This window comes from Arachis duranensis, chromosome 5 (genome assembly GCF_000817695.3).
Source record: "Arachis duranensis cultivar V14167 chromosome 5, aradu.V14167.gnm2.J7QH, whole genome shotgun sequence".
Taxonomy (NCBI): domain Eukaryota; kingdom Viridiplantae; phylum Streptophyta; class Magnoliopsida; order Fabales; family Fabaceae; genus Arachis; species Arachis duranensis.
The window spans coordinates 9,406,680-9,478,768 of record NC_029776.3 but is presented as its reverse complement, the minus strand read 5'-3'; the positions used below and the strand labels follow the sequence as shown (position 1 = coordinate 9,478,768).

The 72,089-nt window shown below is 33.2% G+C and overlaps 5 protein-coding genes and 1 long non-coding RNA gene across 7 annotated transcripts; 1 reads left to right on the top strand and 5 right to left on the bottom strand.

Moving 5' to 3' along the window:
* Nucleotides 1-1,269: 1,269 nt before the first annotated feature.
* Nucleotides 1,270-3,883, bottom strand: LOC107487832 (probable polyol transporter 3). The gene is made up of 2 exons (XM_016108527.3): nucleotides 3,630-3,883; nucleotides 1,270-2,742 (listed from the first exon to the last, which is right to left on the bottom strand). Exons 1-2 carry the CDS (start codon nucleotides 3,724-3,726, stop codon nucleotides 1,352-1,354), a joined length of 1,488 nt encoding a protein of 495 aa, XP_015964013.1. The 5' UTR covers nucleotides 3,727-3,883; the 3' UTR covers nucleotides 1,270-1,351.
* A 9,169-nt stretch (nucleotides 3,884-13,052) lies between these two features.
* Nucleotides 13,053-15,687, bottom strand: LOC107487833 (probable polyol transporter 6). The gene is made up of 3 exons (XM_016108528.3): nucleotides 15,537-15,687; nucleotides 14,249-14,750; nucleotides 13,053-13,956 (listed from the first exon to the last, which is right to left on the bottom strand). The coding sequence occupies exons 1-3, from the start codon at nucleotides 15,646-15,648 to the stop codon at nucleotides 13,053-13,055; spliced, it is 1,518 nt and encodes a 505-aa protein (XP_015964014.2). The 5' UTR covers nucleotides 15,649-15,687.
* Nucleotides 15,688-17,275: 1,588 nt separating this feature from the next.
* Nucleotides 17,276-21,517, bottom strand: LOC107487867 (pentatricopeptide repeat-containing protein At4g38150). Of its 2 annotated transcripts, XM_016108556.3 has the most exons (3): nucleotides 21,160-21,517; nucleotides 19,550-19,678; nucleotides 17,276-18,649 (listed from the first exon to the last, which is right to left on the bottom strand). In XM_016108556.3, exon 3 carries the CDS (start codon nucleotides 18,641-18,643, stop codon nucleotides 17,522-17,524), a length of 1,122 nt encoding a protein of 373 aa, XP_015964042.1. In that variant the 5' UTR covers nucleotides 18,644-18,649; nucleotides 19,550-19,678; nucleotides 21,160-21,517; the 3' UTR covers nucleotides 17,276-17,521. The 2 variants fall into 2 exon arrangements, with proteins under 2 accessions (XP_015964042.1, XP_015964041.1); XM_016108555.3 differs by lacking the exon at nucleotides 19,550-19,678.
* Nucleotides 21,518-33,359: 11,842 nt separating this feature from the next.
* On the bottom strand, nucleotides 33,360-40,511 carry LOC107487868 (uncharacterized). Its single transcript, XM_016108557.3, has 13 exons — nucleotides 40,035-40,511; nucleotides 39,875-39,943; nucleotides 39,675-39,782; nucleotides 39,349-39,417; nucleotides 38,620-38,784; nucleotides 37,886-37,933; nucleotides 37,357-37,463; nucleotides 37,212-37,265; nucleotides 36,976-37,027; nucleotides 35,872-36,509; nucleotides 34,527-34,721; nucleotides 34,218-34,335; nucleotides 33,360-33,629 (listed from the first exon to the last, which is right to left on the bottom strand). The coding sequence occupies exons 1-13, from the start codon at nucleotides 40,428-40,430 to the stop codon at nucleotides 33,558-33,560; spliced, it is 2,091 nt and encodes a 696-aa protein (XP_015964043.1). The 5' UTR covers nucleotides 40,431-40,511; the 3' UTR covers nucleotides 33,360-33,557.
* Nucleotides 40,512-51,594: 11,083 nt separating this feature from the next.
* On the top strand, nucleotides 51,595-68,847 carry LOC107487834 (uncharacterized). The gene is made up of 4 exons (XR_001591822.3): nucleotides 51,595-51,623; nucleotides 51,802-51,918; nucleotides 52,511-52,622; nucleotides 68,639-68,847. It is a non-coding gene; the product is annotated as an uncharacterized LOC107487834 (long non-coding RNA).
* Nucleotides 52,910-57,757, bottom strand: LOC107487870 (uncharacterized). The gene is given in 4 exon segments (XM_016108558.3): nucleotides 52,910-55,068; nucleotides 55,611-56,828; nucleotides 57,174-57,409; nucleotides 57,492-57,757. Coding segments are annotated over 4 exon segments (3,393 nt in total). The 3' UTR covers nucleotides 52,910-53,395.
* Nucleotides 68,848-72,089: the final 3,242 nt, after the last annotated feature.

Here is a 72,089-nt window from a genome sequence, read left to right as displayed (position 1 = left end):
GTATCTTCATATCTGATTTTATTTGAATTAAAGAATCTTGTAGAATAGTTATTTTTTTACAATTTTATATTTAGTTTCTGGCACAACAAGTGATTATAGATCATTTAAATAGTTGTTAGTATTTTTTTATCTAAACTCTTAAAAATTTGGTAATTAGTTTGTTGGGATAAAATGGTTTAATTTGAGAGACCACAAAAACAATTTTTGTTGAAATTTGCATATAAGTATTAGATCTCAAAATCACCAAGAACAAAGTACATGAGACTAACATGTAAAAATAAACTTTTAATTATAATTTATTATTCAAAATATATTTGTTTTAGTTTTTTTTTTTACATATTTGTTGTAAACTTTGTAACTATCTTAATTAATTATTTTGGCCGCTTCATCAATTGTAACAGAAAATTTGATTAAGAAGTATGTGACGGATTATAATTGCTTAATTTATTAACTTTTTACGGATTTTTTAATGGGAGTTTTTGAATCAGACGAATTATAATTACTTAATTTATAATTTATTTATTTTTTTAAGTTATTTTTTAAAGTTTTTTAGTATCTTAATTAAATACTATTTTTTATGATTTATTTTTCAAATAGAATTTTATTATAAACATAAACATTGATGACAATAAATTTTTAAAAGAGCCTATCGAATGTTATCGAATGTGATGAATTGTGTTTTGAGTATGATAGTAATTTTAATAAGGAGGAGTAAGATATTATCAAATATAAGAATAAAATTAGTGTATTAATGGAGGTGTTAAATTATAGCTACAACATTCAAGAAATTAAGAAGAAGTTGAACGAATTAAGCTATAATGACATGCGGGTTTTGAGTTTGATACCGTAGATTAATATTGTGACATCAATACAACTAGTTTATACTAAAATATTAAGTCTTAATATTTTCATTGACTATGATATTCAAACCAGTTAGTAGCGCTTTTTATGTATATTCTTAACTGGTTCTTGAAGGAAAAAAGTTAACACAATAAATATGAAAGAAGGCTGTCCAAGAAAAAAGGTAAGGCATGTAGGATATTTTATTTCATCCCACTTTTCATTCCTTTCTATCTATCCATAACTCCACTCCATCCTTATATTAGTAAAAGCTTCAAATCTAGATTAAGCATCTTAAATCCATTGTAATATACATAGAGATTCAATCACAACCAGGATTTCAAAGTGAAATCAAGTTTAAATTGTCAACAAGCAGTACATGTATAACCTGATAAAATTTGTAATTTGAACATCAAAATTGATGTCCCATTTTTATATATATTTGTTTTGTAGAAGTAGTAGTAATAATAATACCGTATATCTACAAACACAAACATATATATCATACGTACTATCTCGTATTATTATGAGTTTCAGCAGCAGCAACATCTCTATGACTTTTTCTGGTGAAAACCATCTCCATTTCTTCCAAGGCCTTACCCTTGGTCTCAGGCATGAAGAAATAGAAGAACAACCAAGCCACTATAGATATTCCAGAAAACATGAAAAACGCTCCCCCTATAGTAATGGCCTTGTAGATCGAAATAAAGCTCATAGAAACCGTAGCATTCATCACTCTATTCACCGCAACACCAATACTGGCCCCTTGAGCCCTCAGTCTCAAGGGAAATATCTCTGAGCTATAGACCCACGTCACAGGCCCAAGCCCAATGTTAAAGAACGCAACAAAGGTGTAAGTAGCAACTATGCTTAGTGTCAAACCCCACGCGAGCTTCTTCTCGGGGGACCCCTCCACCATTGTTAAGCTGAACCCTAACACCGCAAGCGCACAAACCATGCCGCCAAGGCTTACCAGCAAGAGCTTCCTCCTCCCAACTCTGTCAAGCAAGAACGACGCTATCACCAAGAAAGTAATCTTCGTGAGTCCAACCCCGATCGTCGTTAGTAGAAGATGCTCCTTGCTCGTAACACCGGCTTTCCTGAAGATTCTTGGACTGTATAACATAACCGCCTCGATCCCAGTGGCGTGTTCGAAGAAGTGAATCCCAATCGCCGTCATGAGCATCCACCGAACCGGAGGAGAAGGATGCAACAACAACTCTTTCCAAACGCTTTTGCCATTTTGGTTTTCCTTAGCTGCTAAAGAGTTATTTTCATCACCAATACCTGCTGCGAGCTTTATATCATTGAACCGATTCTCTGCTTCTTGTTTGGTGTTCGAAATTTGCAGCAGAACTTTCTTTGCCTTTGGTAGATGGCCACGAATCACAAGCCACCTTGGGGATTCTGGCATGAAGAGAATCCCTATAGCTAAGGCGAGTGAAGGAATTGCGGCTACACCAAGCATCAATCTCCAACCAAGCTTCAATGGCAAGAATTTTCCGAATACGTAGTTTAGTATGTAGCCAAGTAAGATTCCGATACCGATGCAAAGTTCGGGGAGGGAGGTTAGAAGGCCGCGGGATTTGGCGGAGGAGATTTCTGCAGAGTAAACGGGGGCTATCATGAGTGCGAAACCGACGCCAACGCCGGCGACGCACCTTCCAGTCATTAAAATTGCGTAGTTTGGGCCGTAGCCCATGAGGATTGCACCAAGCATGAAGAGGATGGAGGCCATGGAGATTGTATAGCGTCGACCAACGTAATCGGAGATTCTTCCGGCGGCTAAGGAGCCAAACAGTGCGCATATGTTGAGGATTCCAGCGAGCACTTCTTGTTGTGTGTCGCTGATTCCGAGTTCTTCTTTGATGAAAATCATGGCTCCACTCATAACACCCGTATCTGAATTCAGTTCATGCAATGCATGCGTTTATTAGCAAATTAATATTGAAATGTAATTTCCACACACAAGAATATTAAAAATAAACTACAAACTAGTATATATTTCTACACAAATCATTAATTGTCAAGTTAAATTATTAACATATAAAATATACTTTAAAAATAAATTAAATAATATATTTATATATAAATTCATACTGTATAATTTAGTGACTATTTTCTTTGCATGCACATAACATTTTTATTCTAGTTTATATTCACATATTAATGGATTTATTATTTATTTCTTCTATTGATAATAATAATAATCTTAATATTTGTCTTTAGTTAACTGATATAATGTTTTACTTAAAAAAAATACAAAATAGATAATAAAATTAAAATTTAAGAAAAAGTAAATAAAATAAAAAGTAGAAAATAGTTAAAAGATCATTTTTATTGTGATAAGTATAGATAAAGTTGAAGAGTATGATTTGATATTTATAATTTAAGTCTAAATAAATGGTGAGAATAATCTTAAGTTGTATTTGGTGAAAATAGTATATTGACAAAAAATACAAAAAATTTTGTACTACTGAATTTATTTACTATAATTTATCAAGCTAATCAAAATATAGTTTCAAATATTATTAACAGCACGTTGTTGGCCACTTTTTGTTTTATTTTTTAGATATTAGTATAATTTATTATGTTAAAATATTAAAATTAAATTCAAAGTTAAACTTAGAGACATCAAAATAGAGCAAGATGCATAAATTATTGAAAGTATATAAACGCACTATATATATAGCTTAGTTTGTGTTGGAGAGAGAATAATATAGTGGAATCTAAATATAGTAAGACAACAAAGGGTTGAGAAAGAGTGAGAGAATTGAAGTGATGCTTACCATAACCAAATATGATGGACACCATGGAAGCAACCACAGCACAAGCCAAAGCATATTTGTTGAACTTGTCTTCGTCTCCACCACCACCTCGCTCCATCTTAAATTCTTAATTATCAGAGATCAGATCTCTCTGCCTCGGCTATCTACTTTTCCAACTGAATAAATAAAAATAATTGCAATTATGTATATGATATGATCTTTGAGGATCGGCAAGCCAGCTGCTGCATATATCACCACCCTTAATCCTTACACGTTTATATAGATATAAAGTAGAAGAGAACGAACAAGAAGATCAGAAGAAAAAGATTGCAGTGAGCAGTGAAAAGCTTATGTATGGTGGGTCTCAAATTTATAGAGATACATGGATGATGTTACATTATTCACACAAGATAGGAATGATGGGTTAGAAGAACAGAAAAAACGGAAACTCCAAATTCATTCACATTAAGTGAATTAGGGTAGAGAGAAAGTGGAAAGATTTGATGGAATTCCGTCATTGTAACTGTCATCATATTCGTGGCTCTGCCACACTCCAATCTACCTTTCAAACCGCTTCCCCCTAATATGTGGAAAACTTTTAATATATACCTAATAAATAAGTAGAAATAAATGCCTAATTGTCAAAAAAAAAAATTGCCTAATAAGTAGTTACTAGATGATAATATTTTGGATTATTGCTGTTGGATAAGGATTCTTAATTATCCGTGAACACTATCTGACCTGAATATTGGTATGATCCTTGTTGGCAATTTGGTATGGCTGTCGGATAATAAGCTAATTAAGGATGTTTGAACGTGTTGTGAGTTGTGAGGTGGATCATAAGTGCGATCGAAATGGTGGCCAAATTGTATGATTGAAGTAATAGGGTGATATTTGCAAAGATACTTTAACATTTAAGTTAAAATGAGTCTAAGAGATAAGAGGTGAGTAGAATGAGGCTTAGTTTGGTAAAGCTTTTGCTTTTTAAAAGTAGCTTATGAAAACTGTCTTTTAAAAGACAGCTTTTTAAAAGCTGCAGCACTTACGTTTGGTAAAATCAAATTAAAAATGGCTTTTAATAAGTACAAGCACCATAATTGTGTTTGGTAAAACAGCTTTTAAAAGTTGAAAAAATTATAATAAACATGTTTATAACAAAAAAATAATAGATCTACTGAAAAAATACAAAATTAACGCAAAAAAAAATAATATAAATAGATAGAAGTTCATACCTAATATGTGATAGAGATGTATTTGTGTTGAAATTTGTAAAGATTAGGTTGAAAAATAAAAAATATATGTAGATTGTGTTAGATTTTATGAAGGTTAGGAAGAGAAGTTAGAAATATATGAAGATTTTAATGGCAATATAACAGCGGGAAATATGTGCGGGAAAATGAAAAAAATTTGGTAAGCATAAGCCAGCTTTGAAAAGCTCCCTCCTAGGTGCTTTCAAAAGCACCCCTAACTTTTAAAAGCCGCAAGCACAAGCACTTGAGCTTTTTAATTTACCAAACGCAAAATGACGTGCTTGTGCTTTTTAAAAGCACAAGCACCTCCTGAAAAAGCTTTACCAAACCCAGCCTGAGTGGCATACATGAGAAGACATTTGAATTTAAATATTGACTAGAGACTCTAGTAGACCGATTTTAATCCTTCTAGTAGAGAAAAGTGATCCGATCCTGTATTTCAGGTTCGGAGACTATTCCAGATAGAGATCCAAAGGTCGGATCGGTAACAAATAATAATAATAGAACCATTTCTCAAATTGATAGATATCACTATTTGACTCTAACTATATATATATTGAGGGACGGATTCAGAAATATTATCATGGGGCCAATAACATATATAATATTAAAAAATTATACAAAAAGTTATATAATGTAAAATGTATTACAAAAATATACCGATAGAGAATATATTTTAAAATACAAAAAAACATGTATGTATTTTTTATTAACGAAGTGGTCGATTTTTTGTATCATAAAATTCATCGATAATAGAATCTGTGTCAAATTTTTCAGTAATTTTCTTTTTAATATAATTAAAAGACAATTAACAAGAAATTCATTTTTCATTTTATTTCTGATTTATTCTTCATAACATTCATAACTGAAAAAGAACTCTCAATTGTAATAGTTGAAACATAAAGAATTAATACCAAATGAATCAAGAAATTTTATTTAATTTAAACCTTTTATATATATATATAATTAAGTTAGTAATTAATTTTTTAAATTATTTATTTTGATAATTATTATATTTAATTTGTTTCGTTAAAATAAAAAATCTCGAGTCTTTATGGATTATTTTACTTTTACAATGGTACGTAGAATTTCATTATAACAAAAGAAAATAAATAACTTAACATTATGTGTCCATGATAGAACAATAATATTAGACGGTCAGCAAAATTATTATTTTTTAAATGTATTATTGAATTGTTAAATTAAAAAAACTAAACTGATAACTAAAGTTGCTATCTAAAATAATAAAATATGGTGATACTTCCGCTTTTCTCTTTAGAATATTAAACAAGCCAAGTTGATCGAGAAAATGTGCCAAAACAAGTAAAACATGCTGATTGCATTTTGCGAAGAACCTGCCTCTGCCTCAGAACTTGTCATAGGCAACACATGCATACATTGTGGGTTGATAGCACACCACAATATCGAATTATAGGGACCTTACATATATGTGGAGCCATTATTAATCATTAATGCTTTGAAGAGCGATTTCGCGCACTACTCACGGCCATGGACCAAATATTTGTCCAAATTCAATGGTATAATTCTGCAAGATACACACAATTCATAAAGGCATACACAACACGTGATCACTGTAATGTAATTAAATATATATATGATAACTTAACAAGGTCAAAGGCGTGTCTGTTAGGATTGAAGTCTCAATAGTGGCCTAGCTAATACAGGATATGCTCTTAAATAATGTATTTTTATGTGGAGATATTCAGTGAGCCCTTGTGGTATTGAAACGAGATGTATTATTTCTGTCGTTTTGGATACTAATTAAGTTGATATGTGTTTGAAAAGGATTTGCATTATTGTGGAAATAAGGTTACTTTGCTTATAGACCAATTTATATGGTAAAGGCTATGTAGTAATACAAAAAAATTGTTGAGTACTATCAAATTTATTACTGCATAATAGTGGCTGATTTATCGTTAGATTTATTGACGATAACTACGTTTCAAATTCTTTGTAAGATTAAATAATTATTGATAGATTATGTTTTCTGATGGTAAATTTGTCGGTAATATTTGGAGTGAAAATAAATTAGATTTCGTAAAAAAATCGACAGTAACTCAATTTAGTGCGAGACAATTCATTTTGGTGATCTACAATTTGACGATAAAAGGAGTGTAAATTTAAATCACGAACCTCTTCTCCTCATTCGAAATCTCACCACCATCACTACTATGGTACAAAGAGTTTAGGAAAGAAACGAAGAATTATTTAAAAAAGTATTATTTTTGTTATTCATATTTTTCATCTTACCAATATATAGACCAATAGTACGCTAAAGAGTACGCTCGTTATGGAATAATATCCTAATAAATTACATTGATTTTTTTCTAATCCTCTTTGATATTTTCCTGATTTTGTTCCCTAATTATGATATTCTAATACTGGCGTCACCATCATTTGCCGCCACCACAATTTTGGCGACCAAAGCCACAACATCCACCTGTTCTCTTATTTCTTAATCAGTTCTTCATTACAGGTTCTTAAACAACTCTTTTTCAATTTTTTAATTTTAGTTTAATTTAGTCTTTGAGTAAAATTTTAGTTTTAATTTTAAATCAGTTTTAAAGTTAGTTCATTTTAGTTTTTTAGTTTTAGTGGATTTAGGTTGATTAATTTAGGTCAGATTCAATATATTAGGTTTTGAATTGTTGAAATGTTTGAAATTCTCTAATTTTATTACTTCCTGTGTTGATGACTGTTTTGCTGAGAAGTTGTTGCTGAGATTGTTTGCTAATTATTTAATTTAGTTTAGGTTTGATTAGAATTTCAATTTTAATTTTGAATCAGTTTTGAAGTTAGTTCAGTTTATTTTTCTAATCTTAGTGGATTTAGATTGATTAAGTTATGTTAGATTCAATACATTAGGTTTTGAATTATTAAAGTGTTTGAAATTGTCTAATTATGTTAATTGTTGCATTGATGACTGTTTTGTTAAGAAATTGTTGCTGAGATTGTTTGATAATTATTTAATTTTAATTTAATTTAGTTTAGCGTTGATTAGAATTTTAATTTTAATTTTGAATCAATTTCAAAGTTAGTTCTGTTTAGTTTTCTAATCTTAGTGGATTTATGTTGATTAAGTTAGGTTATATTTAATACATTAGATTTTGAATTATTGAAGTGTTTAAAATTGTGTAATTGTGTTAATTACTGCGTTGATAATTGTTTTGTTGAGAAATTGTTACTGAGATTGTTTGATAATTTGATGTTTGCAGACATTTCGACAGGTAGAGGTACTGCGAATCAGGCTGCTATTCATGGTCGTAGCCATGGTCGGGGTAGAGGAAGGGTTTCTTCTGGTACCTCCGGAACTTCTGGATCCTCTCCCTCTACTCCGACCACTCCGATGGCATCACAGGATGCAGATTTAACGGACTAACCGTTCATCAGGGTCTTTAACGCAGTCTCTTATCGCTCAGCAGCCCGCATTTACGTCGACATCGCCTCCAGCAATGGATGCTGCATCCCCAGAGTCTAGCCACGGAAGTAAGGCAGCAGCTGATGCCCCTCCACCACCTCCCATTGTACGGTTGAAGATTTATCCAGATGACTGCACGGGGTAAGTATCACGTTGAGTTTCATGTATTTCCTATTTATGGTTATTGCTGAGAGTGTCTGAAAATTGATTCTAGTTTAGCGGATTTAGGTTTAAGTGCTGGTTAGTATTTTTAAGTTTCAATGATTATGATTAACTTTAATTTGTTGCTAAAAGTTCTTGAAAATTGATTCCTGTCTAATGGATTTAGATTGATTTAGTTATCTGGTTAGTGTTTTCTGTTTCAATGATTATGGTGGTTGTTGAAAGTTCTTGAAAATTGATTCCTGTTTAGTAAATTTTAGTTGGCTAGTTAGTGTTTCTAAGTTTCAACGATTATGATTAACTTTATTGCTGAAAATTCCTGAAAATTGATTCTTCTCTAGTAGATTTAAGTTTATTTGGTTGCCTGATTAGTACATGTTTCAATGATTATGGTTGTTGCTGAAAGTTCTTGAAAATTGATTCTTATTTAGTGGTTTCGGGTTGATTTGATTGGCTGGCTAGTGTTTTTAAATTTCAACGATTATGACTAACTTTATTGTTGAAAGCTCCTGAAAATTAATTCCTGTCTAATGGATTTAGCTTGATTTGGTTGCTTGGTTAGCATTTTTTGTTTCAATGATTATGATTGTTACTAAAAGTTCCTAAAAATTGATTCCTGTTTAGTGGATTTAGGTTGAATTGGTTGGCTGGTTAATGTTTTAAGTTTTAATGATTATGATTAACTTTATTGCTAAAAGTTCTTAAAAAGTGATTCCTATTTAGTGGATTTAGGTTGATTTAGTTGGTTGGTTAGTGTTTTAAATTTCAACGATTATGATTAATTTTATTACTAAAATTTCTTGAAAATTAATTCCTATTTAGTGGATTAAGGTTGATTTGGTTGCTTAGTTATTGTTTTAAGTTTTAATGATTATGATTTCTGTTTAATGGATTTAGGTTGATTCCTGTTTGTGAGTTGTTAGGTTTGTGCCGAACAATGACATCTATACTTAGGAGATGACCAATGTTATTAAGCTGATGTACGACCATTCTTGGTCCAGTTACATAAAGATCCCCGCTGAGACTAGGGAGGGATGGTTTTAAAAATGGGCGGTAATTAGTCTATTTTTTTAGTTTCAAACCTTTTTAGCTAGTTTATAGTTTCTATCTTGCTTAACTAATTTTAAAGTTTCTGTGTTGTAGCTGCACTTTAGGTGGGATGCTGAGTACGACCTAACCATCGTGAAGATATTCGACCATAAAATGGGTCTGAGGCTCCAACAGATGTTGGATGATGTTCGTCAGGGACGAGACCACTGGACGACCTAAGCCATTTATACTAAACCTTTATAAAGAAGGCCCTGCTTGTTCATTGGCAGACCGATGAGGGGTTCCAGTATCAGCGTCTCATCAACAGAGCTAATAGGGTCTCAGCAAGATCGTTCAAGTATACTGGTAGCTCAACGACCTTCATAAAGACTAAGGTCAGGTTGGTATGTAACATGAATTTAATTTTATTAATAACAGTTATATTCTTCTACATATCATTACTAGGCATCCTAATCATATTGTTTCAATGTAACATGTGTAGACAAAATCGTTGGATCGTGAGACGACATTGTACACCTATACATTGAAGGAGAACAAAAAGACATTTGATGATCAGCGGTCTCAGGACCATTATGTGAGTAAACATACATCTAATTATCTTCTGCTATAAAATTATTAGATATTAACTGTATATCTATCGTACTAGTCAAAATAACTTGTGTTAATTACACAGGAGTCCTACACATAGAAACTAGAAGTTGCGACTCAGCAGTCTTAGCAAGGTGGGGAGGATGCCACCGATAGCTCTCCAGCTTAAATCGTTGATCCCGATGCGGTTTGGCGCGAGACCGCCTCAGCGTCATACAAAACTCATATATATGTGATGGGGTCATTCTTCGTCAGTAGCCTCCACACCTCCACGTTGAGGTTATCGTCAGGCTCCGCCACTAGTCAAGCCGTTGAGTCTGAGGAAGACGTGGATTTGAGGCTGCAGGTGCAGGAGCTCCAACGCAACCTTCAATAGCAGACTCAAGAGTTTAACGATTATCGGGAGATGTATCAGGAGATTCTCACCCGAATGACATCTACGGATGAGCTCAGGCTGGAGTAGAGGGAGTCGCTGGAGCAGATGCAGTGTATGGAGGCTTCAGATGGAGGTGTACCGGGCCTAGATGCGCGCTGTTGGCATCGACCTTGCTGGTGGCAGTTGTCCTGCTGGTGGCATATGGATATCACCGCCTTCTACGCTGCCGACTCAAGGCCACAGGACTGACGATGACGATCTAAATCTGTAATTATTAGCTTTCGTTTTATTGTTTCATTATATTTATTTGATGTACTTGCCTTTTAATCAGTAACCAATTGGTTTTCCGAGCTGATAATCCGTCGCAAAATTACCATCGAACGAAAAGATTACAACGATAAACATTTACCGGTGAAGTTTATATTGCTGATTGTTCCGACGGTATTCAACGTTTTTCTTATAGTATTGTTGTGGATCACATTCGATGTGTCAAATTTTAGCTGAAGAAAGAATATGAATGTGGGTCAGATGCGTCGCCTATTTTTTTTCCTTCCGTATTTTCTTTGTCAGCATACTAAAAACTAATTTATTATGAATTGGAATTTTATTTAAAGATTATAAATTACTGCATACATAAAATAAAATTTGAATCATTGGCACTTACTCAACTAAACTAGTGAGCTAACTACTTGATCAATATGTTGCCTATAAAACTTGTATTCTTGTAATATGAATTAAAAATGTTGGAGAGACAATAAAAAATAATCCAAAATAATTAAAATTATCTTATTTTATATTTAGTTTTTCTTTTTATTTTGTATGCTTTAATTATCACTAGAATAATTAGATAATTTTAGATGTAACTAGAATAATTAGATAATTTTAGATGTAATAAGTGTGTAACTATAAATAGTTGGATACTACATATATAAAATTATGAGTATTAAGTTGAATAAGATACTTTTAAATTATGATCTCTCTAGCATTATTGTATGAATTTATGTCGTCACTAGCAGTAATGTCAATTAGAAATTCAATTTTTTTCAACCAACATAAATTAATTTTTTTATTTTAAATTCTAAATTTTAAATTTTAAATCATAAATCCTAAATCTTAAATTTATATCTTAAACTCTAGCTCTAAATCCTAAATTCTTAAAAATATAAGGTTAAAAAAATAATTTAAAAAATTTGTAATATTGGTTATTTAAAAGTTAGGTTTCTTATACTTTCTATAATGTAAAAGGTTATTATTAAGTGTTTTTAGAGTATGAGATTATATACTTTAACAACTTAGAAATTATGCTTTAATACAGTTTTAAGTGATAGAAAGAGCATAATATATAATACAGATAGAGCACCTAATATAATTTATGACTTTTAATTTAGTGGCTTCGTGTATCTAAATTTTGCTCCCTTTGTCTAGCTACTTCAACTTTCAATTCTGTAGTAAACTTCCAAACAAACTTGAACAATCTGTTAGTGGGATATCAACAATCAAATGAAGTATATGATCTCATTCTGGTACTAGAAGCTAATGAAACTTACAAGTTGCACGTCCCATATGACTAAAAGTTTGCTGAAAACAAAAACTTAGATTAGCCAACTGAAATATTTTCAACTTAAAAAACTATAAAACTTCATGGGTTTGGTTCGGTGCCTTTTGAACCACTTCTAACATTAAAGTCATTTCTCTACAGTATATAATAAAGAGCTAGATTATGCCATCTTCTCAACAAACTTTGAGAAGTGCTTTTAGATGGACTTTTAAAGGAGTAAATTTGGGGAGTAAATAATTGCATTTATTTTCTTGGTTTAGTTCTCAAAAGCAGTCTCATTTGAAAAAAAGAAAAAAATATATGAGTTTATCTACGTCATGCATCATTTTTGGAGATGTTATCTTACGGTTGATGAAACTTGATAAAGAATAATACAGTTTTTAAGAAAAATAAATAGTTTATTTTTTTAATAAAAGTACTTTTCTTAAAAAATATATCTAGACATATTTAAAATTTAATAAAAATATATTTTTATAAAAAATATTTTTTTCACTTAAATAAATCAATTTAAACCAACACTAAATTACACAAATATGATAATAGAATCATTTTAGTAAAACTATGTTACCGTAACTAACTACGGTAACTATAGTATTTTAAAAATATTGTTAAAATTAAAATAATAATTTTTATTATTAAATAATACTTTTATTTTTTAAATATTATTTAAAAAAATATTATCAAAATATAAAAAAATATATATAACTTTAATTTTAATAATATTTGCATAATTATGATAGCACAGTGATACTAGAATCCACCATATCATAATTGAACTAAAATTGATGCATGGAATTAATAAAAATACAATAACATAAGAGAGAGAGACATAGATGAAAGAAGTATTGAAGCCATCCATATTATTACATAGGGAAAACTCATCAAGAAATGGCTAATGTATGTCAAAACTCATGGAGCAGAGAGATGTCAATACTCAATACTACTATTATCTCAATGGAGGGGAAGAAGAAATCTATAGTAACAATAATAATGATGATACTAAGAAATAAAAGCTAAACTACTATGCATTGTTGTAGCCATTGATGACATGCTTCACTTGGTTATTATTATTGATGTCATTAGTTTTCCCAAATATACTCTCCATGTCCTCTAAAGACCTACCTTTGGTTTCAGGCAAGAAGGAATAATAGAAGCACCAAGCCAAAGCTGTGATAGCAGTATACATAAAGAAAATCCCAGCCATTGTAATCTTCTGATAAATTGAAATGAAACTTGTAACCACCACAACATTTGTGAACCTGTTGACAGTGACACCCACACCAAGACCCTGTGCTCTCAACCTGAGTGGAAAAATCTCTGAGCTATACACCCATGTAACAGGTCCAAGGCCTATTGCAGTGAAAGCCACATAGATGTAAGTGAATACAATGGTGAAACTTATTGCCCAAGAAACCTTGTCATCTGAATGCTCCACTATTCTCATGCATGCACCTAAGCCTAGAAGAGACACAGCAACACCACCAGAACTAACCAGCAACAAGATCCTTCTTCCAACTCTGTCCAACAAGAATGTTGATATCAACACGAAAACGGCATCGCTGATTCCCATTCCAACAGTTGCTAGTAACAACACGCTCTTATCAGTGATTCCTGTTCTCTCAAAGATTCTTGGAGTGTACATGAAAATAGCCTCTATCCCGATGATTTGCTGGAACAAATGGACGCCGGTGGCTGCGATTAGGATTCGCCGAACAGGCGGCGAAGGATTGCATAGAAGCTCTCGGAGCGCTCCTCCGCCACTCCGACTCCTCTTTGGCACTTGGACAATGTCTTGTGTGCTTCTTGGATCGATGCCTGCGGCGGTTTTTATCTCTTGCAACCGTTGCTCTGCTTCTTGTTTCGTGTTTGACACGCGCATCAGAACTTCCCTCGCATCACCAATACGCCCTTGCATCACCAGCCACCTGTTTAATTAAGCCGTCATCAAAACCACTTATCTCACGAGCACAAGGTGAAAACTCAGGTACAGTTTTATTTAAAGGTGAAAACTTAAGTGTAATCGATTTCACATGAAGTTGATACCTGAAAACCGTTAAATGATTTGACTGATATGACTAAATTTTTATCTAACGGCTCTCAACTATCAACTTCACCTGAGTTTTCACCTTAATCAAATCTGTCAAATCATTTAACGACTTTCAACTATCAACTTCAAACACAAAAACAATAAAAGAGTCCAATTTGAATGATGATCACCTTGGCGACTCAACAAGCTTGAGCATGAGAATGGCCAGAGCCAAAGAAGGGAATGCAGGAACAAAAAGCATGGTTCTCCAGCCAATTTGAAGGGGCAAGCGACCGAAGAAGTAGTTAGAGACATAGCCCAATAAGAGACCCAAGTTGATGGACACGTCAGGGAGAGCGGTTAGGAAGCCTCTGTAGGAAGGAGAAGAGATCTCAGCGCTGTAAACTGGTGCAATCATGAGGGCAAAACCCGCACCAATACCCGCCGTGCATCTTCCAGCCATCAATGCTGAGTAGTTTGGACCGTACCCCATCAAAATGGACCCCAACAAGAAGATGATGGAAGAGAGGATGATGGTGTTTCTCCGTCCTATGATATCAGAGATTCTTCCTGCCAGCAAGGATCCCGGTAATGCACATGCATTCAAGATTCCTGCTAGCAGTTGAACCTGTAGATCACTGATTCGTAGTTCTTCCTTTATGTATAACAATGCTCCTGCCATCACTCCTGTAGCTGTACAAGAACAAAATACATTTTGCTTCTTTCTTAGAAATCTTCATTTTGATTGCTTATACATGTCTTTGTTTAAGCATTAAAACTGAAAAAGAGTAGTGATATATATATACTCACTTGAACTCATCACCTCATCACCATAAGATGGAGTGTGACTATCACCCACAAAAAATAAATAACACGCACAATAAGTCACACTAATATTTTTAATTAAACAATACCAAACATTATTTCAAAGTGTTACTAAGTTGTACAACCCAATTAATTAAAATGTTTTCCAAAATCTATTCCATCCAGACCTACTAATAGCAACAACAGTTAAACCCTATTCTATTTAGGTAGCTTTTATTTTGAGATACTAGATACTGAGAGACTGAAATTCAGTATTATATTTGTTAGTTTAGGTATTAAAATTTCTGTCTCTTTGTCTTCAAAATTTCAATATTTCAGTACCTTCAAAAAATAGATATAGGAGACTGAAATTTAAGAGATAAAAATTGAAACTTTAATAATATTTTATACTTAAAATATTCTCATTTTAATTAATTAATTCTAATTTTATCTTTTGAACAAATTAAATTAGAACTTCATTTTTGTTTTAATTTTTGTCTCCCACTTTACACCAAACAAAATATTGAGATTTATTTCAGTCTTTGTCTCTTAGTTTCTGTCTTTCAGTCTCTGTCCTTCTACCAAACGCTACCTTAAAGTGAGATTCGTTATGTGGACTAAAGGATATACTGAGTTAGAATTTAGAACATAGTAGAAGAAGAAATAGATACTCACAGTAGCCAAATATAGCAGAGATAATAGAGGCAGCTACCACACAAGCACAAGCATAGTTGTTAAATTTTGTATGACTATAGTCCTCATTATTGTGGCCACTACCATCTTTCATGGCCCTTTGGCACTGGCATTGCACGTTTGTTTCTTGTCCCGGACACATTGTGTGAAGTTGCTAATTGTGTGATTTTTGTAAAAACTGAAAAATGATGCAACACTCGTATATATAGTGACTACATAGAGACTCTAATTTGGCATTACAACAGTCCATGAGGCCAATTATTTATTTATATATATTGTTTAATCAAGCAGATGTTGCTTCACTCTAAGAAAGAATTATAATGCCTCCACCTCAATTTGCGGTGATTTTCATTGTGTATTATTTAATTTAACATAGAGTATTATATAGTGTATTTTTAATTTCAAAATGCCTGCCTCTTCAAAACTTGTTGACTCAAGAACTATGTAAATGACTCTTCAAAATGAGACGAAGGTAGTTAGTATCGAGTTTTCTTGTATTATGTCGTTTTTATTGTGAAATTACTTAGTGATGTCTACTCTTCATTTCAACAAAAACCAATTTCACTATCACCCCTTCTCTTCTCTTCCAAAGGGAAAAACAAATTCGCTAATTTAGTATGATATAAATTGTCGTCAAATTCGCATCTATCAACGTCCATAGGGAATTTACATATATTATTACAAAATATTGTTGCCATGTGGAGTTTATGAATGTAATCGGTATTCCTCATGTGGAGCCTATTGGTTTCTTGATTTACTTTGTGAAGGATGATCGTCCATACCGGGATCATAAAGGTCGTAACTTATTGACAACCTAACCAAATTTTAGATTTTAGATTCCCTTCGAATCTTCCCATCCCTTTTCCAATTTCTTTCTACGTGTTCTAATCAGATCAATCAACCTGTGTAAATTTACAAAATGTTAAAATAATTTAATTTTTATTTCCCGAGATAAAACAATTTTTGCACAGGCATCCAATTTAATATTATCACATCATAAAATATAACATTTTTAAATTCACTACTTAAAAAGTTTTTAAAACATAAATTTAAATAGATGATCACATAATACTCTTTATATTATTATTATTATTATTAGTACATTAAAACTAACTCAATAGTTATTATAGAACTTTTGTCAAAAAAATCATTACTCAATTCTTAGCAACAAATTAGTGTCTAAACTCTAAACTAATTATGTATTCATAATATGTGAAGATCATAGGTAACATAATAATAAAACCAATCATTGTACAACAAAAACCACTATCGCATATATAAATATGTATTTAACATCTCAAAAATATTTTTATTATACTCCATAAATAAGTTGATAATATAATAATATTTTCATTATTTAATTAAAAAATATGATATTAATATATATAAACTTATAACAATTAATTTGTTAGTTAATATTAGTACATATGAAACATTTTTTTGTAATAAAACAACTTTTGAAAGAATAAGTTCATCATTTCCATGCAATTGAACTCACAATTTATGGTTAGTCTTCGAAGCATTTCATGTGATTCTTCTCAAAAAGTATAACTAAACTTTGTTGTTAGTCCATTTGAGTCTGAGATAAAGTGTTCGATTCTCATTCCCTTCTCCCTTCAATTATAGTACATTGAATTATACTTTTTTTTATTTTTATTTTTTTCAGTCCCACGTCACTGCCTAAACTATCGTTTCCAAACTACAAAACAGGCACATCCAAAGCCTCAATAATCTGCATTCTGCAATTTGCATCTTATTAGAGTTTCCTTAAACTTGAAGTCTAAATTGAGCACATCCAAACTAACTAATTTGAGACTTACATAGGAAAGCAAAAACATGTGCTTACTATCAAGAAGCAAACAATTAACAAGTCGGAACTTTTACGCAAAAATAAATAGATGCACCTACATAAATTATCCAAGGACATGAAAGAGTTTGGCAAAAGCTTACACGGCCTGGAAAGAGATTTAAAATGGTCTCTCTGGAATTGTCTTCCCCAAAATTGCCTCCCAAACTGAAGGTGAAAATGGTGCTTTCTTGTCCAAAAACTCCCTCACAGCCTTCTTATCAAGATTAAAGCCCTTATCTGTTAATGTCTTGATAGCATCCTTTGCTTCTTCAACACCTTTTTCCTTGCAGAAACTGTCTACTAAGCCTACAAAAGTAGTTGTGTTCGGATAATGACCTGCTTCCAACATCTCCACACAGAATTCAAAAGCATCCTGTAATCTGCCACATTTGCATAGTCCTTGTACAAGGACAGTGTAACTGAAAACGTTTGGTGAAATGCCATTGCTTTGCATTTTCCGAAAAATCCTTATGGCATCGTCTGCTTTGTGGGCCTTCGTAAAGCCTTCCACTACAGCTGTATATATGACAATCTCCGGAATGGTACCCTTCTCCCGCATCAGGCCAAAAAGCTTCAAGGCTTCTTGAACAAAGCCATCTTTGCATAGACCATCAAGCATGGCCACAGCATTGGGGATAAGACCGGTTTCCTTCATCTTCTTGAAGATCTCATTGGCATCTTGGGGCATAGATTCTGAAGCTGGTTGATTGGGATTTGACCTCTTCGCTTCTTCGGATTGGTTGCCCGAAGCAGACTCGGATGTGTGTGCTGTTTTATTATCAAACCCAAGCTTGAATTTATCAAGGAAACTCTCTCCTGATTGACCAGCAGCCCGACCTGTTTCAGCCATATTTCTGCCATGGAATGCAAGATCAGGTCTTCCATGATCATCCTCAAATTTTGGAGGGAAGGAATGGGAATCTCCACTACGTTCCCTCACACGCGGACGAGGAGGCTGATTAGTTGGCCTACCACCTCTCAAAGGTCTATCTGGAATTGGTTCTGGCGGAAACTGTTGATTGCCATATCCCTCCTGGCTTCCATTGATACCACTGCCATTAAAATTTGACTGTTTAAGAGAAAAATCCTCATCATGAGATTCTTGTACATGCTGTTTGCTTCTTCCACCGCCATCATCAACAAAGCTATAATGGCGCAAAGTCTTAAAGCATGGTGCCAGATATTGTTTGGAAGATGCAGGGGGAACTAGTTTATGAAGCCGCCCTAGCATTGTTGGCATGTGAACCTGTTCATAAGTTTCATAAGCTTACAGTCAACAAACTCATTCCGAAATCAAAGAAACAACAACTACACGAAGGAGGGAAACAGACATAAATCACACAATAAATGTTGAATATTCATGTATTCAATTAATTTATCATATGAAAGTGCCTGCAATTGTTATCAATTTAAAATTGTATCTTAAATTGTCAGCAAATGGTGCTGTTATATTAGCATTAAACCAAAGAATGAAATGAAAAAATGCAATGCTCAGTGGTGGTTTTGTATGGACTCAATCCAATTCACTCAATAAAAGAGTAATCAGATGACCCAAAAAACTAATAAGAGTAATCATGATGTCCTCCTAATAAAAAGGACATGAGTATATTACTATATTTACATACAATAAGATCCCCACACAGTAGATTTTCCAATAAAAATGAATCAAGTTATGACTTAGATCAGACCTTTCAATTATCACATATACATTGATTTCCTTTAATCAAGTCAACGGAAAGAAAATTAATTTCCTTTTATAAAAACTCGAGTAATCATAAAGGTCTTCAATGTTATATTTTACAAATAACAATAATATCAAGCATATACATGAAAATATTATCCTACTAGGTGGGATTGGTTATATAAATCAAACGATGTTACGAGTCTTATCATAGGTGAGACTATCTACACATAGATCATATATCAATTATCATATATACATATATATTGGGTGGTGGGCGGGCCGACTCACCGCGCCCAAACCCGGCTTTAACTTTTACTTCTTCTTTTTTCAAAAAAAAGTTACTAAACCATTCATTGAAAAAAACATACAATTTCACAATCCCTAACCAAATTTGTTCCAAATAGTAGCTACCATATGATGCTTCTAATATGAATATGAAGCAAGCAGATGAATTGATGCAACCTTGGATTAGAATTCAGAAGTGCCACTTGAAGGGTCACTTTTATTTAGATCAAAATAGCAAAAGGAACAACTTCATTCCTATGCCACAATTCATCAACTCATGTCCGTCTTTAGACTAGCTGCTAGCACCTTTCACCCAGGAAGTCAAAAAACAACATTATTACAAACGTAAACTCGGTTTAAATCATGTTAACTTAAGAAAAGAAAAAAACATGTCCAATGAAGATTTACATCCAAAGATTATAGGTCAAAAAGTGAATATTGGAATCATGAATAAACCACCTCAGGAAAAGACACTTTGCATAAAACACACAAACCCCAGCCGTAGCTTTCGCAGTACCAGGAAGAATGGAAGATACATATATAGATACACAGGACCCAGGGGCAGCAGCAACGGAGAGGGTGTGAGCCTGCGACGGATCCACGGAGGGGACAGGTGCGACAGCGAGGCGCGACAGCGCCGGCGCCCGATGTTGTAGGTCAATGTGTGTGACGGAGAGAGCCAGAGGCAGAGAGCCCGTGGGTGTTAGGGGGTGGAGGGCTGGAGGTTGATATGAATTCTGTTATACTTACGGGTTATGAGTCTGCTAGGGTTTTTTGCATAGTTATTAGAATTGAACCTGTAATGGACCTGGCCTTAATTGACCCAATCATACGAGCAGGTCACCGGTTCAACCGATAAATCATTGATTCGACCGATTAATCCGATTATAATTAATATAAAATTATAAAAAAAATAAAATCAAAAGTTAAAATACTTTTTCAATTTAAATGAATAAGAGAGCAAAACATATTACAGTCAGTAAATTAATGACTAACAAACTAATCAAAAACATAAATTCAATTTATAAATCAATCCATCAAAATACCGTTATACCAATAGTCCAATATTGCCTGTGTAATTGTCAATACTCAAATATTAAATCAAACTCTTATTACAATAATTGAAGGCTAAGACTAAGACTGAGTCTCTACACATTACACAGAAACTATCTAATCTTACAGCAATAAATTCATCTCGGTGACAGATTTTCAGCAACAAATTCCACTCACTCATAATTTTCAACCAAAAAAAAAATTTAGCTCAGTAACAAATTCAAGAAGTATAGCTCAAAAGATATTTACAACAACAAATTAAACTCAACAGCAACAATAAATTTAGCTCAATACAGCAACAAATTCAACTCAATACAACAATAAATTTGACTCAATACAGCAACAAAAGATGGTTCAGTGATGATTTACAACAACAAAATTGACAGGAGCAAGGGAAAAGAAAAAACTGAAAAAGATAGAAGAGAGGAATGCAGGGATAAAAGAAATAAAAGAACTACAGCAATAAAAGATTTAGCTAAGTGACATTCAGCAACAAATTCAACTTAGAGCAACAATTTAAAAGCAATAGAAGATAGGTATTCCATCATACTCATCTGTCAGCAGAAAATGCTTCATCAATTCAACATGTTTTCCAGAAACAAAAAAAATTGCTCAGCGATATATTCAGCAACAAATTCAACTTACAGCAACAAATTCAGCTCATTGATAATTTTCAACAACAAAACAACTATGATAAAATTGAAAAAGAAAGAACAGGGCCGAAGGAAGCTCACCTGCCCAAGGACCACTTGACGGTGAAGGAAGCTGACCGACTGAACTGACGGCCGAATAAGAAGACGACCACCACCACCACCACCCGAGGGACCAATTCGGTCTGCTTTCTGCCGCCGGCGAAGCGATAGCAGGGAAGACGGCGACTGAGTGCGAGACGTGACGACACAGTCCGCGACGACGAGCTTGAGTCCGCCGAGTCCGAGTCAGTGAGTGCGACTGTGCGAGAGCTTGAAGGCGAGGGAGAGAGTGACGAGAAAGAGACGAGACTCGAGAGAGAAGAGAGACATTGAGGGTACTTGGGGATTGGGGGTGATCCGCTTTAGGGCAACCTGGGGGTGGGGATGTTTAGCAGCGTCGTTTTTCATTTTTTCAAGAGAAAAAAAGCGTGACCGGTCCGGGTCATATAAACCGGCCGGTCACCGTTTTTGCTAAAAAACGCCGGGTCGAACTGCTTTTTACCGAATCTGATGTTTAAACAGTCTAATTAGTGACCCAATTTGATAATTATGATTTTTTTTATTTAGATTTTTTTTTTTTTGCACACGGTATTCTCCAACCAACAGGTTAAAAATTAATATGTTGTGGATCTAAACTCCATTTAAGAGTTTTTCGTTGGCCAATGAATTGCTGCATGCACAAGGCGGAATTCGAACCCTCGACATTTGCTTAAGCGGACAAATAAGCTGACCACTCAAAAATTGGATCATCGGGTTTTTTTTATTATAGCATCTAGTCCGATTATTTTTTTGGGCAAGTTAAATGAGTTAGATCAATTAAATTCTATTTTGGTCTTTAAAATTGGTAAGTTGCATTGATTTAGTCTTTGATTTTTTAATGGTTACAATTTGATTTTTTATATTAAAAAAGTGCATCAATATAGTCTTTTGTGTATTTTCTGTCACCGAAACTCAACATTATTGATAACGTAACTCAAGTCTTGCCACGTTGAACATATTAAAACGACGTCATACACGTTTTAACGCTAAAGAAGGCATTAAATGACATCGTTTGAGGGTTATGACTTATGACAAGCTTGATTATGATAAGATTATTCAAACTCTCAAACGACATAGTTTAATGGCTTATTTATCGTCAAAATATGTACAGTATTGCTTTAATATGTTCAATATGACAAGGCTTAAGTTACGTTACTAATAACGCTGAGTTCTAGTGACAAAAAATACATAAAAGACTATATTAATACACTTTTTTAATTTAAATGACTAAATAAAAATAATTAAAAAATCAAAAACTAAATTAGTATAACTCGTCAATCAATCAGAGATCAAAATAAAACTTAATTTGAGTTGAACAGTAGACTTTGGCTCGTTTATATATATATTTCTTAGAAGTAGACAAAAATTAGAAGCAAACTAATAAAATCCATCATTATTGAATACGGGCCTGCTACACATACAAGCAAAAACGAGTTACAAGTTTTACAAGTTGGCCCAGCCCATAAACAATACACGCGCATGAAGAGGGATTGAATGGAGCGTAACATTCATGCGCTCCAATTCAAACGGTTACATACGGTTCGAGTAATGGCAGACTCTTCCACTTTTTCCACTTCTCAAAGCAATTCGAAGAAAACGTAACCCTTCCATTTTCGAGCAAAATTCCAAAATCAAAATATACAACTCGTCGCTAACCTTCGAAACCTCCATCAACACACCATCAAACTCTCCATAAAGAATCTCCAGAGAAAACAAAGCAACAATACTCAAGGTACGTTACATTATGATTCCTGTATATTTTCCAGATTACGAACTAGGTTTTACTTTTCTTCTACGTTGTTGTTCTAGGGTTTACTGTTATTCTTGCTTCTTTGTTACACTGTTCTTCTACGTTGTTGTTCTAGGTTTTACTCTTATTCTTGTTGTTCTAGATCTTCTGGTAACTGATTTTTGGGGGTATATTCCGTAGATTGGGGATGTATATTGCTTGACCTTGTAATGTTGCTTGACCTTGTATATTGAAGCATGTTTGAGTGATACCTGACTTATATATATGGATGTATCTGAATCATATCTATGGGTGTATCTCACTGTTATCAATGGGTGTATCTGACCCATATATATGGGTGTATCTGACTCATATATATGGGTGTATCTTACTGATATCTTTGGGTGTATCTGACTCATATATATGGGTGTATCTTACTGTTATTAATGGGTGTATCTGACTCATATATATGAGTGTATCTTACTGATATCTTTGGGTGTATTTTTTATTTCAGAGAAAATGGCAGCAAGAAACCAAACAAAAGACCTTAAGTGTGCCACACATCTCCTAAGTGATAAATTCAGAAACATGACTGAGGAGAAGAAGGCAATTGTGAGGGATCTCGGATTCGGTGGGTTGATGCACATCCCACCACTAAGGGTGCATCACCAACTGTTAAGGGAGCTGGCAAACAACTTTAAACTTGGGGAGAACAGACTGGAAACAGGATATGGTTCTTTCAAAATAACACCAAGAAAGATAGGTCATGCGCTTGGCATCAATGCAACAGGTAACTAGCTAAAAATTATAGGTGTATATTAAGTTGATGCTTGGGTGTATTTAAGTTGATGCTTGGGTGTAATTGAACCAACTTTGATACTTTGTTGTTTTTCTTTCTGTAGGAGATCTATTTCCTTAGAAAGTCGATTATAAGAAACTTTTTGAGGATGACAAAATAATATTTAGAAGATTCCAGGGTAAGACCCTCAAAAGTCTTACTGATGAGATGATGGATATCGGCGTTGGTAACGAAGAGGAACGCCTAATGTTCAAGAGGATTTTCATCCTCTATATACAGATGGCGTTCCTTTTGCTAACGACGATAAACAAAATCTCGCCTGTGCACCTGGCCCCAATTTTTGAGATGGACGGCATCACGGAGCGAAACTGGGCGGGGCATGTTTTGACCTTCATCGTCAAGGGCATCACAGACTACAAGAAAAAAAAAGAAGAAGGCAATTGATGGCTGCCTCTTTGCCCTGATGATAATTTACTTTCATCTTTCAAAAAACAAAGGCAAGAAGAGGGCTGAAAGACCACCAAAACCCTGGATTGCCAACTGGAGTAAGGAGCAGTTGGTGGAAAGAATGAGTGCAAAAACAGAGGAAATTTTGGTAAGTAAACATAATATGTTGGGTGTATTTTATTTACCTGAATGCTGCTAACTAAAATATCTAATGTTTCAGGGGATTGTAAAGATGGCGGAGACAAGAGAAAAAATGAAAAAAATAGAAAAAAAAAAAGGAAAAAACAAGAAATCAAAAAAACAAAAAAAAGGAAGGCGAGTTCAACATCGTCTTCGGAAACAGAAACAACTACTGACAGTGATAGTTCTACCTCTGAGTCTGAGACTCAAGAAGACTCAGAGGATTCACCAAGGAAACACCCCAGCAAAAAGGGAAAAAAGTAAGTACCATACTTGGGTGTAATTTCTTTTTGGAGTTGGGTGTATTTGGTGGAACCATTTGGGTGTATTTTGTTGATCAAGTTGGGTCTATGTAGTTTATTAAGTTGGGTGTGTTTCTTTCGCTGCGTTGGATGTATATTGTCCATTCAGTTGGGTGTATCTTGTGCATTCATTTGGGTGTATTTTATATCTTTAGTATGTTCTAAATAATGATTGTTTGCCTTCCAGATTGGACTCCAGAAAAAGAAGGAAGAGTCAAGAGGAGTCAGATTTTGATTCAGAATCTGAATCTGAATCAAGTGATGAGTAATGTTCTGAAATTATTACTCCTTTCTTTTGGCTTGATTATAAAGATTTCGTGTATTAACTGAAGTGTCTCTTATTAACTTATAGAAGCGAAGAATCAATACCGGTGGAGAAGGAAAAGAAAAAGAAAAAGACAAAAACAACACCAAAAAAGTAAGCACTTCTTTGGATAAATATTCTGTGATAAAATTAATTTTTTATTTCTGATTCATACTTTTTTTTCCACCTAGAACACAATCAAAAAAGAAAAAAGTTGTTGTAGAGGATTCATCTCCTGAAGAAGATCAATACTTTGATGGGTACAGTACCTCGTAAGCTATATTACCGTCTATCATCGTAATTATTTTTGTTAACATCTTCTTTTATGAATGTAGTAAGAGATATGAAATATCAAGTGAAGAACTAGATGAATTGCTAAGGGAAAACGTTGATAAATCTGCTGCAGAGAGGTATGTCTTGCTAGGATGTCTATTTTAGATTTTGGTGTGTTTTTTTTGCTAATAATTGTTTCTTCTTTCACAGGGAGAATGAAGCTGACCTGCGATCGACAGAAGGTCGCTATGTCTCCTCTGAAACATAAGAAGCTTTATTTAATAAAATCTTGTTATCATGATTTGGGTGTATTTTGTGGAACCATTTGGGTGTATTTTGTGGAATTATTTGGGTGTATTTTGTTGATCAAGTTGAGTGTCTGTTATTTATTAAGTTGGGATATTTCGTTTGTTGTGTTGGGTGTATATTGTACATTCAGTTGGTTGTATCTTGTGAATTCATTTGGGTGTATTTTATACATGTCTCTTATTTTGTCTGAATAACATGAAATCTGTGTAGAATACCAGCTGTGAACTTGGAAAGTGATGATCCTTCCTCTCAAGGACGCACAGAACAGAGTAGTGTAAACTAGTCGTCAGAGAGCATGTAATTTCTCTTTCAAATAACCGTTACTTTTGTTCTTCTATCACCTTCTACTTCTAATTCTGTATATATTTTTTTTAGAAAAAAAAAGCCCTTTATTATTTTATTCAAGAAAAAAAAGGCAGGAAAAAAAAGCAAAAACTGCAAGTATGTAAGTTCTCAAAAAACAAAGCCTGTCTTCTTTTTGAATTGTTCGGGTGTATTTTTTGACTTTCTTTGGGTGTATTTTAAGTTGAGTCCGGTTCAACAGTCAGCCAGTGGGCCGGCTGATTCGAATATGATGGTTGTGAGGGAACAGACACCGTCGGATGCGCTTGTAATGTGAGTTTTTCAAGAATATTTCAACCTTATAACCTTATTATTTTCAAAGGCGTTATTAACCTTTCATTTTTCTTCTTGTTTAGAGTCTCGATTTAAGTTTTTGTGCTGGCGTCCCAAACAACCACTGTACCGGAACTTCAAGAAACACCTGAGTCAAATTTTGAACCAACCCCTCTGCTACAGATTGAAGGAACTACAGAAACGTAAGAAATAGTATTGGGTGAATATTTGTTTAGAGTTTGGGTGTATATTTGGTAACAGTTTGGGTGTATATTATTTCTGAGTAGTTTTTTTTACGCCATGATTAATTTTGTGTAACTGTGCAGCACTCCTGAACCCCCCAACAACTTCAAGAAACCACACCCACACTTCCCCCAGCTCCATCTAAAATGTAAGTTCATCAGACTAAAATCAATCTTTGCTTATCATCCGTATATTCTTATTCTTATAATACGTTATACATGATGACGCAGTCATCCAGCCGCAGAAGACGTTGCTGCCCTGATGATGATGGCACGGACAGCATCCTATGTTCCTAAAATAGATCCAATGCCATCATTCAGCCTTGGCTTGACTGATTCAAGCCAGGAGGGAGCGTCAACGCAGGAGACAGAAAGGGCAAAATCTCCAGAAACTGCAAATTTGATAGAACAATTAGCCAATTTGGTACAAAAAATAGCAACCAATGCGGCGAAAGGAGAGAGTAAAAGTCCATAAATTCAAAGAGAGACTGGGGGAGAAAGTTCTGGGAGATTTGAAACTCCTGTGGGAATAAATCAGAATACAGATGATATGAAACAGAAGTGCTACATGTGGGGGACGCGAGTGACGACATACGCAGATGGCAGAACTAACGAGTATGAGAACATGTGAACTTTGATGGCCCAAGATAAATACATTTTGACAAAAATGCACATTGCATCACTCCAGCCAGCAACTTATATAGAAGCTGAGGTAATATTAGAATAACACTAATGTTTTTACACCAAAGTTTACTGCAATGTTTATTAATATAAATTGATTTCGGCATATATTTCTAGATTGTATCTGCCATGTGCCTCATTCTCAACCAGACAAATGATAAAAGGTTTCAAGAACAAGTATACTGTCCCCCTCCCCCCGATATTGTGGTAAGTGTTACTTCTATGCATTTTGGGTGTATTTTCTCTATTCATTTGGGTGTATTTTTTAAATTCACTTGGGTGTAAATTGTGTATTCATTTGGGTGTATTTATAGTATTCACTTGGGTGTATTTTCAGTATTATATTTGTTGTCTCACAATTGTTGCAGAACAAGGCCATTTTGAAGCACCCAAACGGGGAATTCATATCACCTAAAACCAATAAAGAATTCAGGGTGGAAGACTACCCAAGTTTTATTCCCTTCATAGATGTAAAAAAATTAACTTCGCATCCATATGTAAGTTTTCATTTGTAAAATTTGTTAGTACCGTTCTTTACTTATATCCCAAATAAAATAACACACTGTTGAAATATGGCAATTCTTCAGATTTTTGCACCTGTTTGCCACGCGGACCATTGGTGGTTATGGGTGATTGATACAAGAAAGCGGAGATTTCATATACTTGACCCGCTACACAAGAAAGCTCCAAGCGAGGAGAGAAAGCAACTTAATAAATTCACTGTAAGTTGCCTCTGTGTTCTCCTTTGGGTGTATTTTGTGGAACCATTTAGGTGTATTTTGTTGATCAAGTTGGGTGTATGTTGTTTATTCAGTTGGTTGTATCTTGTGTATTCATTTGGGTGTATTTTATATCTTTAGTATGTTCTAAATAATAATTCTTTGCATTCATTTGGGTGTATTTCATTCGGGTGTATTACTGATTTGTTTTGGTATTTAAGGGATATGTAATTTCAAGAATGAGAGCATATGTTGGCGGGGAACCTCTAAAGAAAGGCGAGAAGGAGAAGGAAATTAAAGCATCATACGTCAAAATATCAGGCCAAAAATCAACGTATAAATTTGTGACTCTGAACATTAAACTTTTCTAAATGAGATTTGTAATTTATTTTCTTCATTTTCAAATATGACTGCGCTATCTACGTTATGAAGTGGCTTGAGTTAATTGAGCCGAAAAACATTAAAAAGGGGAAGTATGAATGGGATAATTGGAAACAGGTAACTGTCTTTAGAACTATATAACTCTGTATTACTTTACTGAATTAATATTGCTGTTTAAACAGAATATACTTTTTAATTGTAGGACGAGGTGGACCACTATAGAGTGGAGTATGCTTCGCGGATACTATTCGGTGAAATGAGTAAAGAGATAGATGAAGCAATTAGAGCGAGTAATGCAATAAGACTGTCGAAGCCATCCTCCGTATTATTGAGTCCATTTTGTCAGATAAATTCTACTAATATAGAAAATGAGTAATCCAACTGCTAGCTAGTTTGTAAATTGAACAAATGCTGTAAAAAATTGCCATTTATAAACAACTTCTATTCAATGAAATTTTTTTCCATAGTTAAATTATATGTGCTGTTAAACTGTCTGTGCTGTATTCAAAAGCTGTATTACAGGTGGTTAAATATGAAGGAAAATATCAAGGCAGATCTAAAGACAGATTATAAATTTTACACCCAACAGGGGGTTTAATATACACCCAAGATTGCTTAAAACATACACCCAAACTGTATATGCTGTTAAACTGTCTGTGCTGTATTCAAAATGTATAAATTACAGGTACCAAAATATGAAGAAAAACATCAAATCAAATATACACCCATAACCTGTGATTTTTTAAACCCAAATAAAGTTGAATATACACCCTGAAATCTATCCCTCCATGATGCTTTGAGACTAAAACCCTGAACCCTAAACACTTAAAATGTAAAATGTGAATTCACAAAAATACACCCAAGAGAAACAATTCTTTTACACCCATATTCTGTAAAACTATACACCCAAAGAGTTATCCACTGCTGCTGGTACCGTAAACTGATAATTCATAACATGTCCTTGATATTGGATGTTATTTGAATGCACCACTGATGCAGCATCAAACAGGTTTATCTGAATATAACACTCACATATTAGATAAACTATTAACGAGAAAAATAAACTCAATCACCACAAATTTAAAGAACATTACTTTTACCTCGCTTAAAACTTTCGTTTTCTTCTTCTTTGTGGCATTTGCAATCTGTTTGTCCAACTTTGAACCTAGCCTATTTTTTGGACGTCCTCTTGTTCGGATCCTTGGCGGGCTTTGAAGCTCGTTAACAGATTCCAAGTTGGCGTCTTCGTGGGACAAAGATGTCCCCTTCCTTTTGGCTTTTAATGATTCCATCTCAGCCATGACGTTATCGTACGCACGGTGCAGAAATGCAATCAGCTCCTCCGATTCGGATGCAAATTCGCAAATATTTTGCGAACGAAAAACTAATTGGTCAAACCTCTTGCTTCTTGGCTCCATCAGTGGCTCGTCGTGGCTGCTCTTGAGGTGTGTGTGTGTCGCCTCTTTACCTTCTTGCTCCATCGTTCCAGTATATATCTAGGTGACACTTGGCTTACTTGTTCAAAGCTTAACACGCTTAGTGCATGACGACACAGTATCCCTCTCGACTCGAATAATAAGCATTGGCATTTTACCTCGGCTGCAACTGAGTCATAAGTAACCACAAACTTGTTGAATATTGAGCTGGAAACTTGTTCTCCGACTTCGTATACTGAATAGCCTAAAGCGGAATTCGTTAATCTAGTGATGCAATTCGCCTTTCCTCTGAATTGCGCTTGGACTTTCCTAAACTTTTGATGAGTGTACACATCTTGAAATTAAGCTTCAATGGAGGATTTGGTTGCACATGGTATGACCGTATGAAAATCTGCAGCATCTGATTCTATCTCTGCTTGCTCCCTGCTTCCGAGGCAATTATCGTATTGTTTGACTAACTGAATAAGCGAGCTGTTGCGGGTGATAAACTTGTTAAAAAATGAATGCATGCTCTCGCTCCTTTGTGTGCTTCTCATCCATGCCCAGAAGTGGTGATCCAGATAGATAGGAACCCATATATGACGGTCTTCATACAGATCTGCAGAATACACCCAAACACAGAGTATAAATACACCCGAAAAAACATGCAAGTTATACCTCTGCTGCAGATTTTAAACAAACATTACCCGAAAGCCACTTGTTGTCCAGAAGACCAAAATTCAGCAAAAAATCATTCCAATTCCTATCGAATGAGTCTTTGCTATGAGAGCTAAAAACAATTTGGCTCATTTCTCATTCAATATCTGCATGTCCCTTGTACCTGTTTAATTTGCTTGGAATCTTCTTCATGATGTGCCAAATACACCAACGGTGAATTGTTGTTGGCATACAGGCCTCTAAAGCCCTTTTCATTGATGCGCATTGATCGGTGAGAAACCCTTTCGGAGCGTTTCCTCCCATGCAATGAAGCCAACATTGAAATAACCATTTGAATGATTCAATTTCTTCGTTTTTCATCAAAGAGCATCCGAGAAGTGTTGACTGACCGTGGTAATTCACCCCGACAAAAGAACCACAGACCAAATTATACCTGAAAACAAATTACCATAGTGCAGAATGCAAAATTATTAGGTACACCCAAACACATGCTTTGTATACACCCAAAAAACAGCCAATATACACCTCTGCTGCGGATTCATAAAAATACATTAATTTAGCATCATAAACAGGGGCAGTTTGTTACCTGTTTGTATTGTAGGTGGTGTCGAATAAAATGACGTTTCCGAAATACTCAAAGGCGGCTCTGCTTCTTGCATCGGCCCAAAAAGCCAGCTTAATCGATTGATCCTCCTCGAGTTCAAGCTCAAAAAAGAAATTCTGATTCTTCTCTTTCATTCTTAACAAATATTTCCCGAATTCCTTTGTATCTTCTTGTTCGGAAACATTCCGCACTTCCCTGCTAATGTAATTCCTCACGTCCTTTTCGATAAAATTTAACTCGCGGTGATCACCGGCAGCCGCAACAAATGATTGGTAGGTTTTGCTTGGTCTGATACCGGCCTCCTCGTTATTCTCTATTGTACGACGAATGGACATGCTTAGTTCCCTGTGCTATTTGAGCATCTCTGCTTTACTTGGACAGCAGGGGTGTGAATGATCTAACACAACCTTTGAAATGATCCAAGCACCGACATCCTTCAATGTGTGTATATAAATTCTTGCAGGACAGTTTAAACCGGCTGTCGGATTTGTCTTCTCGGTCGGAGATATTTTAGATTTCCATGTTCCCTCTCTGCTACATGTAATCAATTGATTCTTAATCTCGTTTCCCTTCCTATTTGTGCTCTGAACTCTTATAGAAAAACCTGTAACCTTGGCGTAGTTCCTGTAAAATTTTCCAGCATCTTCAAGGGTGGTAAAGGTCATTCCAACCTTCAGAATAAACTGATCATCAACAACAGAGAGAGGATGCAGAATACACCATGTCAAAAACTATAAATACACCCAATCATTGCTAATATAATACACGCGAACGGCACCAACTCAACTAAAATGACAATAAAAGCCATAAGCTGTAAACACACATGCTGCAGAATCCACCACACAAAAAATAAAAAACACACCCAATCATGTCTGATATAATACACCCGAACGACAACAACAGCTAAAAATAACAGAAAAAGTCATAAATGTAAATACACCCATACTACCGAAACAAATACACCCAAAGAAAGCTCTGATCTACACCCGAGCGTCTGCTATAAATTCCAGATAATCAATCAAAACTAATACATTACATTCAATCCACAGATTTATGTTGACGCGTTAGTCTCACAGTCAATGTTCACGAATTATTCAGCTACACAATGCTATACAAATTAATACAGCAAAATTCAGAGTAAACGTATGTAAATCAAACCTCAGGAACTTCGTTAGATTCAAATTCATAATCCACTTCGCCCTGATTCAACTGAAAATCTGACGTTGAATCAACCATTATCTTCAAAACGAATCCAAACTTTGATTTCAGTAGACAAAAATCGATAGAAAACGAAGCTGGAGTTAAAAGAGAGAAGAACGAGAAAAAGAAGAACGAGAAGAAGAAGAAGAACGAGGAGAAGAACGAAGAACGAAACAAATCTAGAAATAAGGAGAGAAGAACGAGAAGAAGAAGAACAAGAAGAAGAAGAAGGAGAAGAAGAACGAAGAAAGGAAACAAATCTTTTAAATTTGGTAGTTATATATAGCGCGTGTATGTGACGTAACCATTGGAGCGCGTTTTAGGTTTTAGGGTTTTAAGTAACTTGTAAAGCATACAAGTAGTTAGCGCTTGTATGCAGAGCTTTTCTGTATTGAATATTCTTAAAATGTCAATTCTAGTGTTACAAAAATCTTTACCATACAAATACAAATTCGATTTCTTTTTAGGACTGGCCATCGTTTTAATAAAAAACGATACGATACAAAAGATGTTAAGACAGTAATTAACTTAATTTTATTCAGCTTTTTAGATATAATTAATGCATCCTATGTGTATAGCAAAGTATAGAATATAGTATTTGATAGTTTATTTAATATAATATTTGTTATATTATTATAAATAAATTTAATTATTCGCCTGTTACGTGTTTAATTATTTTGATGATAAAACGTAATGATTAATTTAATAACTGTTTTTTTAATAATATAAAATATTTTTGTTAAATTAAGCTAAAAATTTATAATTTCAAAAGGTAAAAATTTTCCCCAATATTTAATAAAACTGAGCCACAAATTTTCCAATTATATGTTTGGTAAAATCTTATGTGCAATTGTTTTCTCACATATTAAATATTATCTCTCTATAAAAAAAAATATTAAATAATAATTTAATCAAATTTATTAAATTATCTAATAATTTTTAAATATGAACTCTATAAAAATAATTATACGTAAATTTCAACTATATGTTTTCATATGTATAGTGCAGGTAATATAACCCTACAATATGTTCAGATGTCCAGATATCGTTGAACCCCAGATGTATTACGCAGCATTGAATGCACCACCGACGTGTCCATGTTTTCATGTTAAAAAAAAAAGTGAAAACTGACGTAAAGTCGGCTTCACGTAAAGTTAATACATTATTTGACTAAATTTTCATCCAACGGTTTTCAGATATGAACTTCACTTCTGAGTTTTCACCTAAAAATAAATACATTTGTTCAAAATGAACTACAGCGAAGGGATGCAAAACGGTGACGTGGTTCATGGTTGGTCGTCAGTAGCGTTAAAGATACAGGCATGTATTCGTGTGTAACCAAGAACTATATCTCTTTTTTTTCCGAGCAAAAAGAAGCAGCGTTTAATCGCTTATGTTCAACCCAACGAATCTTTCGCCCCGTCCCAACACCAAAAGGAAAAAGAAGGTACATACATGAAGATGAAGGTAGCAGGACGAAATCAGTAAAATATTTGGTCAACCTACTCAGTAGAACCTACAGCTCATTGCATACTTCCATCACCGCTTTTCAAATGCCAATAAGAACCTTTTGAGACACACAGCTCACTCATGACCTGAAATTGTAAGAGATATCAAGCAATACAACTGTTAATAAAATGTGAAGTGTGTGTTTCTGTAATAAATTTTTAAAAGAAATACTCCTAACAATTTTAAGTGTAAGTTGCATGTGATTTTCGCCAAAAGCGACAATAATAAAAAGAGGAGGAGATTTTCGGCCTTTTTGGAAGTTGATTATCTTATAATAATAAGAAATAGAAGAGAAAGTTTGGCAAATTTTTATTTTATTTTTTAAAAAAAAAGTCGTTTTAAGTGCGGATCATTAAGCATCGTTCCAGTTTGTATATATATAGACTGCACATCTTTTGCAGCAATTTCTTTTGCTTGTCTCTTTGATTCTATCCTTTGGACAATTTATCTCTCTTTTGTTTTTATTCTAATAAACATTTTTTATCCAAGTTCCACATAACGATCCAGATTGAAACTAAGTTGCATTATGTTTTCTTTTAATTTTGATAAATGATGGGAGAATCGTGGGTATAGAACTGCATGAAATATAACACTGTATAAATCAAGACAACAATAATATATTACAGAGAGATCTGAAAAAGAGGTCAAGTCGATAACTTGATTCAGAATCTTACCCTGGTATATTCATTGCTTGTGACTTCTCTATTAAGTGTTGCTGTTGCAGCTGCACATATTTCAGCCTTCTTCAACTTGCCATCAGATTTTCCACGAAGCAATGTGATTACAACATCTCTGCAAGAACCAATATAGTCCCAACTATCATTTAACAAATGGAAAGCACTATTTTATTATTATATTTTTGGTTTCGTGGGGAACAAAAACAATCATTTCCTTTTACCTTCTGTTCTTTTTCTCCCCCTCTTTTATCTTCTTTTGGAAGAGGAGTGGAGAGAGACTAGAGAGATAGAGATTAGAGAACCAACCTAAATGGGTCTTCCTGTACTTTCAGAACATAAGAACCGTGGATATCATATGCAACTTCGCTTATGACAGCCTTCAGCTCTTCTTGTGGACCCTCGAAACCAACCATTGCATCACTAGCAACTTTTGATTCTGTCTTTGAAAGAAGACTTGTGGAGATTGCCATTTCACGCAATCTTTGACGCATCATTTGGAGGCTGCCAACACAAACAGAAGCAGCATAAATAAAGAGTCAACCAAACAAAAACATAGCTACTTAACTTCTGCAGAGCTCACTTCTCTTTAAGACACGACTATTCAAATAAAATCCCCCATCCCCCCCCTCCCCCTCTCTCTCTCAATGAATGCCATAAACTAGACTTAAAGATTAAAGACTCTTTCGCTCCAGATTTTCAGAAAACTTTCTCACTAGGTTACTTGAAGCCTAGGTTAATTCAACCTCAAGCCTTTTGCATATTATTGTAAACTACCACTATTCATTCTTCCAAAAATGACTCTCATGGGGGTTATTTAGCAACCTCAAAAACCTAGATAATTGGGTACAAAATAGAAATGGTTACTCCAGTCGGGCTAAAAATGAACTAGATTTTTTAATAGGCATTTGGTTTCACATCAAATTTAATTCAAAATTACTCTAGGCAATGGTTGCCGGCTATGAAAGATGGTGATCACTGGTGGCATGGTGGTGACTGGTGATTGTCAGTATTGAGGCAGTGGTGATTGGGGGTAGGTTGTGGTAGCTAGAGAAAGAGAAGTTTTTGCATGGTGGAAATGGTGGTTGCCGAGGTAGGGTTGGTTGCCAATGACGAGCTGTGGTTGTCAGTGGCACTGGTTGTTGTCGGGGTAGATGGTGGTCACCAATAACAAGCAATGGTGATCAGCGGCAGCGGTGGTCAGCAGCGTGCGGTTGGTGAAAATATAGCATAAAGCAGGTAAAATATAGTAGAGCAAAAAATTGGCTTCGAAATAAAACCAACTGAAAATTGGCTTTGAAATATGGTGATCTTAATTTTTTTGAAAATTTAGCTGTCAAGGGTATATTTGGTACAAATTGAAAACTTTTGGGACAAAATTGAAACAAAATAAAACTTAGGGATATTTTTAAAACTTTTGCCAAACTTTAGGGACAAAAAATATACTTTACCCATAAATAAATAATAATGTTAGGCTGAAATTAGTTTAACTAAAAACTAGTATGATTTATTTGTGGAGCTACTTTACAACTAAAAAAGAACTAGGCTACATTGTACCTGCTTAACTGGATATTGGTGGTTACCACTTACCAAATACCCCCTTAGTGATCAAGAAAGGATTGAAATCTCAAAAAGAAAAAGAAAAAAAAAATACCTGCAGACTCTGTGAGTCTGTAGAAGTTTTGTGATGGCAACTAGCAGTGCTTGTCTAGTTGCATTTGACATGGTCATCCTCCCAGAAGACGCTCCGCTCAAACTAGTTACCTGCTCAGACTTTGCTGATTTGACAAGCTCACTCTTGATGTGTTGGCTTGCTACACCATCTTTATCAAACTTCCGCTTTGCAACAATAACACGCCTTCCAAAATCAGATAGTTTTGCTTCCAAATTTTTCAACATTTCCTCTTGTCTTTCCGCAACATTTGGATGACGTTTTTTAAATGAATCATCAGGAACCTCTGGGAACTTCCAATAAAGAGTTCCGCCAGATTTAAGTGGATCACATCCTTCCAAACCAAATTTATTCAGCCATTCTTTTAAAACATTACCAACTTTGCCTCCCAGATTCAGATCTGAAGCCTGAACTCTCAAACTCTTGCTAAACAATAGTATGACAAAGTCTCTAGCTAATTCTCCAATACCAGAATCATCCTTAAGAGAAAGCAATTTACTTTTAGCAGTCCAGAACCCCTGAATTAATATTGCGTGCTTGTGCAGGAATTCCGCAAGTTCCTCATCCGAGTACTCACGAGCAAAATGCTTAATAGCACTGAATCGGCGAAATGGAGGGTCCTACAATAAGGAGCTCTGTTAGAGATGCAATAGAAAGGGGCATAGAGAAAAGGAATAATAATAATAATAATAGATGATGTGTAAGATTATTAGTATACTAGAATATAAGTCTTTTTTCTTAAACTAAACTTGATATAAAGCATGCATTCATTGATATTGCATTACTGCATTAACATTCTCTGTCTACATGCATGCACCTCTATCATAGAACATTGATATAATATAAAATTTCAGTTCGGTTGTGTACACCACCCAAATAACTAGATAAGCACTTTCTTATAAATAAGGAACTCTAGATGTTTTCACTAGATACGAATTACGTTCACACAGCCACACATAAAAAACGGTAGATGTCAAATCCAACAATAGACACTTCTAAAATTTAAAAGTAAGCATGCTTTTGGCTTTGACTGTCCCATTCTAAATAACAAAAAAGAAAAACACCACAAATACAAGTGCTACAAACCTCAACAAGCAATTTCTTAAGACGTTCTTCCACGGGCAATGATAAAAGATGCCTGAAATAACAAGAACAGATGATACTTGGATAGTTAAAATCATAAGCAACTTGCAACAGTGCAATCAAGTAAACCAAATCAAAACATTAAACCAGAAAGAGATGATACGCGAGAAAAAAAGGTAGTTGGCAAAATGGTAATCAGAACTAAATCAATTAAGTTTTATATTAAAGGACGACGGTACCTTTTAGAAGAGATGTTGTTCACTCCAGGACATAGTGCAGTTACATAGTCATCACTAGAAACATTCAGAAATTTACAAACTTAACAAATGAACATCTTCAAATAAAGGAAAGTATACAAAAAAGTATAAAGGGACATATTCTTACACATCCATTGTAAATTTAATGGGATGACTTTCGTGCATCATCATTTGATCTAAATATCGAGACGAGATATCACTCTTGCAGCTATGGTACTTGAGAGCAACCCAGCCCTGCACAGGATAATAGAGAAAATGACTAAGTAGAAAATGGTTTAACCGGAATACACTGACAAATTGACAATGCAAAATTTCATTTCTTTGTCATCTAATAAAAAACTGCCACTCAGCCATAATCCATTGATTTAACCACCACGACCTGAATAGCTATGCATATTGGAGAATAATACTAAGTCCATTCAGTATATTCTTCAGCATATTGAAACTACATAACATATGTTCCAGAAGAAATAAGACTGAATAACCATATGATTTCCAAAATCTCGAATCAGATGAGAAAATCATGAGGTAGCTGTATCTTAAGCATATTATACCTAATATAGGTAAAACACGTGTGAGGATTTCTCGTGTTTATGCAACAGATCATATCTACAGGCAAGCCATTTATGGTTTCATAAAAAGTTCAAGTGTTATACCTCATCGTCATCACTCTGTTTCCCAAGTGATAACTCCGTCTGCTTATTCTGTAGGAAAGAAAACAAATGGATTAGCAAGTTGGAGACTTGGAGAAGAAAGAGAGAAATAGAAGAGAAGATAAAATGAAGTGCAAAAACCCTCTAATAAAGATACCAAATATAACAACCCACATAGTAGTTAAGCTAAATGCATCAAATGATACCATTGTCTTATCACAAGTATATCAGTAAACAAGCCATTTAAACCTAGACCCTATAGTGGTTTCTCCATAGTTTTTTTTGGTCTCTTATTGCCCCCTCATTATTGAATTACCCTACCAAAACTTCTCACATAACCAAATTATTTAAGGTGATCCTCTACCAATTTTTCCACAATATGTGTTACCTTATCATTCTCCCTAACTATTTTGATCTTAAAGTACACTTGGCACAAATGGAGCCAACAAGATAATGCTAACTATTACATTCATCTATATATTTATATTTATATATAACAATAATCTCAAGGATTTATGAAACTCGCATATCATTCAGGTTCAAATTTCTTAAAGCAACAAAAAGTTTGATACAACTCATACACCAGTTAATCATTTATAAAAAGTACATACACAATTATTTCAAGAAGTGTCAAGAAATTTGAATCATTTGTAAAAATCATAATTCCTTATCCTTGTACTTGTGCAGTCATCACTAGATTGCTGTAACAAATTATGTCCATGATGAATACATCTTACCTGCTTTTTTGGTGCAGCAGCAGATTTTTCTTCAATTGACCCCTCAATTTTGACAGTGGCATTTTCCCCAGTGGAGACCTGGTTCTTTCTTTTTGAACCACCAGAATGTAGGTGATGAAATGCTGGTCGAAGCTGCACAACTGCATTAACTGGATGCAGTTGGAACTGCAAACCAGAATGAGAACACACAAATTTACAAATTTCCTACAAATTTAAAAAACAACTATGCATTTATAAAATCCTCAACCTATTAGACACATAATAGGACTGAACTGTGGAATATTTTTTATGCTATTCATATAATCAGCATAAGCAATAACTAGAAAGGGGGAATATAACAAGCTTGCAAGGTTGTAACTCATGTAACAATCTAAAACAGAAAACTAATTATGTTAAACATGATATCTTATTTGTGCATCTGATCTTACTAATTTTCCACTTCCACACCTAATTCGAACATACCATGTAACCCAATCCTTGCTGCAATATCTATCTATTAAGTAACACAAGAATAATTTCTTGTAAATAAGAAAGTCATCATCAGGAGTATTTCCAGCGGAAAATCCATCTGCCTATTTTAATAGAAGAAAGTATCATATGTTCAACTATAGTAAAACAATCTTCCACTTAGTATCGGCATACGTAACAGTACATCTAACTGCTCGAATAATATACCACCCTGAACCTAAGTTAGACTGACATCACAGAACAGAATGTGAGACATAATACCTTATCACCCTTGAGAAGTCCAACAGCATAGCAGTTTGCAGAAGATGGATTCCACTTAGTTGCTAAAGTCTGAAAGAAGAATAACTAAATAAATAAATGTATTGTACCATATCTTGGAATCATGGATCCTAACTTACTTAGTATTCAACAAGAGATCATGAACCTTTCTCATTACAATTAAAAAAAAAGCACGATTTTATTGCTACATCAAAACCCAAGTGAACTCTTGCATTCAAAATACAAGCAAGTTGGAGCTCCAGTTGAATGCTTGTTGAAAAAAATAAAATAAAAGAAAGAAAGAAGCGAACTTCAACTAATGAACAAACCTGCTTAGTGAAGTTGAATCTGCTAGCAGTCTCAGTGTCAATATTACTTGAGTCCAAATCAACAGATAAATCAATCTCCATGTTTGAACTCTTAGGATTCAACCTTACCTACCAATCAAAAGCAAAAAAACACAATGACAATACCTAGCTCGATTCTTCATTTAACACAAGGACCAAACAAGAAGAAAAAAGAACCGCACCTCTTCGCATCGTTCTTCTAGCTCATATGGCCGCCAGCGCGGTCTCAACGGATATTGCAAAACGTATAACTAACAAAAGCAGCGAAGAAAATATACACATCAGACTCCTAAGGAGCAACCGCGCGCGTAAACGAATTCGCGTAAGCATGTGTAAACATACCTGAGTGGCAGCATCGACAGAAGGACCAAAGAAGACGTCGAATTCGCGAACGACGGTGTCCTCGGCGGTTTCTTCCGGAAGATCCAGGGACATGGAATCGACTTGGTCAGTTTCATCTTGGGCCTCGGACTTGGGTGCCAGCTCGGTATTGGCGGTGTGGTTGGGCTCGGGCTTCGTGTGAGTTGTTGGTGCGACAATTTCGTCAACATCTTCCTTCTTGGCTGCGAATTCCTGTGGCTCTGGTTTGAAGGGGGGTGGTGGTTGGGGTTCAGGTTTAGGTTGTAGGTGAGGTTCGGATGGGGGTTTAGGTTTGGTTTTAGGCTTGGAGGATTTTGGCGCGAATTTGGTGACTCGAGAAGGGAGTTTGCCCGTGGCTTCGACCTCGTCTATGTCCATTTTTTCAACTGTCTGTATCACTCACACACTGCGTTCTCAGTGCTGCATTTGAGGTTTGGCGGTTGCTGCTTCCAAAACAAAATCCCCAAGGCGTGACGAACACGAACCAAAACTAATTTCTACGAGTAATTAGTTACGTTTCCGGCCCAATGCTCAAGCCCGGCTCGTTTGTTCCTCTGTTTTTTTTTTTTATGCGCAGGACTACATCTTCGGAGGTGCTTGCGAAATGAGTTTGCACGTCAACTTCAGGGGTCGCCAGCTAAATGGAGCTGAGGCAGGCTTTACCATTTCGTGGCTGCCATCAACGAAATGCAGCATTCCATGCCAGGGGCACACGAATTGGAGCATGTCAAGGCCAGCGGCAATGAAATGGCCAATGCACTGGCGGCGACCACGAATTGGAGAGCTTCGTGTGTGGCGCCCATGAAATGGCTGGTCAAAGTGGCAGCAGCAGAAACCGTACCTCACATGCATTGGGTGTGTTGGGTGGCAGGAGACACTTGGAAAGGGAGCCAAGACAATTATAAAAGGGTTGGGAGGAAAAAAATTTGTTAGAGTGATAAAAGAAATCTAGGAGGTGGGTTTGTGGTGCTGAGTTTGAAAAAAAAATTAACTTAATATGAGTGGGGGTGGGGTTAACGTGGAGGAGAACTTGAACCGGTTGGACGAACTTCATATAGCGGCACATTTATTCCATAAGGTTAGTTTAGGTCGTTAAGCTGATTGATGTTGTTAGCGATTGTTAGAATTAATTTTTTCGATATTAAAAATTTGTTATAGTATTTTTAACTATTGTCTTTCTTGCTACCTTATGTTGCAGCCCACGCGTGTTCTTACTCCTCATGGCACACTCGTCGATGTTTTCATGTTAGATCCTGCAGATCCAAGCATGGAAATTAGGCGGTAGAGGCTTGAGCCTTATCTAAGACACACCGGATTTTACCATGCCTCTTTGATCAAGTGCTTCGAGTACGACAATCCACTTATTAGTGCCTTTGTCGAACGATGGCAACCGGAGACACACACATTTCACCTCCCTTGGGGTGAGTGTACGATAACCTTGGAGGATGTAGTAATGCAGTTAGGTCTACCTGTTGATGGTCAGCCTGTTAGTGGTACTTTGAGGTCATTGAGCAAGTTTCACCAAAGAGATATTTGGAAATGGTGTCATGAACTTCTAGGTGAGGTTTCCGCCGGCCACGTAGGGACAACGAAATTCAACATCAAGTTGAAGTGGCTCAGAACTCGTCTTCAGCAGATGCCGCTTGACTTAGAAGATAATGGCATCATGCAGTATGCACGTTGTTACATACTTTACTTGTTGGGAGGTGTGCTTTTTTCGGACAAGGCCAACGGTGTTCGATATCTGCCGTTATTGGCTGACTATGATGCCATCGGCCGCGTTTGGAGGTCAACAATTGTCCCTGGTGCAAAAATGATTACTTAGTCAAACATGTGAAGGAGTAAATGGACAATGAATAGAAAAGACCATACGATAGTAAAATGCAAGTAATACCTGGGATGAAAGCTTGCAGCGCATTGAAGTATCTAGTAGCTGGTCATACGAATCGTCCCAATCACCATAGATCCTTGTGATTGCCTTCTGCTTCGCGTGCCAAACCTTCTTGTAAGACATTTTGTACCCGTACGCTGACTCTACCGATCCTTGCAACACCTTTACACAAATTGTCGCATCAGCATGCACCATGGGGAATATGTGCTGGCAGATCATATTACTATCTAGTTGAGCGTGGTCTTGAGACATCGAACTTGCCAAGCAATTATAAGGCCCTTCGTATTTTCGAATTTCCCAAAATCTGGAAGACCTTGTCTTTCCAACCCGTACCATCCAACGACATTGATCCCCGAACTGCTTGCATCGACATACATACCTACTTTGGTCTGACTCTACCACCTTATATTATGCACTCCTCTGGATGCTGTAGTTTTTGACTGCCAACATCGCTATTTTCCTGTTGAGAAACTTCAACTCAATCTCGAGCTCCATCTCGCCTGACAAAGCGTAGCTGCTCGGTCTGTCCTCTGCGTTACTCGAATGCATTGCTCCAAGATTTAAAGACAGGTAGTGTGCTAATGTGCTGGAGGAAACACCACCACCTCCCGGTTCGACACGTATTGGAGGAATAGAATCGCCATGCAAAGGCTGCGTTTTCGGAACGGCTTCTACCTCATCACCGCTGAAATCTTCAATCTCATCCTCGTCAGACGTTTCTACAATGCCAGCATCAGGATACCTATCGAACCCAACAAGGGTAGAAGGGGAGGGGCGTGCTTCACGAATATTTGCATTCTGTCCCCGCGTAACAAACGTGTTGAAGCTTGGACTATGGACTCTACTAGTATCTCGACCCGGAACAAAAATTAGCCGCTTCTAGATTTCTCACACCCTCAACATTATTGGAACTGGACAAGCTTCCACCAATATCCTGAAGATTCAGACAAAACTCCAACGAATAGATGCTTCATGTGCTGCGATGATAAGAAAACATCATCGACACATGCTGATCAGATTTTATCTGCATTTTTTGATACGCAAACAAGTTGGCCACTGCAACCGACATCCTGTAAGTCAGATTCGTGATTTCTTTTTTCCCAACCATTCCAATATGCATCAGAATCAGATTTTTCAGATCTTGCAACGATGTCTGTGGCGGAATCATTATCCACAGTTGATCGTCGCAAACGAATGTAACACCTTCTGTTGTATGAGAAATTTCTCCATTAGGGTATATAATCACATAAACGTTCTCCGAAGCCATACACAAATCAAACCAATCTTAACACCCACAAATTTTTTAGAGAGGGAGAAAGTTGTGACATTGAGAGCAATTTTGGAGAGTAGGAGGAGAGTGGAGATAGAATGACTTCTTTCGTAGATGATCCACCAGCGTTTATATAGGCACATTAAGATCCCACTTCGTGGGCAGTACACATGAAGTGCGCCATCTCGCAAGTACTGACACTGACTTGGAACCAATTCGTGACCGTCGCCCCAAATTTTTCCAATTCGCGGATGTCAGCCACTAAATGGCTTCTCCACCATTTTGTCTGCGCCGCACCAGACATGGGCCCTGCTGCTATCAGGTCCATTTCGCGAACGTCGGGAGTGAGTTGATGAGAAACTCCATTTCGCAGGTGACAGCCTGGAGTTGGCCCTGAATATTTCAGAAACAATTTAATGCGGTGCTTGTTCTGGAAATTAATGTTTTTTAGATATTTAATTATATAAAAAAGCTCACACTTCTTCCTTCTTTTGTCATCACGTGCTAATTTCTTTAAAATCAAATGATATATTTTTACTACAAGTTTTCTATATGTTATTTGATATCTATATAGAGATTGAATAAATTATTATTTTTATCTATAAAAATTTAAAATGTTGACAAATTTATTAACAAAAAAAAATAAAATTAACTTTATACTTATAAAAAATAAAAGATAAATTTTTACAAATAAAATTATACAAACCTTAAAAAATTAAATAAAATTTTTAAATTATCCTCTAATATAATCTAACTTATGATGCATGGACACTGACACAGACACGGAATACGACACAATACGAGATACGCCGACACACAAATTTTAAAATCTTATAAGATACGAACACACACATACATATAAAATATATAGCATTTTTTAGATAAATCATAATGATATTTTGATGTTTTATTAATATTAAAATATATTTTTTAATTTTTTAATTATTTTTAATGTCTTATTTTAATTATATCAAGTATTTAAAATATTTTTTATTTTAATAAATAATAATATATATTATATCTAAATTTATTTCAAGAATATATGTTAAGAATAAGATTAGACACGTTGACACGTGATGGTATTTAGGTATGTCCAAGTGTGTCCGGAGAATTATTTTTTATTTTTTATTAAGACACAGTTGGATACAGCAAACACACGTGTTGAACGAGTGTTGATAAGTGTCGTGTCCGAAATGTGTTTGACACGCGAATACGGCAATTCAGCGAAGTGTTCGTATTTTATAGAACCTAACTATAACTTCTAATTTTACTCCACGCCACTACTCCAATCCCAAACTCTACCACCATTCTCTTTCAGTCCTTCTCAACTGCCACCATCACTGTCGCCATCATCACCATCACTACCCTTCTTCCTCCCTCCACCTCTTCGATCCCGACCTCAACTGTAGGCTCTCCTTCCCCGTCACTTTCCTCCCCTTTCTGAAACTCCAATTCCGTCACCTCCTCCCCTTCTATTTCATCCTTCAAATTCAACACAAATATCCATTCCATAAATTTTAAATCGCAAAGTGAACTACTAACCTAAAACACACTACAATTTTCCTTCTCCTCCAAAGCTTCAAAAGATAAGAGCTTGATTATGGTTTTGGCGTTAAATTGGAAATGGGTAACAGAAAAATGAGAGAAGATATGAAGAGTTTGAAGGGTACCATCGCATAATCAAACGTTAAAGCCACTGATAATGGTCCTCACCAAACTCGCCACCTTCTATTTCTCTGGCGACAACAATTACTAATAGATGAAATTCTCTTCTAATCTTCCTGCAAAGCCACAAAATCCGATTCACGTCAGAGACCGCATCCTCGCGTTTTGCAATGTCGGCTCGCCGTGGCTGATGGAGGTCACGCGATGGTGCTGATGGTTGGTGGACTGAAGTCGTTGTTCTCGTTGAACATGCTATGCTTGATGATCTTGATTCTACTGCTTTATTTGACGACGATGGAGTGGGAGGAGGTAGGGAGGATGCGGCCGAAAATGTTCCAGTGCTTCTCGATGAAGTGGATTAGGAAGAAATTGGTGCTTTGGGGCCAGTTCGAGGGTGGTGGTGAAGGTGATTATAGCAGTGATGGTGGTAGTTAGGGATGAGAGTAGTGACAAGGTTTGAGATTGAAAGAGTGGTAGTGTAGAGTGAAATTAGAAGTTGGACTTAAGGTCATATTAAGGTCTAGTTTGGATAAATACTTTAATTAAACTCTTTTTGAAAAAATAACTTAAAAAATAAATGTTTATATTAAAAGTAGCTTATAAATAAGTTATTTTGGGTGTGTCTGAGGTTCACGTTGGGGAATAAAAAAGTCTGTTTGAGCGTTTTGAACTTCTCATTGTTACGTTTGGCAACTTTTTGGAACCACTAACCCATAAGTGCTTTCACCTCTGAACGTAAGTTCACGTAAAACTAAAAATTCTAACTTCTGCGTTCACGTTGGGAAGGCTAATTACTATTGGAGGAATTAGGTAATAAATTTATTCCATATCTACCAACTGTACCCTTCATTTCTTCTATAAAAAGGATGCACATAACCACATAATTTTACAGTAATTCTCTGTATGTTTTTTGTTACAGATTTTTTTCCATCAAACTCTTTCAGATTTGTTTCCATCACTGCCAAAGTAAAGATTTTAATTTTTTTCATTATTTTTAATTCTTTCTTTCATATTTTAATTTTTATGTTTTTTATTGTATTTTTTATTTATATGATAAATATTTTTCATATTATTTTTTTAATATTCTGATATTATTTTTTAATTTTTTATTGTTATATTTTTATTGTATTTTTTATTTATATGACAACCATTGTTGATATAAATTTTTATTTTTGTTTATATAAATTATCTTTTATCATTTATTGTCCTATATTTATATTGTGTATAAAATTTTTTATTTTTTATTTGATTTTATTCATATAAATTTTATTTACTTTTTATTATAATTTTTTTTTCATATAATATATGTTGTTGGTTGTAATTATTATATACTATGTTTGTATAAATTTTTTTTTATTGTACTTTATTTTTGTTTTTATTATATACTAATTATAAGTAACAAAAGAGTTCCTGCCTCAAAGCAAATTGCAGATGTAATAAGTAGAATTGCCTCTGTATCTGAATCACGCTCAACTATTGTGTCCACATTTCTAGTACCCAGTGCATCTAGTGGGAAAGTAATGACTGATATTCAAAAGATGAAAATGATCACTAATGATTCTGATTTTCATAGTCGTTATTGTCAACTAATGATGTTTAAAATTGCTAGAGAAATGTTTGTATTCTTAAAAGAATATGAGCAAAAATTGTTGGATTGGCTCAAACATGCATCATATAATCTACCACCATTCATACAATTTTTTTTGTAATTTTCATACAAAACTAATTAAGTTATTATTGTACTCTATCTTAATTTGTTTATAAATTTTTTGTTATGCTAGAATAAGATAATAGAAAAATTTGTGTGTTGCTTATTTATCATTTTATAATATAATGTTTGTGGTATTTAATTATTGTTTTTATTATATATAATTTATTTCTTAGCTTGATATTGATAAGAATTTATTTATATTTTTATGTATAACTTAATTTTTGTTAATTAATTTGGAATGAATATGGAGTATTTATTTGAAGAGTATGAAAAAGAACAACATAAAGAATTAAAATTACTTTCCATTATAAAAGAAGAAACAGATAAATTGAAAATATTTTTACATTAATTGGTCAATATGCAGTCAATTATTTGTGTAAAAAACCATGCAAAACTAGTAAACAAACAGGTTATTTATCGGTGTAAGAAATTTTATGTGGCCATGGTATTCGTTGTTATGAAATGTTTCAGATAGAAAAACATGTTTTTTTTTTTAAATTTTGTGATGAATTAGTTGAAAATGAATTAAAATGTACAAGACAAATGAGAGTTTAGAAAATGGTTGCAATGTTCTTAAATACAGTTGGTCATGGAGTGGGTAATAGGATGATACAAGAAAGGTTTTAACATTTTGGAGAGACAGTAAGTAGACATTTTCATGAGGTATTGGTTGCTTGCTTGAGATTATCTATTAAATATATTAAGCCATCGGATTCTAAGTTTCAAAATGTTCATAGCAAAATAAAAAATAACCAACGATATTGGCTATTTTTTAAAAATGCTATAGGAGCAATTGATGATACTCATATCTCATGTGTGGTGAGCCCAAGTGATCAATCCAAATTTATTGAAAGAAAATGATATCCAACACAAAATATAATGACTATATGTGATTGTGATATGTGCTTTATTTTTACTTTACCTGGATGGGAAGGCACTGTGCTCTGTGCATATATGATGCTCGTGTATTTGATAATGTTATTACAATTCTTACCATGAATTTTCCGCGTACTCTTCAAAGTTAATTTTTATAATTTTCTTACAAATAAGCTATATTTACTTGGTTATCATATAATTAATTTTATTCCTCGTTAGGTAAATATTATTTGGTAGATGCCAGTTATCCAACACCGAAAAGATATATTGGTCCATATAAATGTGAACGCTATTATCTTGCAGATTTTAGGCGTTCTTCTGGATTTACAAATCATAATGAAGTATTTAATTATTATCACTCAAATTTAAGATGCACAATAAAAAATATTTTTGGAGTGTAGAAATATAGATTTGCTATCTTGCGACACATGCCGAAGTCCAAAATTAAAACTCAAGTGCAGATAGTATGTGCAACAATGTTTATTCATAATTTTATTAGAAGACATTTTAAAACAAATACTGAGTTTAATCAATATGAACATGCAAACATTCTTGATGGAGAAGATAATAGTTATGTTAGTGAAAATTCAGATCAAACTCTAACCATTAACTCTTCTGCAGAAGTGGACCGTATTCGAGACTCGATTAGGGATCAAATTATTAATCACATGCAGTAGAAATAATAGTGTTCTTATGTACTAATTTTGTATAAGATATTATTTTTTATGTATTTCATGAGTGTTTTATCTTTTAATTTAATATTTATTAGTGTTTTTATGTATTAAAATATATTTTGTCAATTTTTATATGTTACTTTAATTTAGTAAGTAAATATTAACTTTATTATAAAATGAATTAATAAGATCTATTTAAATATCTAAAGTAAAATAATAGAATAATATAAAAAATTATTTTAATTGATGTCTCTTTTAGTAATTTTTCATTTAAAAGTGATTTTGAATAGTATAATCCGAACAACATTTATTTTACTATAACCCATTTAATATAAAGATTACCAAACATAAATCACGTTAACACAAACTTATTTTTCATTAAAATCAAATTTACAAAATCAATTTTATGCAAACTCTCGTTTGCAAACTGTAATCCAAACACACACTTTGTGTTTAATTTTTTAGTTCTAAAAGTGTTTATTTTAAAAGAAATGTGATAAAAAAATTTATTATGAAAGAAGTCATTTTTTTAATTTTTCCATAAACACTTAATAAATAGCTTCTTAGAAAACTACAATTTAATTTTAAAAATTGTACTAGACATTAATGGTTAGTTCGCATCCTAATTTGTGTATGTAGAATGTAGTAGGCCAACAGCAACTAGGACTGACCATACTTTATGTGCGGATACCCAATTCGATTCGATTAGGACTTATTGTGGTAGAATATTAAAGCCACAACCTCCTTTTTGTAAAATCTCAAAATAACCATTAAGCAAATCATTTAAATTACTAATTTATTACGTTTGTTATTTAAAGAGTAATTTTATAAGAATTGAGAATTAGAAGAAGAGTGACAAAATAAATTATTTTTGTTTGTGTAATTTTAATTTTATTAAAAACTTAATAATTATGCTATTTATAATTTTATGTTAAATTTTTTAAAATTTTTTTATTTCAATTTGAACTTAATTTTTTATTTTTTATTTTATTAATATGTATAAAATATAGAATTATTAAATTTTATATTTGCTTAAAAAATTTTATTTTCCTGTGACTCTGTGAATAGGGTTGAGAAATTTAAAATATAGATAGAGTATGATTGAATTTTAAGAAAGCTTTTAACTTTTGAGTAGGGTTATAATATAGTCCAAACTCTATTATTGCCAGTTCTAGTAGCATTTCATTGACCAATAATAAATTCTTAAATAGAGTTTAAATTCATACCAGATTAATCCTTAATCTATCAAGATGAAAAATACAGTGAGAATTAAAAAAAAACTGTTATTTTAATTTTTGAATTTTAACGTACCACTTAAATATTTTGAACTTGAGCCAAGCAAAAATTCAAACAAAATAGGCGGATAGTCCCAGTTTTTCTTCAAAATTAAAAACAAATTGATTTTATATTTTTGTATATATATTAAACTATCGTTTCTACTTATAAAAATTAAAAATATTAAAAATTTATCGATAAAAAAACAAAATTGACTTTATATCAAAAGAGATAAATTTTTGCAAACAAATTATCTAAACCATAAAATATTAAATAGAATTCTCAAATTATTCTTTAAGGGCCGTTTGAAAAATTTCAATTTTTTTTTTTAATTTTGACTTATAAAGAATAATAATATTAAAACAACTTAATTAAATTAGAACTTATTTTAAACAATGATAACATAAAAATTCAAAAATAAAAATAATAGAATTTTAGGCATTAAACATCGGAACAACTTCTACATTCTAAACCTAACAAAAATAAGTTGAGTCATGCCAAGTTGGGAATTGAACAATCCCTGTGAATAAGTTGCCAACCATTATGATTAGTTTACTATGGCGTTTCACTCATGTGTGTATCATTATCAACATCAACTAATTTAGTGCCCGCACTATACGCGGTTTGGGTATAATGTATACATTAAAATATTCGTTAGATCGATGATTTCGATTCATAGAAAATTCATTCAAGTAAATGGTCTAATTTATATAAAGTATATTAATAAAATAATTAACAATTTGAAAATATTAGTTAACGTTATTGCACATGTATCATTTGAAAAAAAATTAAAGGACAGTAGATTTTTGTATTTGAAATAATTTTAATATTTAATAAGAAATAATTATTCAAAAGAATTATAAGCTTTTTGTTACGTCAACTAAAAAAAATAATTTTTAAGTTGATATATTTTAATAAGAGTAAAATGTATTTTTTATTTTTAAAATTTTTTAAAAGTTAATCAAATATTTAAAATTTTAATTTATTTTAATTTTATCTTAAAAGTATAGACTTGACAATTAAAATTTTTAAAAAAATTATGATCTATCCAATAATAATATATGACAACCATATTTGATTAACTTGTGTTAAGAATTATTTTTGTTAACTTTTTGTTAAATTAGTTCAAAATTTAATAAAAAAATAGTAATTAAAAATATATTTAATGTAAATTAAAAATTGTTGAGATAAAAATAAATTAAAATAAAATAAAATCTTTTTAAAAAAATTTACATATTTTAAAAATAAAAAATATATTTTAATTTTTTTAATTTATTTTTTTTGTTTGATAACTATATTATAACTTTCTAATAATTGGTGAACTAAATATTTAAATTTATTATAATACTATATATACTAATTGAATTAGAGAAGATCATAACTCCCGCTTAAAAATCATTTTCAAACTTATTGTCATGAATAAAACATTTTAATAATAATAAAAAAACGTATCTTTCTCTCTTCCACTCCCACTTGTATATACAGATATACACATATTTACTATTACTACCATTCAAATTTAAATTGGCACCTAACTTTTCACCAATCAAGAAAAAGATGCAACTTTTAATAGGTTAGAATATTAAACAGTCAGGAGAGTTGGGAACTTGGGATGCTCAAGAGTTAGAAAGCTGGATCAGATCAGGAACTATAGTTCTTGAGTCTTAGTGGATTTAGATCAGAAGTTCTCCTCACTAATTACACGCATTAAGAAAAATCAAGAGAAATAGATCACTTTCTTGTCACCAGTGGTCTTCTCCTTCTTGGAGTTGTTGACCTTGTCAAGGAAAGGATTACCGTTGATGGTGTTGACGGTGCTAATAACGGTGCAACTGATGATGCAATTTCTGCAATTTTTTTACCATGCCATCCGCCATAATTCTACAGGAGATTTGTAGCTTACCCCATGAGCAGCCATCTGAAATATAAAGGTACTTATGAGATCTGATTTGAGAGTCTCCGATTATAAGAGCGTTCTATTTCTAATAATAACAGGTGTATCTTTTTTTCGGAGATCACCAAATTATATTATTTTTGTTTTTGATTTTTCAAATTGGGTTTCTGTTGAATAGATTTAGTTTTACACATGTTGGTTTTCACTAACATAGTTTATCTGATGCAGAGATATTGCAGATTTATAGATGATACTGATGAATTTAACGGGTTGGTTATGGGATTTGCGTCGATCTACTTCTTCACCAGATTATAAGTAAGTTAGTGAGATTCTCAAAATGTGCCTGCATAACTTGATCTGTTTAAATTAATAGATTATGCCTCCATCTTTAAATTTAACAAATTAAATTAAATCTATTGTTAATGTTTCTGTAAATTTTATATAATTTTTTTTTTGACTTTTATTACGTGTTTCTCTCTTAATTTGTGTGGAGAGTCCTGCTCCTGACAATGGTGGATAGGATGATATTTAGATGAAAATTGGCAAGATTGTAGATAAAGTTTTGTTAACAAAGTGGTGACCACTCATGACAGAAGCTTCATACCATGAGGTAATTAAAAAGTAAACAATATAAGAACATGATGTTTTTTTGTGAGTATAGTTGATAGTTTTTATTACAATTGTATGATTATATGTTTATTGATTTGCCTTTTTATCTGTTATACATGATAATGGCAGTTGGCTTAATTGTTTTGCATACTTTTATCTATTTGCCTTTTTATATGCTTCTATGTTTCTATTTAGCTTCATCCAATTTGTGAAATCTCATATGTTCGAACAACTGATAATGTAAGAGATTTTTTAGGGATATTGCTTCCATGTAAAATAATACAATTTTACATAGAGATGGTTTTGTAATGATATTTTGCCAAAACTTATCATCTGGATAAATTTATTGTAACTTTGAAGTGTAAATAATCACTTTTAAATTTGAAATGTTTATTTATCATATTGATAAATGTTGATATTTAAATAGTCATTGATTGTTTTAAGGTAGATGATTTTTAAATAAATTGATTTCAGCCAACTAATCAATGCAACTCGCTGGATAACGATTCTATTGCTAATTCTCTTTAAATGTTGTTACATCCATGTGTGAGTGTATTTTTTAGGCCTAATTGAAATTTTCTTTGCGTGTATAGTGTTGTTTTACAACATAATTAAGAGGAACAGTGGGAATACATTGTTATTTTGATAGAAGGTGCTGTCATTAACTACATTTCTCTCATGGTGAGAACTATACTGGCACACCAGGTATGTTACTGATTCATAATATTCATCTTTTAACTTGTATTTTTCATGCCTTGATGTTTCATAATATTATTTGAGCATTTGATTGGGTTATCTTTGTTGTGTGTTGTGGACAATAATTATGTGTTTTATTAGTTATGTATATATTAGTTCAGATTTAGGTGATAATTTTGTTTTAGTCTGACTAATAATTGATTTGTGAGTAGTGTTTTTTTTTGTTATAGTTCAATTGATTTGTGAGTAGTGTTTTTCTTGTTATAGTTGATCACATTGTTACTGTTTTAGTATATATGTATATGCACTATTCAAATAAAAACTTGCTACAAATAACATGAAAATCATAATCATGATTAGAACAAAAAAATATGTCGAATTCCAGAAATTTTTAAATAATGAAAAAATAATTGATCTTTCAGCTTATTAAAATATAAGCTGAGAGCAAAAATATGTTGAGAATTATCCACTGCAATCTCTAGAAACTAATGGAGAATACCTCTCGTGACATAACATTCTCCGTCTCTCTTTTTTGAATTGTCTCCTCACACAATAGTAAGTGAACTCAATTAATTTGTTTACACCAGGCACCTAAAGATAAAAATGTTCATTAGTGCACATCAATAATTGAATATATAAAGATAGCGTGGTTCAATATGAAATTTGTGGTGATTTGGGCGAGTCTATCCAAAATAATATAGAATGCTTAAATAAAACTCTTCAAATCTATAAATTACCTGAGATGAACTTTGATATAAAATGTGGCAGACATATAGCCTTTGTCAAACATTCCTAAACACTTCTTTGAAAACAACATTATCTGTCTCATTGCTCCTTTCTTCTTCATGACATAAGAGTATCTTAAGACCTTTTTTATTTGTAACTCTCGAAATAGCCACATACAATTGTCCGTGGGTAAAAACAGGCTTCTTTAAAATCAATCCAACTTTTGATAAGGATTGTCCTTGACTCTTATTAATTGTCATGGCATAGGATACCATTATAGGGAACTGTCTGCGTTGAAACTTGAATGGTATTCTATGGTCAGATGGACTAAGGGTCATCCTTGGAATAAAAACTTTCTGACCAGCATTCTTTCCTGTCATGCTTTTAGCTTCAATAATGTGTTTTCCTAGCTTTGTTATCACCAATCGGGTTCCATTGCATAATCCAGCCGAGTGATCAATATTCCGTAGTAACATGATAGGTGTTCCTACCTTGACTGTCAACTCATGGTTTGGAATCCCCGAACACCTAATTGTGTTTAGAAATTCTGGAGTGTGTATTGATGCGATTAACTCATTAGATGGCTCTGTTGGACATGCTTTGTCAGAACTATAGTATGTTTGTGATTCACATGGATTTAAACTCATCATGTATCGGTTAATCTCATCTACTATTTGCAATGTTGGGGCAAGGATAGCTCGATCTTCGACTTCATAAACAGAATTTGAAGGCCAAAACATCTCGGGATAAATTGCTCTACATATAGCAGCTATAGGATCCTCCCATTCTTTTATCAGAATGTCATTGGGAATTTGAATTGTATCAATTCCATCTTTAGACTCCCCGCATTTACCATCGCCAATGCTTAGTATCCATTCTGCAAAATCCTTTAACTCAGACGAATGTACATTAGCATCATCCGCTTGTAGCCGCATATTTCTTGTTAGTTTCAACATGTTGCAACTATTCCAAATGTAGGATGAATTGATAGTCGCATTCACAATATCCTGCCTGCTTCCTTTGGGTATAACAGGGAGTATCTGTCTAAAGTCACCACCAAACACAATTGTTTTCCCTCCAAAAGGTTGCTCTTCACTATGAACATTCTTGAATCTCAATAAATCTCGCATTGTCCTATCAAGTGCTTATATACAATGCTTATTGACCATGGGAGCTTCATCCCAAATAATAAGTTTTGTTTTTATGATCAATTCTGCCAATGCACTGCCCTGTTTTATATTGCAAGTGGAAAACTCATCAACATTAAGTGGTATTGCAAATCTTGAATGAGCTGTTCTACCACCTGGTAATAACAAAGCAGCTATGCCACTTGAAGCCACCGTCAAGACAATTTGACCTCTTGATCTTAACCCTGATGCCAATGTCTTCCAAACAAAAGTTTTTCCTGTTCCACCATATCCATATAAAAAGTAAACACCACCTACTCCATCATTGACAGATTGCATAATCCTATCATAAACATGGTGTTGTTCATTTGTCAGCTGTTGTAAATAAAGGCTATGTTCATCAGCTAATCTGTGTCTATCATATTGTTGCTCATCAGAAATTAACCGATTGATGCCGCTTGAAACCAAATGAGAGGAACACATTTCCATATCTGGAAATGGCATGGAAGAGAACTCTTTTAGACTCTTGTTGTAAGTCTTCAATTTATTCTCAATATCTATAAGAGTTAGATCCTTCAATTCCTGCTCTGTTAAACTTAAATCTGTGAAAGACACCAACGTAATGGAGAGAGTTAAATGTGTAAAAACACATAGAAGAAACTACTATCAAGATCACTTTTCAAATTATTATCATTTTACAATATACATGATTTCATATTCATAAACACATTAAATGGTAATTTAACTTTTTGAGTAGTTATACAGAGTAAAATATCTTTTTTCTTCTATTTCTTTACATTAATATTGATTGTATACATTCTAAATATGAACAAACATTGTTGATAATAATTTCTTTTTGATCATAAAATCTTACTGTCTCGTATGAAGTAGTCATTGTTAATGCCTAATTTACAAAAAAAATTAGACTTTGTTCAACTAATTTTTTATATCATGAGAACTTTTTATTCTCTATTACCACTCTTTTATTCTATAATACATTTTTTTTAACCAAACACTAATGTAATAAACCAACCAAAACAACATTATAAACCTAATCCGACCTATTAATATGTATTGGCCAGTTGTATTATGTACAAATTAATAGTATGTCAGATAACTTAGGGGTAAATCAACTTTAGAATACCTGGATTGTCAAGAATTCTCTTTTGCCTATGTAGAATATCATCAGATAAAATATGCCACGTGTTGTCCCATACATATTCTGGCCTTGTCATAGAATTTGAAAACAAAAGTGTTGCAAACAATTTTCTCAAATATTCTCCGGAACCCCAATTATTTGCTTCTTGTATTGCATCAATATATTCTCTGTCATCATCTAAAAGGCCACGTGCATAACATGCATCTCTGAAAGTTGAGTACACAGTTCCGTCAACAGTTCTGATATCTTCATAGCAAGTAGGGCCTTTGACTAAATTCAACAGTAGTCTTAAATAGTAAATTTCACCAGATCCAGGAGGCACAAAAAAAATTCTTCCAATGACTGCATGCGATTTTCGTGGAACCCATATCCGTTCTTGGGCTTTCCATACAAACTTAGTAGGAAGCTCAGCAAATGTTAGGGACCTAGCCTCTCGATATTCTTTATTTGCTTCAAACCAACCAAGAAACATAGATTCCTTTACCGAAGCCTCTCTAGCTACCTCATCTAAGTTGTCATGGTCTTTGAATATCACATTTTGCTCATCCGGCAAATGAAACCCCAACCTAACGACTGAAGGATCTCTATAGTGAATGCTATAACCGAAAATCCTCCAAACTGCTTCACATGGAGATATGTATCTACAATCATAGTACATACTAATCTCATCGATTTCATCACTTTCTACGTCTTCACCAACACTTTTGTAAAATGCAGTAGTTACACGATCATTCCCTTTATTCACATACTTAAACAAATATTTAATTGATCTCGATTGATTACACCACTCAACATTAATGTGTGCACCATACCTCAGCAGCAAAAACCTATTATGTGGGACTACGTAACAGTTATCGAGATCAACACCACTTTTATTAATAATCCTCCCATCATCTCTGCGCCTGTATAATGGATAGCCATCTTCATCAACTGTTGTCTCATCAACAAATATTTTTGGAAAGTGCCTTATGCATTTTCCATTTTCCATGCACGGTGATTGTTTTCTAAAATTGCCACATGGACCATGCATCATATGTTTTTCAACGGCATCAAAATAAACAGGATCTTTTTCTCTATCTGGAATCTCAGCTGAAATAATCTGGTCTATCTCTTCTCCAGTGGGATACTTATCATCTGGGTGTAGGAAAATTAGTATGTGGGCATGAGGCAATCCGCGTTTTTGGAATTCAATCGTGTACACCACTAAAAATATAAAAATTTATTATGTCAGCCTTTACTTGGTATAATGATTGTTTATCTAATAGCTAATGACTCATTATTATAAGCTATGAAATGGATAAAAATCATCACTCATTAATAAATTAACATGTGACTGCATCTAAACTGCTCTAAAGCACTCTATTCACTTTCAATATGATCACATTTTAATGCAAAAGACATATAACTTGCTCAAATAAAAGGTTTATATTCATAGAAAAATATCTCTATTTTTCAGGTTCTGCATATCAAAATTAACCCTATATTTATAAACAGGTGTAAAATAAAGTTGCTAAAAAAATATAATTTGGAGTATAGTCAGTGAGTCACCTGCACTAACCCTCCCAAAAATGCGATTTGCTTTGATGTCCTTGATGAGACAATCCAACTTCACCTTAAAAGCCCTGCAAACCATGTCTGGTCTATCTTCTGCACGTAGTTCTCTATTGTCAAAAAAATCTTCAAGCTCTGGCCATTTAGGATTACATGTAAATGTAATAAATAGGTCTGGATAACCCACAACTTTGCAAATTGCCATTGCATCTTGATAATTCTGTATCATATACCTAGGACCACCAGTAAATGAAATCTGGATAACCCACAACTTTGCAAATTGCCATTGCATCTTGATAATTCTGTATCATATACCTAGGACCACCAGTAAATGAAAAAGGTAGTATAATTCGCTTCCCTTTACATGAGGGTGTAGTTTCACCATTCAAAACAGCATCTTTTATTCGTTTGTACATTTCACATCTAAATTTGTCTTGATTATGACGTATATAATTCAATCTAGATGATTCAATCATTGAATAAGCATCCACCAAGAACTGTTGGAAGAGCCTCCTTGAATACAACAATGGAGATCCATCTACTAGTCTCTCTTGTATTCTAAAAGCAAAAAATTCTCTCATAGACATGTGTTGTCTCCCTTTTCCATCATTAGATGTAGGTTTGCTGAGAGAGATATCTTCCTTGAAACCATCCTCACCATAAGGAAATAAAAGAGGGTATTGTAATCCAAGATAAGCTGGATTAAGTTGATTAATCTGTTGTAATTTCCCAGTCTGTGTCTCTACGACAATGTCTCTGTCATTCTTATCAATATCAAAATCACCCACTATTAGTGCAGCAATCTCATTTGTTGACGGAAGATTATAGCGTCTACCATCCTTACCCCTTTTACCCAAGAGCCTAAGCTTCACAGAATTACGTGAGTCAACTCTCATCGACTCCCTAACCATACGAAAGGCCTTTACCAGGACATTGTGCTCGTCTAGCATCTTCTTTAAATCCTTTACAATATCTTCATGAATTAACTGGTTTTCTGCTCTGCTGTACACCAACAACAATGTACATAAGATATTTAACATTTTCTAAATAAGAAGTCTCTATACTCTCCATTATAGAATCCTAACAGGAATTTGTCGTTAAATTTTAGTATTTTGTTACAAACCTGAAAATGTTCATACGATTCTGGATTTCATTCTGTGTATCATACACATATAGCTGAGCAAACTTGGCGACATTGCCTTCTGGTGGTATGAGGCTACCCATCAAGTGATAATTTTCTCCACAAAGAATGAAGGTAGCCGGTCCTTTGCTGCGATTGATGCTTCGGTCTATCTTTGCACCCATTGAAGTGAATTGGAACATGTTATTATAAGCTCTAATGTTGTCACGAAAGTGCTTGCTTTTAGGACTATCTTCATACAACAAATTGTATAGTTCCTTTGGAGCATCTTGTAAATGGGGTATTTGAACTTGGCCTCCTTTGCAACAATTTGTATATTTAGGTTCAGTTGCTTTGTAGTGCTTGTTTGTGCGTTCATCATACCAAAAGAGTGCATTACAATACTCACATTGATGCATTGGATCTCCAATGCTCAAGTATTCAGGACCTATAAACAAATAATTAACATATTACATAGTATTCTAGACAAAATTCACTATCTTATACTAAAATAGCCAAAGTCACTGCACCTGAGCTTGCATTGTTATGTGTTGTTTTGGGCTTGTTTTTCAACAGTCTTATAATACTTGTATCTGTTTAGCAATGCTATATAAAGTGAGATATAAACATAACAAAACTTTTAATTTTACTCATGTTGAAAAACTTCTAATACCTTTTCCAGCTTGTAGTGTTCGTGTGTTGGATCCTACAACTGGTGGCGATGTCGTTGGTCCCCTAATAAACTTCCTTTGTTCTACTGGGTCAATATAAATATAGTATATTATTCAAATTCTAGACTAAGTACAATTTAATCAAGGATCATATATATAATATAAAACCACTAAACATATATTAAAAAAATTGAATTGCCTGAAAACTCATTGCTGCACCGAAATGAATTAACCTCCATATTGTTCATTTTCCCTATGTCTGGATTTGTACTTTGATCGAGACTAACTTCTTGTGTACTTGTTATTGAGCTCAAGTCTAGTTCAATAATGCTAGAATCTCTCCTGCCTAAAAATACAGATATTTATTATCGCCCTCTTATTTGCAAATACACTTGTCTATTAAGCTTTGATAACAATAGTGGAATACCTCCCGCAGATTTTTTATGAATGGTTTGCCTTTTTCCAACTAGTTTCAAAGCTCTCTCTCGTCTGGCATTCTTGGCATCATCTGTGTAGATTTGAAGTATTAACTACTTTGCTTAATGATAATGTACAGTAATTGCATTTTCAGTTATAATGCATGAAAAATATTGTCAAGATATAAATGATTGTAACTACAACAACCACCATGAGTTAATGATGGTCTTTGTATCATAGAAGTAGATTTATCAAAACAACCTTAATATTATTTTTGCTAATATAAAATACCTCTTGAGTCAGGTGTCTTGCTTGCTAGATTTCTTTCTACAGGAAAACCCAAATTAGGTTCGTTGTTGACCGTGCCTTCTAACCTTATGGAAGTTTGTATGCTTGTGTCACCATTTTTCCAATAAATATTATTCTCTTTTCCTGCAAGGTAATTTTTATATAGTTGTATGGAACCTGATTGAATCGGACGCGCATGGCTTAAATGTATTAGCAATTTCCATGGTGTCAAAGTATAAAGTTATTATTTAGTAAGAGTATTAGTTATTACTTGACAAAGGAGTTCCCATCATATGATTTAGTTCACTATCTCGAGATATTGTCGGTCCCATTATCTTCTTTGTTGGTGTCCTAATATTATCATATAGATCCGACACATCAACTTTCCTCTTGTTCTTTAAATATGTATGTATTTCTCCTGAAACCAAATATACAAATTATATTATCCTCTTAGAAAGTTTGACATATCCGAACACAATATGTACTTTGTCAGCTGGCCATGTAATGAACCTAAAGATTTAACGATTTTTAAACCAATAAACATCATTTTGCATTCTGTATTCATTCTTCTATAATCTGAGTTTTGTTCATAGTATATTTTAAAATAAATGACATTAATAACCCATATGCTTATGCACGAATATGATACCTGAAGAGGATGTGTCTGAGTTTAAGTTTATTGTTTGAAGAGGATTTCTGCACTCCTTTTGAGAACCAGTGTGAACTTCGTTTGATATCCTTGCCTTCTTCCTCTTCTCTTCAATAATAGCTCTCCTTTCTCTTCTTGCTATGGAAGCATTTGCTTTTTCCATCTTTTGTATATTCTCCATGTTAAGCCAGTGTTGATGATTGACTTAAACAACCAATGTTCACAAACTTTTTTTTGTTAGTATTACATGAGGGGTAATCGGGCAGATAATATGATGGAACTTTCTTGGTATTTGTGGGATTTTTTGCTTCAAGTGACCAAGTTCTATCACCTGATGGCAAAGCAGATTTTAATTGATACCACTAACTTATTATTGAGTATTGGTAATAGCTATTGGTAGGAATAAAAAACCGTTCGGTGACATAAAGTATGATACTCCTTAATAAGCTAATTTAGATAATCAAATGAAATTTTACTTTTTGCTCGAGTCAAATTATAATTGACATTACTAATTTGTTTATATACTTAAAAGATGTTTAAAGGTTTTATAAGTATTGCATAGAGTTTTAATGGCAAGATGCGAATCCATATTATGGAAAACCATATAGATGCCTGTTGAGAATGGTTTATCCTCATAAATCCTATAGGTTATTAACCTCCTTTTTCTAAGTATATATATTGCACATCTGATGGCCTGAATTCCTTTAAATTAACAGAGGTTCATTCTATATTTTTTATAATCTATGTAATGGATTTGTTATATCAATTTTATGAAGTTTATTTTGCTATTTTAATTGGTTTTTATATATAAAGACATCGTCACATAATAAAAATTAAAAACATTGCCATAAACATTTAACTCCAAATTACACACACATAGAATAGTAGAGTAGAACACACTAATATATGGAGGAGGTTTCTGGAAGTGATTCAAACTGGATAGAGTCCTTGCAAGTGCATAGAAATAGACTTAACATAAACATTCTCGTTCCAGTTCCTATGGAGAAGATGCTTCCTGCGGGCAGTCATGAACTTAAATCTTGATATAAGAAGATCTGTGCTCTCAGAGTCATTCGCACTCCCAAAGCTATCCCGAAACTCCATAACAGAAATAATGTCCTTTCCCACAAAGATAGTTGGGTTGTATGGGATACCAATTCCCGATACCTTGATCATTTTCTCCCACCCAAGTTTATCATTAGCTTTGGGAGTGATTTCCCAGACAACAACCTCCCTTGTGAATCCAATATTGTTATATGATATGAAACCAACGCCATTATTGAAGTTTGTGAGTGAATTATTTGATGATCTCACTTCATGTGGAACATTAACTTCAGAAAATAATCTGCTTTGCAGAGAGAAAGTGATTATAGAGGTTGGTTCTTCAAATCTAACCCCTTCCCAACCTATCCAATAGACAACACCTTTGTCTACAATATTCTTTGGGCCAAGTTTTTGAGTCTTGGTTTGGAAATTACCGGAGTAGGTCCACTCTGCTTCGTAAGAATTGTAGAGAGTCCATGAGAGTACTTTGTCTTTGTAGTGCTTCTTGTAAACATGCACTATGCGATACTCAATGGTATCAAGCACATAACTAAAAGCATATAGAGAGACCGCATGTGAGCAATGCTTTCTAGCCTTGTCAGTAACAAAAGCCATCCTCCTGGTGAGAGGATTCAATATCATAAGTGTAGAGTTGAAGCCACCTTGTGAAAATTTCAGACAAATGTTGCCCTGGTCAGAACCAATGAGAACATAATAGCCAAAGTTGTCTATGGGTATAGGAATGTTGAAATCGAACTGTTGTCCGCTTGCAACATCAACGCACAGAAACCACTTAGATTTTTCATCAAAAGGAAGATAACCAACCCCAATGATCATTTGCTTATCCCTGAGCTTGTTCTCCATGAAATGTTGTTTGACAAAGTATGGGCTCGATAGCTTGTGCCTCCATTTTTTGCTCAGCATTCTGCACTTCCCAACAGTTTTATGATGAGACTTGCTGAAAATTTTCCACAACAATTCATCGTTGATATGGGGAAGGGGGACTCTCTTGTGTGTAATGTCACTCATATTAGAAATGATTTTGAAAAGGCTTTTAGCTAGGTTAGACAAATGATTAGTAATAGATTTTTTGGTGGATTCATCCATAAGGCCGTAAATGACATTTATAAATGAATATCCTAATTAAGAAGAAATTATGGCGTTGTGCTGTTCTCTTTTATAAGTTATATTTAAACCTCAATAAAAGGTGGCACATGCACCTATATACATAGTAACTGATGATTCTTATAGAAGTGTTTCATTCATCTTTTAAAATATCTAAATTTTTGTACCTGAACTTATTTTTTACCAACATTACAAAGACAAATATAATACATAAAATCTAATATTTTATCCTTTGAAAATATGTGATTTTTATTATGGATATAAGCTTTATAGAAATTACCACATTCTATTCTTAGTTTAATCTCCTAACCATCATTTTTTATTAACGCTAAATATGGACATTTTTTTATTAACTGCCATGACTTATAGTATATGTCGAACAGTACCTTCTTAGTATGAACGAAGTAGTTAGAAGGCATATCTGAGTATATTACTTATAACTTTATATTATATTTTAATCATATTTTTCAGTAATAATATATCGGTCTACTATAGATATCTATACAAATTTTGTGATTGATTGGTGCACCTTGAATGTAGTGCCTATATCATCCTTATGGTTGATATTCCTTCCGAGTATAAGTATCACTTTTCAATATTATTTATAATTTTATGCAAACCATAAAAAGTAAGACATTATCAAATACATACTCTGCAACTATATTAGGAGATCAACTTTTAAAGCAATTTTTTTATAGGAAATAATATTTTCAAGCCATGTTCAACGGTCAAAAAGTATTCAGTAGAGCCATTTGGAATCACACATAATATTTTTATAAGTTTTGATTTTATAGTAGTTTAAATTTTTAAAAACAAAATATCTGACATTTTCCCCATCTGTATAATAAAATAATTTAGGAAATGGGCAAATACATGACTATATGCTCGTGTAGCTATATTATGAATTTTACCGGAACATTATATAATTGACAATTTATTTTAAATATATACAACTTCAAAAAATGATTTAGAATGCATTCATCTTATATTGACTGATGTGATGCTGTATTAATATTCCATGGAGTTGCTTTAGTGGATATAAGACATAATGTGGCCCATTGCTAGATATCTTTACTTTTATTTTGTAGTTTTATGCTTTTATCTTTGCTATTTATATATATATATATATATATTCCCATTTTGTGAATAACTAATTCATCTTGGATGTAGTTCCTATGAGATACATTTGAAATATTCTACTTCTGAGAGACTTTTGTCTTATCAATCTTATTCACTTTTTTATGTAAAAATTATATCTGCTTTAACTGCAAGTATTTCACCTATTGTAAATTATCAGTGAGAATGACTTACAATAAATTTTTACAATTCTTTCTTTCGTCAAATTACATTTAGATTTAATTTAAATTTCTATGTTAATAACTCTACTTAGTACGTGCTATGCTAATGCATTTAATGGTTGAATTATCAATATACATAATCCAATATTTCAATATTGAATTAGGATGATTAAAATTGTCATGTACTTATTAAATCTTTTTTTCAATTCTTCCTTATCACAATCATGATTGTAATTTCCTAATATATTTAATGTTTTTATTTGCAATGCAACGATTGAAAAAGCCAAATTTGAAAATACCTATTTTGCTGTGATTTTGAAGAGACTTGGGATTAAAAAGAGTATATAAATTCTTACGATTCTGACCATACCTATCTAAGCTAAGTCTTTATTTAGTTGGTCCTTGTAAGTTGTAATGGATGATAGATAAATGATAAACACAAAATTTGTAAACACAAAACTTATTTAATGTGTAACATTTTATATTAGTCTGAGAAGGTTATTTTAACAAAAATAAATTAACTACCGGGTCATATAGCATCGCGTGATGTCCTCCTGAACCTAAGATATGCAGTTAATAGGGGTTGGCTTTATTTAACTTTCATCCTTTTAGATAAACTCCAAGCTTTGAAAATTTCGAATAATATATATTACTATGTAAAATCAATAGCACTTTACACAACTATCATAGCTCATTAAAAGCTATCCGATTATTGACCATAGGTTCAGCGGTAGACTGTCTTAGTTGACATTTTATAAATGACAAAAGTGGTATCAACAATATTACTTTAATCTGTGGTGTTATTTGTTAGCAATGTATGGTAATGTATATTAAAAACATGTACATCGATAACCTCATTTAACACTGCTTTGTTAAGTTTTTGTACATATTGAAGACGCTTCTTCTTTACGCAATGTACATAGGAAGGACTTGATTATAATAACAATTAATAAATTTATCTTTTACTATCTATATTGTGTCTATAGCGTAGAAAAATTATTAGAGTATCCATCATGCTTTTTTTCATTGTATCTGGTTTAACATGTTTTTACATGTTTTGACCTTTCTTTTTCACGTAATGTACACAGGGATTACTTGAAATAAAGTTAGTTTTTTTATTGTATACTGTGGCTATATTTCAGAAAAAGCTTTAGGGTCTATACTTTACGTAATATCTCTTATACTATAAATTAAAATTGATCATGTGACCAACAAATTTCTTCATTGATAATAAAACTCTGATAGTTACATTTTAAATATTTATATTCATTGTTTTGAAATTGGATTAAATTTAACATATAGATAGTTCTCATTTCAAAAATTTTACCTCTATTGCCAAAGTTAGTATATTAAATAGCTTAAATCAGATTAATTATTTGTCAATATCCCTAACAAATAAATTCATAAAGGTCACATTTCACTATGTTCCAATTTATGGCATATTTATTTCATTTAATATATCTATTAAACAAAAAACATATTTAATCACTTAGGTACAACTCAAACCATATTTAGTGAACCCACTTTAGTAAAGATACATATAAGTTAGAAATTTAATATGAAACTGAATTATATGTATCCTTTCACCTATAAAAATTTGCGTAACATAGTCCATCATAAATAGATAGTTTATGTATTTCAGCTGGATATTGCTTTATATTCTACCTGACCATCTTTTCTATTAAATTAAATTCTATTAGTGTTATAAGATAAGAATGTAATTGTATTTAAATGATTTTTTTATCCTTATCTACTTTTTGTTCTAATATCACGTGTAAAATACTATTTTGACTCAATCACGATGCATATAGTAACTTTTCATACGTAGTTTAGAAATTATTATATTTTAATATCTAGCATTTCATACATATTTCACACTATTATCTAAGTAGTTGTACGGGCCATATCAAAATTTCATAGTGAATGCATACTTCTTTTTACTCTAATGTGTACATAGTTTATTTCTAACCATGTGAAACAATTTTAGTTGGTGTACATACCGAAATTAGCCATAGTATACATTAGATGATTAAATTCATTCAGAAGAATTCTTACTAAAAACAATTCTTTTAAGGTGTATATACAGGTACTTACTGACCATGTCAAAACAAAGCAAAGTATTTAGAAATAAAATTAGGAATCAATCAAGTTTCTAAGGTAAGTTCATCATAAATTGAATGCCACCTGACTAACCAAGTCTTACATGATAAAAAGATAATAAGAAAGTCATACAATTACAAAACACATAATTAGGTGACTGCAATAGAGTTTCTTTTACTACTCAAAATATAAATCAAATTTTCAATTACTCATATATCTGCATCAAGGTTAACACATTTCTGTCTCTTTCCCATCTTCCTACTGAACCTGTTGGTTGATAGCTGGCCTTCTTCCTCATCTTCATTCAGACTTAGAGGAGAATTCTTCAATCCATTGGTAATATTTTTGGATGGTGTTTTGTACTTGAGGGATGAGATGCACTCCTCCACAACATCCTATAACACATAAATAACAGAAAACTATCAGGTTAAACAATTCATCTTAAAAGCTGCCAAGAAATCTGCACTTGTTTGTAACAATATAAAAGAAAATAGATATTTTGAACATACCATAGAAGACTCAGTATCACAGTCAGTTTTAAGATTAGCCACATTTTCTGAAATTTCCAAATAGTTGTTGCAGCCATCTTCCTGTGTTTAGGGAATGAATTAGTCTGCTTAGATGTTACAGTGAATTGACCATGTATAAGAATATACGCTTATCGGTAGCACTAAATTGTTTAAAGAACTTACACTGACATTACTCGGAAGATTAGTAGACAACTCTTTGGGAAGATTTTTGTCAATGATATCCTCATCATCACAGATTTTCATAACCGTGTACACATGATCAAATTGATTAATGTTGGCTTCTTTGATATTTATCTTGAAAAGGACTCTTTTTTCCATCATGTTATCAAGTGTCTTGGGATATTCATCTCCCACTATAACCTGTACACAAATAAAACACTTCACTCTTGCTATATAGCTTATAGATAGCAATTCTTAAGAATAACAATAGGTGCTTACATCGTCCTCCATAATCTGTTCAGCTCTCTTCCCACATAGCATACTTGTTTCCTTGTCCCATAGTAGCAATCGGATGCTACCAGTTCCATCAAAAACCATCACCTCGACTTTGAACCTATAATACAAACAAAATACAAATGAACATGTATTTATTTAAAAAGTTCCATACAAATATTATACAAAAGAACCTTAGGGCTGCAGATCCATGTGTATGGTCACACTTCCCACATTCATATCTGTTTCCAATAGGAGTTTCTACTTTCTTTGGACATTTTCTACATGATTTATAGAACCAATCATCCTTCGTAACATTAATCGCAACAATACTTGCAGCAATCCAAGCTGGACCTTCCTATTAAGCCATATTAAAATGTCAAGTATTTTTGCATCAGCAACCAATCTAAATAGACATTGGGCAACAAAAATTTGAAAAAACATAGTTGTGATTACCTCATGTTGGATAAGGACTTCTTCAATTGTTTTCACTGACACAGCACCTTGTTTAAGCTCCTCAACCCCTGACCAAGCTGTTTTTGATGGAACTTGACTAATCCTCACAGAGGATGATGGTTCACCGCCAAGCAGCCTACACATTGGTTCAAAAGGATCATCAACTTCATCAACAAATATACATATAGACCACAGAATTTTTCATACAAAGTATAAAAGCAAGCCACTTTAGTGATTATATAAGATAGACTCAACTAACCTGCTCCTAAATTCAGCAACATCTTTAAGGTTGGAGTCTATGTGCAGCTGTGAAATGTCAAAATGGCTTTGGACAGATGTCTTGCCATTCCATCTGGTTGCCTTAAAATACTGGACCACAACTATTAGTGGCTCAACCCTTCCATCTTGCATGTGACGAAGTAGCTGGTCAACCATTTCACCAAATATAGTGCACCCAATCCTATTGTTTCTGAAACATTATAAATATAAAAGACATCACATTAACTCTTTGAAAATAGAAATTTCTACATACGCACAGAAATATAGTTGTTATAGTGTTGAATGTACATACTCTAAGTCCTCCAAGATAACAGTCAGTCGTTTAGTCTCCTTTCCTTTGCTGGTGATCAACTCTTTTGGATCTTCTTTACCAACTACTTCACCAATCATGTCTAAAAAAAAAAATAAACAGTACACACATTTGAGAGAACCATAGCTAGGCATTGCATTTGAATATGAAAGAAGTTGAACAACTATTTAATAAAACCAACTTACCAAACAATGCAGAGTCATCGATCTTCTCAGCATTTAGTAACTCACGGATGGTTCTAAATCGAAAAGCATTTAGCGGAAAACTGGGATTCTCAACATGACTGACGATTGTCCTATGACTGAAGAATAATAAATACTTTCCCCTTGATATGTTACCCTTTTGGTTGTCAACAACAATGAAGTTGGTCATAATGTACATTTGAAACTGAACCAAGACACCCCGCCACTTGCTCACCAGGGATTTAGGGATCGAGACTTGCAACCTTGTGCCCTGCAGTTATTTGAATATATTTAGAACTTGCTTATATCACGCAAAATTTTGAAACTTTTGAATAGAGTAAATATATTTACCTGACTATCTTCAATAATCACTTCAATGGTGCCAACTTCTCCTTCATTGTATCTGTTAGGGAGTTCCCACACACGTATTACATATACTTTGAAATTCCATTGCAGTTTTCTTGCATTTAAATCAGCCAGGTAATCAAAGGTTTGAGACATTTTCCCTTCTTTTTTTTGTTTACTTGTGAGAATGATTTGTGCATGTAATTCTTCTTTCAGATGGGATTTTATATGATACAGATGGAAAGAGAGTACAAAAAGAGAAAAATGAAGACCTTTACTGGATCCTTGTCTTTTATTTTTTGTTGAAATTTGTTAGTAAATATTATTTTTTTTCTTTATCATATGACTCAACACGTGTCGGGTGAATAGATCCACCACTTGTCGAGCACCAAATCAACCACTAGTCTCCTATTATATATAGGAAGATGGAGAGACCCCAAACTTCACTTGGTCCCAAAACCATCGAGAAAGGCAAAGGCAAAAGTTGTGAGTTGTAACTACTACCACTTAGTGAACTATGAATAGATTATTTGCTTTTGCTGATGAATTTCCTATTAGGATTTTATGTTTTCTTTGGCATTACGAATTAAAAGAGCCAATAGTTGCTGCTAGAATGGGAGTCAAAGACGATTGGATCTTTAATCACTACACCTTTGAACCTCTTTCAGGGCACACTTCAACATCAAAATTATAATAATGCCACACAAGAAAGACTAGCACAAAAGAATTTCATTCCAATACCTAAAATAAAAAACAGTATAAAGTAAGATTAATTATTAAAGTGGTAAAGTAACAAATTTCATTTCCAGTATAGAACTCATTAGTTTAATTTATTAAAATTGATACTGCATGAGTCTAATCAAATAAAAAAGTTATCTACTTCTATGTTCTCTTTATTACACGAGAGAAGGGGGTGGCATTGTTGAAAGTATGGGCATCTATAGTCGCCATCGCATCTCACAAAAGAGAAATTTTGATGGAATTTTCCTTTTTACTAACGTCTCTGTCAAATGCAGATGCGAGCTTCCTAAAAGAATTGTTACGTTCACCGTCCAAATCCTCCATTCTTATCCAACCCTATAGTCATTAGTGGGAGAGGCAAACTTGTGATTGACATGCTATCCTATTATTACCATTAACAACATTCTTGCTGCCCACAAATATACTATTTTCAATATATATTTATATTTTAACATATATTTTATATTAATAGCTGATTTTGATAGTTAATTTTAATATACATAAATATGTATAATAATAAGTTTAATAAAATAATTTCTAAAAAAATTAGTATACCTCCATTTAATTGTTATGCTTATCTAAGTATTGAAAAACTATTTTACATTACATCATTTTCTAAGTAATAAAAAATTTAATTTTAATATACTAGAAATGTAAAAAAATTTACATATATATTTAATTATATATTATTGTATTAGTAAAAATAACTAATTTTTTTATAATTATAAATAATTATCAAAAAATGAATATGATTGAATTTTATTATTAGCGTATTAAACAAATTCATATATAATTTTGTTATTATATTTTTCAAAATGATTGTACATTAATTCATAAATAAGAGAAAATTCAATGAAGATGATGATGATATAGGTAGAGAATTTTGATGACTTCATCGTGTGTTATAACTAATTTAATTATATTAATTACATTGGTGGCGTATTTGATTTTGCATCTAAAAGTCTAGAATAATGGTTTGCAAAAAGCTTCTCATTTGTGAACTTTTCGTACCTTATATACACTATTATGAGTTTGAAAGTCTACATGACACGATTAGATATACTAATTATTATTAGTATTGAGTACTTCACTTTTAATTTCCGGTGCATTGCATTTTAGATAACCATATATGGTACAACTTAAGATTTAAGAACGTTGAGTTTGATTGGTGGACCAAGGACCCATCCTTTGCTTTAGTTCATTCATTACTTGGGATGAAAGAAGTGGAGTTCCACAAACAAAGCAAAAAAGTAATTACACACCAAAATTGTGGTCGTGGTCTAATGATCCTAAATGGATGCTTTAACGATCATGCATCCACCCATGGAGTTTGCAAAAAAGTAACCCATTCCTTGTTGTTTCTCTTTTAGTAAGAACTAAGAAGCCGATCAAAGTTCTATAACTATTTTATTTTCTGAATAATTAACTATCAATTTGATACCTGATTTTTTTTCTAATTAATTTATTCCTTAAGTTTTGGAAAATCAAGATAGTAGATCGCCCATGTTGGTTGCAATGCTTTCATTTAGCCTGCGTTTATTTGATAGATGAAACGTAAATAGAGATATTATGTTTAAAGACACTGAATTAGTATATTTTATATCTATTATAATAAAAAAAATACAGAGATGCTAACAAAAAATATAAATTATTTTTTATTTTATTATTTTTATAAGAATACAAAATTTTATATCTCTATTTATTATGTTTTGTTCCTAATATTTTATCTTATTCTATTTTAAAAAATAAATGCAGTCTTATTATCTTTTTTATTTCACCAATCCTCCTCTCTATCTTTTTTCTTCAATTTCCGGGGAAAAAAAAGTAACTAGAAAAGAATATCATATGCAGAAGAATGATTCTAGGTTAATTCTTCACCCTGCTATAAAAGAAAAGGAGTTAGATGTCATAATTTGAACCCATCACATATGAAAGTTCACATTCTGCTAAAAGGAGTTTATTGTCATGATCAGATTTGGAATATTTAGACATCTTTAGTGTTTGTTTTTCTTTTCAGTATTTTTCTTTGTAAACTTTCATAAAAAAATAAAAAATATCAATCAAAACATATCCTTAATTAAGTTCCGGAGTATACGTAACTGAATGGGCTTGAATTTGAATGTGTAAGTTAATGTGAATATAGCTACGTTGAGTGCTGACTCAAAACTCAAAAGACAGTGATTGGTTTCCTCTTGGATGTAAAGCAAGAAAGTTGAACACCTTAAACAAATTAAAGGGCCCATTCCTGTGCCCAAAAATAATGCATTGTTTGAACTTTGAACTATAAAAGAAAAATAACAATTTAAGTCAATGCTAACCATGATGGATAAATAGTGCAGGCACAAGTTTTAAAAATTATTTTTATATATATTAAAAAGTAATCATACAACATGTGCCGGCTTTTTGGTTATGAAGTTTGATATCTTCAATTCCCTAGCTGATCCTTCTAGTTAAGTTTAATTAATTTAGCTTAAGTAGTGTTAAACTTAAACATATACTGCATAGTAGTAATCATGGTTAATTATTAATTTTAGAATGGCTAATGTCCGTATCCAGCAAGCACTTGCTACCTGTTATTTACGAGGATAGGATCAAATACTATGGACTTGGATTTACCAAAAGTTGAAAGGGACAACGAAACCAATTTGAAAATTATAATACTGGATCAGATCATTACAGGACTTTAATTGCCATTGCAAAAGGTAGAGATTTACTAGCAGACGTGTCCATTATAAGAACTTCCACCATTGACACTAAGCAACTTGATGTGCCAACAAATATGATAATAATTTTTTATATATTCAATTATATGAAATAAGTGATGGATTATCAAAATAATCTTAACTTCTCTCTAAGATTATTATGATTCATTCAATCGACCACTCTTTTTTGGTAATTGGTTGAAGGGATAAGGGCACGAGACTTC

Bases quoted from the DNA above. Each gene is read 5' to 3' on its own strand.
- LOC107487832 (XM_016108527.3), bottom strand. From the start codon at position 3,726: ATGGAGCGAGGTGGTGGTGGAGACGAAGACAAGTTCAACAAATATGCT. The intron at 2,743-3,629 runs GTAAGCATCACT...AACTGAATTCAG, and splicing joins GTCCATCATATTTGGTTATG to ATACGGGTGTTATGAGTGGA.
- LOC107487833 (XM_016108528.3), bottom strand. From the start codon at position 15,648: ATGAAAGATGGTAGTGGCCACAATAATGAGGACTATAGTCATACAAAA. The intron at 14,751-15,536 runs GTGAGTATCTAT...GTTCTTGTACAG, and splicing joins CTCTGCTATATTTGGCTACT to CTACAGGAGTGATGGCAGGA. The intron at 13,957-14,248 runs GTGATCATCATT...TTAATTAAACAG, and splicing joins AAGCTTGTTGAGTCGCCAAG to GTGGCTGGTGATGCAAGGGC.
- LOC107487867 (XM_016108556.3), bottom strand. From the start codon at position 18,643: ATGCCAACAATGCTAGGGCGGCTTCATAAACTAGTTCCCCCTGCATCT.
- LOC107487868 (XM_016108557.3), bottom strand. From the start codon at position 40,430: ATGGACATAGACGAGGTCGAAGCCACGGGCAAACTCCCTTCTCGAGTC. The intron at 39,783-39,874 runs GTGCGGTTCTTT...TTTGATTGGTAG, and splicing joins TAGAAGAACGATGCGAAGAG to GTAAGGTTGAATCCTAAGAG. The intron at 38,785-39,348 runs GTATTATGTCTC...TCTGGTTTGCAG, and splicing joins GACTTCTCAAGGGTGATAAG to TTCCAACTGCATCCAGTTAA.